The following is a 72089-nucleotide window of genomic DNA, read 5'->3' as shown; positions in this document are numbered from 1 at the left end:
AATTTTGAAAAAAAAACACAAAACGGTTTCATAGTTTGAGGTAATTTTTCTCCTTCACTGATGTGCGCTGATGGGCACTGATAAGGCGGCACTAATGGGCACTGATGAGGCGGCACTGAGAGGTGGCACTGATGGGTGCCACTGAAGGGCACTGATAAGCAGCACTGATGGGCACTGATCTGTGGCACTGATTAGTAGACAATGATGGGCATTGATTGGCAGCACTGATGGGCATTGATGGGTGGCACTGGTGGGTACTGCTAGGTGGCACTGCTAGGTGGCACAGTGGGCACTGGCAGGTGACACTGGTGGGCACAGCCGCAGCTTTCTGAGTGAGGGACCGATGTCCCTCTGACAGAAGCCGGTGATCGGCTTTTTTTTCCCCCTTATGCTGACAACGTGAGGGGAAAAAAATACAGATTACCAAGCTTCTGTTTACATCACGTGATCAGCCATCATTGGCTGACAGCTGATCACGTGGTAAGGGGTCGGGATCGACCCCTTACTCCGATCAGCCAAGTCTCATAGACTCGGTTATCACAGAGCGCACCACGCACGACCTGCAGGGTTGCGCAGACTGTGCTTGCTCGGGAGGATGTCCATGGACGCCCTCCCGGCAATTAAGGTCCGCACTATAGCCGAGCGCCAAGTAGTTAATAAGTAGGGATAATAATAATCAAGCAAAAAGATTTATCCAAACACCAGAGAGCCTTTTTCCACAATCTACTCCAAAATTAACAATTCTTTGCTTAACAGTGTGCTTTCAATTAGAAAAAAACAAAAGGAAGAAGTATACAATATAGTTGCAGGGAAAATGTAGGAATATGTCTTTTCCAGGTAAAAATTCTCTTTTGAAATTGTAATTCCAATACACAGGGGGAAATTTACTAAGACTAGAGTAGGCAGAACCGGTAGCAGCTGTGCATAGCAACCAATCAGCTTCCAGGTTTGTCAAAGCTTAAATTGAAGAAACTGAAGTTAGAAGCCGATTGGTTACAATGCACAGCTGCACCAGATCCTGTCTGCTCCAGTCTTAGTAAATCTCCTCCACAATATCCAGGCTTTGCTGCTTCCTCCAGACTGCATATCTTTGTAAAACCCTATATAATAAAATGCAAAAACACTACGTGATACCTTTATAAAAAAACAGTAAAATGTGGTAGTCACAACCATTCTGTATAGAGACTTCCTAGACCACATAAAGTGGCACCCAGGAAGAGATCTGCCCAATCCTCGTTGTGCAGAGGAAGTCCCTGTAGTTGATCTGGTTATAGAGAAGCTTCTTCTGCCATCCATAATCACGCACCTGTTACAAGGCTGAAATTGGTCAGCAGTAATGCTGAAGGCTGTGGCTGTACGTTAAAGTACCACATTTTACTCTAAGCTTTGTGAAGGTGTCACGTGAAGTTGTGCGCATTTTTTTGTATCAGGTCATTTTTATTAAAAAAAATTTTTGACAATATAAAAAACAGATATACAATCACAGAGCATCAGAAAGAGGAGTTTCTGATAACAAAACAATAAATTAAACTTACAAAACCAATCACAGCACTTCACAGACTCAATAGAAGAGTTAACATCCAACGTTTAGGAAAAGCCATAAATCATTTGTATATACGTATCGACTCACAGATCGTGGGGTACCCTGAACCACTTAAGGACCGGGCCTATTTTTGAAACCTGTTCACAGGTTTTTTTCTAGAACATTACTTAGAACTCCCAAACATATACATACATACATATAAAATTTTATTCAGACACCCTAGAGAATAAAATGGCGGTTGTTACAGAACTTTATGTCACACCTTATTTGCACAGCGGTCTTACAAACACAATTTGTTTTGAAAAAAATACATTTTTGAATAAAAAAAAAAAAAACAAAAACAGTAAAGTTAGTCCAATTTTGTGCTATATTGTGAAAGAATGTTACGCCGAGTAAATTGATACCCAACATGTCACGCTTCAAAATTAATTGCGCCCAGTCATGGAATGGCGTTTGGTACTTAAAAATCTCCATAGGTGACATTTAAACATTTCTACATGTTACCTGTTTTAAGTTACAGAGGAGGTCTAGTGCTAGAATTATTGCTCTCACTCTAACGATCGCAGAGATACCTCACATGTGTGGTTTGAACACCATTTACATATGTGGGCGCTACTTGCATATGCGTTCGAACTTCGAGGGACAGGGCACTTTAACCACTTCAGCCCCGGAAGGATTTACCCCCCTTAATGACCAGGCCATTTTTGCAATACGGCACTTTGTTGTTTTATTCTGTATTCTTCTACATATTTTTGGTAAAAAAATAAAGTCGCAATAAGCGTATATTGGTTTGTGCAAAATTTATAGCGTCTACAAAATAGGGGATAGATTTATGACATCTGCCTCTGACTAAACCCTCCCCCCTCCCCACCACCACATCTGCCTCTGTCTGAACCTCCCTCCACCACCACCACAGCCTCTGACAAACCCCCCTCCCCATCACCACATCTGCCTCTGACTAACCCTCCCCACCACATCTGCCTTTGACCAACCCCCCCACCACCATCGATGCCTCCGAATGAACCCCCCCTCCCCCCCATCTGCCTCTGACCAAACCCACCCTCCCCATCACCACATCTGCCCCTGACTAAACCCCGCCCTTCCCAACAACAACTTCAGCCTTTCACTGAACCCACCCCCAACACCATCACCACTGCCTCTGACCGAACCCCCCCTCCCCATCACCACTACTTCTGACTGAACCACCCTCACCACCACAGCTGCATTGGATAGAACCCCTCACCACTGTTGCATGTAAATCTGACTTCCTGATACATTTAATTATTTAATTTTAGCTTTAATTGTCATGATATAAAATAATGGATGTGGGGGCCTTTAGGTATATTATATATATATATATATATATCTCCGAAAGGTTGCTGCACTTAAAAATCTTTGTTGCTTTATTTCATCAAGTCTTGAAAGAAGATTACAAAGCAGGTATAATCATTCCAGACATGAGTGGATCCATTCGTGTCTGGAATGATTATACCTGCTTTGTAATCTTCTTTCAAGAATTGATGAAATAAAACAACAAAGATTTTTAAGTGCAGCAACCTTTCGGATTTTCTTCTTTATATATAAAGTCGGTGGGAAGACCTGTTTGCTTGTATATATATATATATATATATATATATATATATATATATATATATATATATATATATATATATATATATATATATATATATATATATATATATATATATATACACATACACATACACACACACATATATATATACACACACACATGCATATAAACTGTAGATCAGCGTGGGTCAAGTATGTCAGTGTAATGGTCAGTGTGGGTCAGGAAGGTCAGTGTAATGGTCAGTGTGGGTCAGGTATGTCACTGTGTGTCAGGTTGGTCAGTGTAATGGTCAGTGTGGAGGTCAGTGTGGATCAGTGTGTATCGGGTAGGTCAGAGTGGGTCGGGTAGGTCAGTGTGTGTCAGGTAGGTCAGTGTGTGTCAGGTAGGTCAGTGTGGGTCAGGCAGGTCAATGTAATGTTCAGGTAGGTCAGTGTAATGATCAGTGTGGGTCAGGTATGTCACTGTGTGTCAGGTTGGTCAGTGTAATGGTCACTGTGGAGGTCAGTGTGGATCAGTGTGTATCGGGTAGGTCAGAGTGGGTCGGGTAGGTCAGTGTGTGTCAGGTAGGTCAGTGTGGGTAAGGTAGGTCAGTGTGGGTAAGGTAGGTCAGTGTGGGTCGGGTAGGTCAGTATGGGTAAGGTAGGTCAGTGTGGGTCAGGTAGGTCAGTGTGGATCGGGTAGGTCAGTGTGGGTCGGGTAGGTCAGTGTGGGTCGGGTAGGTCAGTGTAATGGTCAGGTAGGTCAGTGTGGGTCAGTGTAATGGTCAGTGTGTGTCGGGTAGGTCAGTGTGGGTCAGGTATGTCACTGTGTGTCGGGTGGGTCAGTGTAATGGTCAGGTAGGTCAGTGTAATGGTCAGTGTGGGTCAGGTGGGTCAGGTAGGTCAGTGTGGGTCAGGTAGGTCAGATCTATCTGAAGAGTAGGTTTTGGGCCAAAGTGAAGAGGGTGTGGGGGATGTAGGTAGTCCTCACATTCCAGAACCTCAACCAAAAAATATACACCTGAAGCCTGATTTCCAAGAGGATGCTGAGGCTTGTTGTGTTTACGGTTCAAACGTGGGCAACTTTCAGCAAAATACCTTGATTATGTTGTCTGACCTTTTTCCATGTTCGTTTTATTGTTCATGTTATTTTCTGTGTTGCGATGCCAAGGACAGCATCTGTCATAGAGGGAGGAGTGTGTGCAGTCTGATGTCTCCACTGCAATTGGTACAACCGCAGCGGCATTGCAGAGGAAGACAAAGTCACGAGGAAAATGGTTCCTCTATGAATAAAAATACACTCTATATTATGGAGCACTGATCTGCTAGCTTTTGCTTTTACCAACAAAACATTTATTAAAACAGAGGGTATTGTGCATACATGAACTGTATAAAATATATAAATGTAAACCACTTCTAAGTAAAGTGTCCATACAATGAGACAATCTCGTATATGTGCTTAATAGCAAATACCATAAAGTGCTATTCTGCAGTGCAAAGGAAATCTTTAAAAAGTAAATAGTGATAGGAATTTTCAAAAAGTGCTTGAGTGATCCACCAACGCCACGCCAGAGAACTCACCGACTGCACATGACCATCCACTACAGGTAAGTCATATAACACCAGTTATGAACAGGGAATCCACCGTCCACAGCAAATCTGGGACCTCCACCACTCCTCTCATCAAGATTAAGGTAAAATCACAGATGACATATAAGAGGCATATGGAAAACAAGGAAGATTCGCCACAGTGTAAAACCAGTAACTTTTATTAAAGTTAAAAAACTAAGTAATCCCACTCACATTTGATAGTGCTATGCCTTGCACCAAGGAAAAATCAAATTTAAAAACCGCTCAATGTAGCTTAAGGTATAGTCCAGTGTTTCCTTAATTTATACCAAAAGCTAACAGTCTCTTCCTGCTTGATCCCGGGTGTAAAAAGATGTCACTTCTGGGAGTACTGTGCGCGATGACGTCACTTCCGGTTATGCTGCAACTTGTAGTGGTTAACATTCAGATTTTTTATATATGTATGCACAATACCCCCTGATTGAATTGTTTTGTTGGTAAAAGCAGAAGCTAGCAGATCAGTGCTGCATAATATAGAGTGTAATTTTAGTAATATCTATTAAGGGGTTGGTATACAGCTGCTTTATCTGCACACAATATCCCAGCGCTGGTGATACTATTGTATATTTATTTGGATTCTCTATGGTTTCCTGAATCACTTGAGCAGTGATCCGATTGGATGCCGGTTGCCCATGTGATTCTGGTGGCCTTCTTGGGTGTGGCAGAGTCTATTTAAGACCCTGGCCCCTGGTTTTGGCACACATTTGTGTGTGGGTAGTGTAGGGACAGGTTACCCATCTGCCAGGCACAGTATTAGCAGAGGTATGGTTTCAGACAAGCAGGGAAAGCTTAGGCAAACTCCTTGGATATCTTACCATTTGGGTTGGATCAGGGCCAGGCTGCATTCCGCCCCTACAGACAGACAATGTCAGTTTGGCTGACACCTTCTCCACTACATGCTGTTGGCATCAGTGAGTGTTCCCAGTTGGGCCTCCTCCCGCCAGGTTTGCTGTGAACTGTTTTGCCTTTTCTTCAATACAAGTTTTACTATTTGCACCTAGACTGTGTGTGTTATTGCACATATGGACTCTTACCCAGTACACGGATCTCTGTTGAGGATATTACATATCCCGGAGCACAGTGACACCACATCTTATATACACAGGAGTCATCCTTCCTGGCACGTGTCAGCTTCCAGCAGCCGCTCCCTGTGTCCAGTTGGAGTCTGGGGTCATGAGATTTAGTGAAGTTGTAATAACAGTGATTTTCCAGCAATGTCCTATCCTCCCCTCTGCATTGTCTGTACAGCTCCACAGTAACATCATCCTCAGGACACTTCATATGACAGCCAGTGATGTCTGATCCGCTCTGTACATACACCGTTCCTGATGACACCGATATGATCATCATACACAGGAGACCTGGGAGGAGAAGACAGATCAAAAATGTGAGCAGAACTTCCATAGTGTCCCTAAATTCCAACTGCAATGTATGGTGTAATGAGCAGAAGCAAAAAAAAAACAACAAAAAAAAAAAAAACAACAGGAGTCCCAGCGGAGAAGAGAAACAAACACAACGATCATCCCAAAGCCTCATCAGCTCCAGTTCTTTGTGTGTCCATTTCTACTGATGTCATTGTCATGGCCAACTGAGGACTACTGATCACTGATAGGAGATCTATAGACTTAGAGGGCCAAAACAAGAAACAACATTACAGATATATGGTGCAGAATCAAAAGAAAGTTCCAGTAAATGAACAACTGATCCAGTAACCAGAGTGGTAGTCACACAGGCCAGAATTGTATATTTCTTAAAAGAACAATATATATTAATTAGGACAAAAGGAATGAAGATTGGCCTGGAATTAGGTTACCTCTGTAGCCCCCATGTGAGTTCAGGTCTTTAACCACTTCCCGCCCGCCCTATAGCGGATTGACGTCCGGGAAGTGGTTCCGTTATTCTGACTGGGCGTCATATGACGTCCAGCAGGATAACATGCCAACGCGGGCCCGTGGGGGTGTGCATCGTGGCGATCGGTGGAGCGGTGTGTCAGCCTGACACACCGCTACACTGATCTTGGTAAAGAGCCTCTGGCGGAGACTCTTTACCACATGATCAGCCGTGTCCAATCACGGCTAATCACGCTGTCAATAGGAAGAGCCATTGATCAGCTTTTCCTCACTCGCGTCTGACAGACGTGAGTAGAGGAGAGCCGATCGGCTGCTCTCCTGACAGGGGGGGGTCTGTGCTGATTGTTTATCAGCGCAGCCCCCCCTCAGATGACCACACTGGACCACCAGGGATCGCCACTAGGACCACCAGGGAAGGGGCAACATGTGGATGGCCAGGTATGTACCCCATGGCCATTCACATGTGCCCAATCTGTACCAATCAGTGCCCACAAATGGGCACTGATTGGCACCATTATGTTCCAGATCTGCCCAGCAATGCCCCCAATATGTTTTATCAGTGCCACCAATCAGTGTGTTCAGTGCCACCTGTCATTGCCCATCAGTGCCACCTGTCAGTGCCCATCTGTTCCACCCATAAGTACCCATCAGTGCCACCCATATGTACCAATCAATGCCACCTACGAATGCCCATCAGTGCCGCCTATGAGTGCCCCCTATCAGTGCCACCTCACCAGTGCCACCTCATCGGTGCCCATCTGTGCCGCTGTATCAGTGCAGCCATATCAGTGCCCGTCATTGAAGAAGAAAACGTACTTATTTACAAAAAATTTTAACAGAAACAAAGAAAAACGTGTTTTTTTTTTTTGAAATTTTCGGTCTTTTTTTATTTGTTGCGCAAAAAATAAAAAAAACGCAGAGGTGATCAAATACCACCAAAAGAAAGCTCTATTTGTGGGAACAAAATGATAAAAAATGTGTTTGGGTACAGTGTAACATGGCCGCGCAATTGTCATTCAAATTGCAACAGCGCTGAAAGCGGAAAATTGGCCTGGGCGGGAAGGTGTCTAAGTGCCTGGTATTGAAGTGGTTAACAGTCCCCTAGGAAATCCCCAGAAGTGCTCAGAGACCTTCCAGGACTACTCCGGGTGTACTCATGTTTCCATATGTACAGCCCAATTAATCACCATTATACTTGGAGAAGAGAGATGCAAAGAGAAGGACCAGAGCAACTCAGTACAAGGCTAGGAAGACAGAAGAGATGATGTGGAGATGGAAGGATGAACAGTAGAGGGATGGACACCCAGGAGATGGTGACCGGGAGGAATGGAAGAGAGGTGAGGTACAGGCAGCTAATAAGGCAGGAGGATGACTGAGGGGGAAAGAAACCTCATACAGTCATGTGAAAAATGATATGCCTACAGTGATATACTTGAAAAAGAACACAAGAAAAATGTCCCTTTGAATTATTTATTCAAAATATCAATATATGTAATGGTGTCCTGTAAAAAAAGTAAATACACCCTTGGCCTCAGACATTGCCCTTGTAGCAGACATGACACCTTGAAAGCATTTTATATAACTGCCCACCAGTCTTGGACATCGGCTTAAAGCGGGGTTCCACTCAAATTTTTAACTTAATCTTACCCCCTTCAGTTAATTGCATAGATGTTGAAATGCCGCACGAAAACATTTTTTATCACTGTAATTACCTTTATATTGTACTTTATTGTGGCACTTCCTGTCTCTCCTCCCATGGTAGTAGGCGTGTTTGTTGCCTTTCCCCGGCGCCGCACTGTCTCCTGGGAGCTTAGTGTCAGGCTTCCCAAGATTCAGTGCGGGAACAATGATCATGCTTGTGAACAGGCTGTGAATGAACAGCATTCACTGCATCCAGGAAATCAATGCTTGTGGGCTTCACATGCCCACAAGCAAGATAGAAACAGCCAGCATCACGTTTTTTAAGCTATTCTTGAGTACGAAAACAGACAGAGGCGGAAATATTACACCCAAACTGTGAGTATTATTTTGGGATTAGCAAAGTGTCTCAATGACCTAAAACAAATTAAAAAAGAAAAAAGAAGATTGGTCGCCGGACTCCCGCTTTGTAAGATGTTGGTGGGTTTTCTTGCATGAACTGCCCATTTCCAAATCCCCTCCAAAAAATTTCAGTATGAATCAAATTATGGCTTAAGCCAGGTACACACTATTCCTAAACTAAACTGTCAGCTCTGGTCGGAGCCGCTGTACTTTTGAAAACATTTTATTTGATTTTTGTGCAAACAAAATAATAAATGGGGCATAGGGGCCCCAAGAGACATTGGTCTAACAGCCAGTACTGGTAAAAGATGCATATAAAAGATCAAAAGCAAAATAAAACAAAAGGGGGGTAAGGAAGGAGAAGAAGGGAAAAGGGGGGATATTTACCCAGTATATAATAGCATAACAATTAGCACACACAAAAAACACATTTCAATCATGTAGAACACCCTCAGGAGTAGAAGCATACCGAACCGTGAGCAGGTGCGGATCACAAAAGGTAATTTAACCACTGGGTCAAGAACAAGAACAATAAGCATGACAAAATTTAGAGGTAACCAGGAGGTCCCTAAGGAATATGGGGTTGAAGAGAAAAGTCAAGGGGCTGGTCAGGATCCACTATTTGAGCCTGTCTAAGGAGTTAGAGAGATCCTTCTTCAGGTACCAGTCAGTATAGTGGAAAGTACACATATTGGATTGGAGTTCCTCTTCTGAGAACGTGTGCTCTATATATTTCTGCCATCTAGCAAAGAAGCGCCGGGTAGTGCGAAAGTTCAGAGTAATAGCATCCAGTTTTTCTAAGTGGAAGAGTGAAAGCAATGCCTGTTTCACAGCTAGGACACGCAGCGGGGATGGGTTAATCCAATACCTCAGGATTGTTCTGCGAGCTACCAGTAAGCATATATGAGCCCATTGAGAGAGGCTGGATGGTATTGATGGTTGAGTTGGAGTAGCTGGTACTTCGCACCCAGAGAGACGGATCAAAGGGTCCTTCGGCAGCTAAGCTTTGAGGACTTTGGAGATGTAAGCAAGGACAGAGTTCCAGAAGGTAGAAATGGAAGGGCATTCCCATGGAAGATGAAGTAACGTAGATTATATAGAACGTCCTGTGAGCCTCCACTAACAATAATAAACCAGTAAATCCTCTTTGAATCAGCTGCAAGCGGTAAACATGTCTCATAAACCATATAAAAGTACTAAAATCGCATTAAAAACGCTGCGCTATCAAAGGTATAAGCATAGAGCCTCTGAACTGGTAAAATTATATCCTCTACACCGTGATACTAATAATGTATAAAATTTATGATAAAAAAAATATATAAAGTAAACAAGTGCTTAATAGCCAAATAATAAATTGCATTTGTATCGTGATGAAAAATATTAAAGTAAATAAGTCTGTGGAAATCTAAATAGATCCTAATACTGTAATTATAAAGTGCTTAAGTGCACTGTGCCAAGTTCAAATTGATCCAATTTACAGGTGCTCCACACTCCATGCGATTCAGTATGCTGTGAAAGTGATGCGATAATTAGACGCTGTGCTCTCACTCAGGTGCCCCCCCCCATGTAATGAAGGCTCACCTTAAAGTGGGGTCCCACCCAAAAAAAAAAAAAAAACATACATGAAAAATCCTAAAAAAAAAAAAAAAAAAAAATACAAAAAAAATTTGGATTTTTTTTTTTTTTACTCACCTCTAAATGCCTGTTGCTAGGGGGTCCCTCGTAGTCTGCCTCTTTCAGTGCCTGGGCTGGTGACATCACTTCCGTCTCGGCACAGGAAGGGCTCAGCTCTGCTCCCCTGCTCCCCCCCTCTTGTCAATCATCTGGGACCCATTACAGGTCCCAGGTGACTGAGCGGCCAATCATGGCGCTCAGCGCCGCTCGCGCATGCGCAGTGGGTGCCAGGCTGTGAAGCCACAGCCCGGCACCCACAGTTGCTATGCTGGCGCCGCCGAACAGAGGGGGAGACGAGCAGGGCTTCGATCCCCCGCATCGCTGGACCCTGGGACAGGTAAGTGTCCAATTAAAAGTCAGCAGCTGCAGTATTTGTAGCTGCTGACTTTTAATTTTTTTTTGTTTCTGATGGGCCTTCCTCTTTAAGGTGTGTGACCTTGCTGTTAAGCTTGGTCAATACATGCTTTGGAACCACCACAGGGTTCAGCAGTGCGTCCGGAATCCTGGATCAATCGACAATGTGCCTCAGTAAATCAATGAAAAAAGGATCTCATAGTGTAGTATGCTTATGCAATTTATTGAAACAAAAATAAACAGGTCCCACACAGGGTACTCACAATATTCAGGCGTTTCAGTACGCCATTCTACATCAAGCAAAAAATGAATGGTTGAAAACGGGCGGTAACAGGATGGTAAGCTGATCGTTCCTAACAGCTGATCTGCTAAGCATGCCATCCTGTCCCCTTCCCCTACATGTGTCGATACAAGGGAATTTTGTATCTTCTTCAGGGGGTGATGTGCATCCCCCCTGAGGAAGATACAAAATTCCACAGGATATTTTTAAGAACGGAGGACATGAACTCCCAATTGACACAGTCAAAAGCCTTCTCAGCGTCTGTACTCAGGAAGACAGTGTTTTAGTCACAGAGGCTATATTTACTTGATTGATCAACTGTGGTGTTATCTCTCGCCTCTCATGAGGGGACAAAGCCCACCTGATCTAGATGTACTAGGTCTGTCACGTGATGGGATAACCTATTGGCCAGTATTTTCATGAAGAGCTTAAAGCAGAGCTCCGCCGAATTTTTTTTTTTAAAGTCAGCAGCTATAAATACTGCAGCTGCTGACTTTTAAAACATGGACACTTACCTGTCCAGGGTGCCCGCGATGTCGGCACCCGAGGCCGAACAGTCTCTCGGTCCTCGGGTGCTGCCGCCTCCATCTTTGGTAAGGGAATCAGGAAGTGAAGGCTTGCAGCTTCACTTCCCAGTTCCCTACTGCGCATGCACACAGATGGTCCCTGCTGTCTCTAGGACCCGAGTGTTTCCCAGCAGACAGTGGGGGGGGAACAGGAAATGGCGTAAATAACCGCAGATTCTGCGGCTATCTATGCCGGAAGTGGGTACAAATACCTGTAATATACAGGTATCTGTACCCCCCTCCCCCCTGAAAGGTGCCAACTGTGACACCGGAGGGGGGGAGGAATCCGATGAGTGGAAGTTCCACTTTTGGGTGGAACTCCACTTTAAGATCTACATTCAGGAGGGATATAGGTCATGTAACTGCTGCATGCGGTTGGATCTTTACCCTCCTTAGGGATAAGGCACATGTGAGCTCTCAAAATATCCCTTTGAAGTTGTCCCCCTTCTGACAGGGCATTAAATAGTTTCACCATATAGGGGCCTAGCACTGATAAGAGGGCTTGATAGTACTGCAGGGTAAACCCGTCTATCCCTTTGATTGCAAATTGCAATTCCTCTAACGTGATGGGCTCATCCATCTCCGCCCCCCTCTACTCAGTAAGTTGGGGGATACTGCATCTTCTATTACAGCGTCATTGGTATATCGCTTCGGAAGATTGTATAGGGCAGAATAGTAGTCTTGGAATTTGTGTCCAGAGGGTGAAATAATTTGGGGTATGTATGAATGCAGTCTATGTTGTCTAACAGCTTTAGCCAGTAGTTTCCTGCATTTGTGACCAGATTCGTAGGAGAGCTTCCTACAAAATTGTAACGCGCTTTAATTTTGTATTGCAATATGTCTACTGTTTGTTTTCTAAGGGACAGCAGTTCTGTTTCTAGTGAGGATACTGGAGTGCATTTATGTTTCAATTCTGTTTCATGTATCTTGCGAAGGAGCAGAAGCAGTTGTCGTTCTCGTTCCTGCTTGATGCGTATTATGTGTTTAATTAGGACCCCTCTTATTACGGTCTTCCCAAAGTATACCTAGGTCACATTCTGTAGTGTCATTCATTTGGAAGTAGTGTTTTAACTTGTTCGAAACATCAGTCAAAACTGCTGGTGTCTGTAGTAAGCTTTCGTTCAGTGTCCAGAACTTCGATCAAGTTGGATGTACTGCCAAATTCTCTGAAATGCATTTGGAGATGACTTATGGTAGAGAAATGAACATTCAATTCAGGGGGAACAGATCTGGTGGACATTCCTGCAGTCAGCATGCCAATTGCACGCTCCCTCAAAACTTGCAACATCTGTGGCATTGTGCTGTGTGATAAAACTGTACATTTTAGAGTGGCCTTTTATTGTGGCCAGCCTAAGGCACACCTGTGAGATGGAGATGTACACACACACACACACACACACACACACACGTGCACCTCTCACATTTTTGTAAATATTTTATTCTATCTTTTCACGGGAAAACACTGAAGAAATGTGTTGCTACAATGTAAAGTAGTGAGTGTACAGCTTGTATAACAGTGTAAATTTGCTGTCCCCTCAAAATAACTCAACACACAGCCATTATTGTCTAAACCACTGACAACAAAAGTGAGTACACCCCTAAGTAGGGATGAGCCGAACACCCCCCTGTTCGGTTCGCACCAGAACATGCGAACAGGAAAAAAGTTTGCTCGAACACGCGAACACCGTTAAAGTCTATGGGACACGAACATGAATAATCAAAAGTGCTAATTTTAAAGGCTAATATGCAAGTTATTGTCATAAAAAGTGTTTGGGGACCCAGGTCCTGCCCCAGGGGACATGGATCAATGCAAAAAAAAGTTTTAAAAACAGCCGTTTTTTCAGGAGCAGTGATTTTAATAATGCTTAAAGTCAAACAATAAAAGTGTAATATCCCTTTAAATTTCGTACCTGGGGGGTGTCTATAGTATGCCTGTAAAGGGGCGCATGTTTCCTGTGTTTAGAACAGTCTGACAGCAAAATGACATTTCGAAGGAAAAAACATTTAAAACTACCCGCGGCTATTGCATTGCCGACAATACACATAGAAGTTCATTGATAAAAACGGCATGGGAATTCCCCACAGGGAAACCCCGAACCAAAATTAAAAAAAAAAAAAAAAAAAAAAAATGACGTGGGAGTCCCCCTAAATTCCATACAAGGCCCTTTAGGTCTGGTATGGATTTTAAGGGGAACCCCGTGCCAAAAAAAAAAAAACGGCGTGGGGTCCCCCCAAAAATCCATACCAGACCCTTATCCGAGCAGGCAACCTGGCAGGCCGCAGGAAAAGAGGGGGGGATGAGAGTGCGGGCCCCCCCCTCCTGAACCATACCAGGCCACATGCCCTCAACATTGGGAGGGTGCTTTGGGGTAGCCCCCCAAAACACCTTGTCCCCATGTTGATGAGGACAAGGGCCTCATCCCCACAACCCTGGCCGGTGGTTGTGGGGGTCTGCGGGCAGGGGGCTTATCGGAATCTGGAAGCCCCCTTTAACAAGGGGACCCCCAGATCCCGCCCCCCCCTGTGTGAAATGGTAAGGGGGTACTTACCCCTACCATTTCACTAAAAAACTGTCAAAAATGTTAAAAATGACAAGAGACAGTTTTTGACAATTCCTTTATTTAAATGCTTCTTCCTTCATCTTCTTCTTCTTCTGGTTCTTCTGGCTCTTCCTCCGGTGTTCTCGTCCAGCATCTCCTCCGCGGCGTCTTCTATCTTCTTCTCCTCGGGCCGCTCCGCACCCATGGCATGAGGGGAGGCTCCCGCTCCCGCTCTTCTCTTCATCTTCTTCTCTTCTTCCTTCTTCATTTTCTTCTCCGGGCCGCTCCGCATCCATGCTGTCATGGAGGGAGTCTCCTGCTGTGTGACGGCGCTCCTCATCTGACGGCTCTTAAATAATGGGGGCAGGGCCACCGGTGACCCCGCCCCCTCTGACGCACGGTGACTTGACGGGACTTCCCTGTGACGTCACAGGGAATGCCACAGGGAAGTCCCGTCATGTCCCGTGCGTCAGAGGGCCCCCGTTATTTAAGAGCCGTCAGACGAAGAGACACCATCACATAGCGGGAGCCTCCCTCCATGACAGCATGGATGCGGAGCGGCCTGGAGAAGAAAATGAAGAAGAGAAGAAGAGAAGAAGGAAGAAGAGAAGAGGATGAAGAAGAAGATGAAGAGAAGAGCGGGAGCCTCCCCCTCCATGCCATGGGTGCGGAGCGGCCCGAGGAGAAGAAGATAGAAGACGCTGGACGAGAACGCCGGAGGAAGAACCAGAAGAACCAGAAGAAGATGAAGGAAGAAAGAAGAAGCATTTAAATAAAGGAATTGTCAAAAACTGTCTTGTCATTTTTAACATTTTTGACAGTTTTTTAGTGAAATGGTAGGGGTAAGTACCCCCTTACCATTTCACACAGGGGGGGGCCGGGATCTGGGGGTCCCCTTGTTAAAGGGGCCTTCCAGATTCCGATAAGCCCCCCCGCCCGCAGACCCCCACAACCACCGGCTAGGGTTGTGGGGATGAGGCCCTTGTCCTCATCAACATGGGGACAAGGTGTTTTGGGGGGCTACCCCAACGCACCCTCCCAATGTTGAGGGCATGTGGCCTGGTACGGTTCAGGAGGGGGGGCCGCACTCTCGGCCCCCCCCTCTTTTCCTGTGGCCTGCCAGGTTGCGTGCTCGGATAAGGGTCTGGTATGGATTTTTGGGGGGACCCCACGCCGTTTTTTTTTTTTTTTTGGCGCGGGGTTCCCCTTAAAATCCATACCAGACCTGAAGGGTCTGGTATGGAATTTAGGGGGAACCCCACGTCATTTTTTTTTTAAATTTTGGCCGGGGTTCCCCTTAACCACTTGACGACCGCTCACTGTATATGTACGTCATTTTTTTGAAGATGGATATCTCGGTAACGGCAGCAGCTGCTGCCACAACCGAGGTATCCATCTTTACAGCGAGCGGTTCTGTACACGATAACGGTGGTCTCTGCGGCGGGTTCACCGCGAGATCACCGTTATCGGCGGCGGGAGAGGTGACACCCCCCCTCCCGCCGCTCTCCCGCGCCCTCCGCCGCTTACCGGAGCCGTCGGTAGCGGTGGAGGAGATCGGGACCTGTCACTGCTGAGGTACTGAGACGAGTGAGGCCAAGATGGCCCCCACCCGTCTCTATACCATGTGACGGCCGGAGCGACGTCATTATGACGGCTCCGCCCACTTTTTAAAGGCACAATTTTTTGTGTCATTTTTTTAAACGACTTTTTTTTTTTTTTTTTTGCATTTTAGTGTAAATATGAGATCTGAGGACTTTTTGACCCCAGATCTCATATTTAAGAGGACCTGTCATGTTTTTTTCTATTACAAGGGATGTTTACATTCCTTGTAATAGGAATAAAAGTGATCCAAATTTTTTTTTTTTTTAAAACCGTGAAAAAAATAAATAAAATAAAAGTAAAATAAATAATAAAAAAAAAAAATTTTTTTAAAGCGCCCTGTCTCGACGAGCTCACGCGCAGAAGCGAACGCATACGTGAGTAGCGCCCGTATATGAAAACGGTGGTCAAACCACACATGTGAGGTATCGCCGCGACCGGTAGAGCGAGAGCAATAATTCTAGCCCTAGACCTCCTCTGTAACGCAAAACATGCAGCCTGTAGAATTTTTTAAACGCCTATGGAGATTTTTAAGGGTAAAAGTTTGACGCTATTCCATGAGCGGGCGCAATTTTGAAGCGTGACATGTTGGGTATCAATTTACTTGGCGTAACATTATATTTCACAATATAAAAAAAAATTGGGCTAACTTTACTGTTGTCTTATTTTTTTATTCAAAAAAGTGAATTTTTTCCAAAAAAAGTGCGCTTATAAGACCGCTGCGCAAATACGGTGCAAAAAAAAGTATTGCAATGACCGCCATTTTATTCTCTAGGGTGTTAGAAAAAAAAAACCATATATAATGTTTGGGGGTTCTAAGTAATTTTCTAGCAAAAAAACCTGTTTTAAACATGTAAACACCTAAAATCCAAAACGAGGCTGGTCCTTAAGTGGTTAATATCCATACCAGACCTGAAGGGCCTGGTATGCAATTTAGGGGGTCTCCCACGTCATTTTTTTTTTTTTTAATTTTGGTTCGGGGTTGCCCTGTGGGGAATTCCCATGCCGTTTTTATCAATGAACTTCTATGTGTATTGTCGGCAATGCAATAGCCGCGGGTAGTTTTAAATGGTTTTTTTTCCTTCGAAATGTCATTTTGTTGTCAGACTGTTCTAAACACGGGAAACATGCGCCCCTTTACAGGCATACTATAGACACCCCCCAGCTACGAAATTTAAAGGGATATTACACTTTTATTGTTTGACTTTAAGCATTAATAAATCACTGCTCTTGAAAAAACGGCCGTTTTTAAAACTTTTTTTTGCATTGATCCATGTCCCCTGGGGCAGGACCCAGGTCCCCAAACACTTTTTATGACAATAACTTGCATATAAGCCTTTAAAATTAGCACTTTTGATTTCTCCCATAGACTTTTAAAGGGTGTTCTGCAGCATTCGAATTTGCCGCGAACACCCCAAATTGTTCGCTGTTCGGCGAACTTGCGAACAGCCAATGTTTGAGTCGAACATGAGTTCGACTCGAACTCGAACTCGAAGCTCATCCCTACCCCTAAGTGAAAATGTCCAAATTGGGCCCAAAGTGTCAATATTTTGTGTGGCCACCATTATTTTCCAGCACTGCCTTAACCCTCTTGGGCATGGAGTTCACCAGAGCTTCACAGGTTGGCACTGGAGTCCTCTTCCCCTCCTCCATGACGACATCACGGAGCTGGTGGATGTGAGAGACCTTGTGTTCCTCCACCTTCTGTTTGAGGATGTCCCACAGATGCTCAATAGGGTTTAGGTCTGGAGACAAGCCTGGCCAGTCCATCATTTACCCTTAGCTTCTTTAGCAAGGCAGTGGTCATCTTGGAGGTGTGTTTTGGGCCGTTATGTTGGAATTCTGCCCTGCGGCCCAGTCTCTGAAGGGAGGGGATCATGCTCTGCTTCAGTATGTCACAGTACATGTTGGCATTCATGGTTCCCTCAATGAACTGTAGCTCCCCAGTGCCGGCAGCACTCATGCAGCCCCAGACCATGACACTCCCACCACCATGCTTGACTGTAGACAAGACACACTTGTCTTTGTACTCCTCACCTGGTTGCCCCCACACACGCTTGACATCATCTGGACCAAATAAGTTTATCTTGGTCTGATCAGACCACAGGACATGGTTCCAGTAATCCATGTCCTTAATCTGCTTGTCTTTAGCAAACAGTTTCTGGGCTTTCTTGTGCATCATCTTTAGAAGAGGCTTCCTACTGGGATGACAGCCATGCAGACCAATTTGATGCAGTGTGCGGCGTATGGTCTGAGCACTGACAGGCTGACCCCCCACCCCTTCAACCTCTGCAGCAATGCTGGCAGCACTCATATGTCTATTTCCCAAAGACAACCTCTGGATATGACGCTGAGCAGTGCACTCAACTTCTTTGGTCGACCATGGCGAGGTCTGTTCTGAGTGGAACCTGTCCTGTTAAACCACTATATGGTCTTGGCCACCGTGCTGCAGCTCAGTTTCAGGGTCTTGGCAATCTTCTTATAGCCTAGGCCATCTTTATGTAGAGCAACAATTATTTTTTTCAGATCCTCAGAGAGTTCTTTGACATGAGGTACCATGGTAAATTTCCAGTGACCAGTATGAGAGAGTGAGAGTGATAACCCCAAATTTAACACACCTGCTCCCCATTCACACCTGAGACATTGTAACACTAACGAGTCACATGACACCGGGGGAGGGAAAATGGCTAATGGGGCCCAATTTGGACATTTTCACTTAGGGGTGTACTCACTTTTGTAGCCAGCGGTTTAGACAATAATGGCTGTGTGTTGAGTTATTTTGAGGGGACAGCAAATTTACACTGTTATACAAGCTGTACACTCACTATTTTGCTACAATGTAAAGTGTCATTTCTTCAGTGTTACATGAAAAGATAAAATAAAATATTTACAAAAACGTGAGGGGTGTACTCACTTTTGTGAGATACTGAGATAGATAGATAGATAGATAGATAGATAGATAGATAGATAGATAGATAGATAGATAGATAGATATATGTAGTCAGAATCTTGACTTGGAAATGCGATAACCCTAACTACCAAGACCTGAGGTGTGCCTTGGCCTAGCTGGTCAGTATGCCTAAAAGAGGGCAAAAAGAGACACAAAGTAGGTGTGATGTGAAAGCTTTAATGAAGGGCCGGCAACAACCACTAGTCCAGAAAAAAGCAAATACCCGGATGACTTCAAAAAAGGAGTTTACGTATGTAACTGCTAAAACAGGAGGATCTCCAGCGCCCCATGTAGTTTATATAAGAAGGGACCCCCTGTTTGGGACCTATGAAAGTTGCCTCCAATCCTGACAAGCATTTATTTGTTTATCTCTTTCTTTCTCACTCTGTCTTTCATTATTTATTTATCTCTCTTTCTCTTTTCTATATTTATCCTTTTCTAACCACTTGCTTACAGGGTACTTACACCCCCCTCCTGCCCATCCTGCCCAGACCAATTTTTAGCTTTCAGCGCTGACGCAATTTGAATGACAATGGCGCGGTCATACAACACTGTACCCAAATGAAATTTTTATCATTTTTTCCCCCACAAATAGAGCTTTCTTTTGGTGGTATTTAATCACAGCTGGGGTTTTTATTTTTTGCTAAACAAAAAGAAATCATGTTTCATAGTTTGTTATAAAATTTTGTAAACATGTAATTTTTCTCCTTCATTGATATGTGCTGATGAGACGGCACTGGTGGTCACAGATAAGGTGACACTGGTAGGTGACACCGATAGGTGGCACTGTGGGCACTGATGGGTGGCACTGGTAGGCAGCAGTGTTGTGCAATGGCAGGTGGCACAGAAGAGCATTGACTCGCTGATCACAGGGGGCACGCAGGCCGCTCGAGCATGGGAGGATGCCCAGTGACGCCCTCCCGGCAATTCAGGTCCACGCTGTAGCCGTCTTTCGGCTATAGCACAGGTCTCTAGTGGTTAAAACTCACATTGTCTTTTACTAATGTTTTTTTCTTTATAGGTCACATCTCAATACATTGTTTTATGTAAATGTTTACAGCACAAGCAGACAAAATAAAGAGTCTCTTTCTGAATACATTTACTGCATATGTTTTTTTGTTATGTTGTATTCAGTGTCCCATACATTGTACACACCCCATGTGATATAGGACATTTTCAACTCCAGAGGCCCTTAAACGACCTCATTTAAATTATATAGAAAAAAAGAATGGTCAGTTACATGATGTCACATACACTAAGCACACCTAATTTGAAACCATTTTACTGTAGCGTTTTGGAGATATGTCACATTATTCAACTTTGGAGGATGATAACAACCTCATTTCTAATAAGTAGAAATAAATAACGGTCCTCATTTCTAAAAATTAGTAAAAAAACAAATGGTCAGTTCTAATACAGGACGTCCCATACACTATGCACCATTTTGTATTTTTGTTACATTATTAAATTTTGGAGGCCTATAAAGACCTCATTTCAAATAAGTAGAGAAATGTACTGGTCAGTTCCAATACAGGACGTGCCATACCCTATGCACAGCTCATTTGAAACCATTTTACTGTAGTATTTTGGAGATATGTCACGTTATTCAACATTGGAGGCCTATAACAACCTCTTTTCTAATAAGTAGAAAAAAAAAAAGAACGGTCAGTTCTAGTACAGGATGTCCCATACCCTATGCACACCTCATTTGAAACCATTTTACCGCTACAGTAAAATGGTTTCAAATGAGGTGTGCATAGGGTATGGGACGTCCTGTACTAGAACTGACCATCCTTTTTTTTTCTACTTATTGGAAATTAGTTATTTATACACCTCCAAAGTCGAATAACGTGACACATTTCAAAAATGCTACAGTAAAATGGTTTCAAATTAAGTGTGCATAGTGTATAGGACGTCCTGTACTAGAACCGACCATTCTTTTTTTATTATCGCCCTGTGATCAGCGAGTCCATGCTCTCCTGTGCCACCTGCCATTGCAATACAGTGCTGCCTACCAGTGACCACCAGCGCCACCCATCAGTGTCACCTACCAGTGCCGCCCATCAGTGAAGGAGAAAAATTACATGTTTACAAAATTTTATAACAAATTATGAAAAATGATTTATTTATTTTTTCAAAATTTTCCACAAAAAACCCCCAAACTGTGACTAAATACCACCAAAAGAAAGCTCTTTTTATGGGAAAAAATGATAAAAATTTCATTTGGGTACAGTGTTGTATGACAGTGCAATTGTAAGCTGAAAATTGGTCTGGGCAGGAGGGGGGTTTAAATGCCCAGTAAGGAAGTGGTTAAAAAAAAAGGAGAGACAGAGAGACAGAGAGACAGAGAGACAGAGAGACAGAGAGACAGAGAGACAGAGAGACAGAGAGACAGAGAGACAGAGAGACAGAGAGACAGAGAGAGACACCTTTCACACGATCGGACCGTTCAGCGGACCTGAACGGGCGCTCCATGTTAGCCTATGGAGCATCGGATGTCAGCGGAGACATGTCCGCTGACATCTGACCCGGTCCGATCCGCTAAAAGCAGACAGATGGCCCTACGTCCAGGTCCGTTGCTGGCGGATCGGATGAGATCTGACGAAAACGGATATGCTGAAGAAATGACACTTGTCTACAATGTAAAGTAGTGAGTGTACAGCTTGTATAACAGTGTAAATTTTCTGTCTCCTCAAAATAACTCAACACAGCCATTAAAGTGGAGGGCCAGCCTAAAATAAAAAAAGTGCATTAATATTCTTTTAAAAAAAAAACATTTGAAAGAAAATTTTTTTTGAACTTACCTGAAACCCCTGTTGCTAGGCAGTCTTCCTAATTTGCCTCTTCCTATTCCACGGCGCTTCCTCCTCTTCAGCGAGCGGCCCTGTTGCCTTCTGGGACATGTGTGTGTCCCAGAAAACAATGGGGCCATTCACAAAGTGCTGCGTGACTCGCGCATGCGCAGTAGGAAGCTGGCAGTGAAGCCGCAAAGCTCCACTGCGTGTTTCCCTTCGGGCTGCCGACATCTCTGGCTCGCTGGACAGGTAAGTCTCCTTATTAAAAGTCAGCAGCTACAGTGTTTGTAGCTGCTGACTTTAACCACTCCAGCCCCGAAAGGATTTACCCCCTTCCTGATCAGAGCACTTTACAATTTGGCACTGCGTTGTTTAACCACTTCCCGCCCGCCCTATAGCGGATTGACGTCCGGGAAGTGGTTGTGTTATCCTGACTGGACGTCATATGACGTCCAGCAGGATAACATGCCGCAGCGCGCCCCCGGGGGCGCGCATCGCGGCGATCGGTGGAGCGGTGTGTCAGTCTGACAGACCGCTACACTGATCTTGGTAAAAAGCCTCCGGCGGAGGCTCTTTACCACGTGATCAGCCGTGTCCAATCACGGCTGATCACGCTGTCAATAGGAAGAGCCGTTGATCGGCTCTTCCTCACTCGCGTCTGACAGACGCGATTAGAGGAGAGCCGATCGGCGGTTCTCCTGGCAGGGGGGGTCTGTGCTGATTGTTTATCAGCGCAGCCCCCCCTCAGATCACCACACTGGACCACCAGGGATCGCCACTAGGACCACCAGGGAAGGGGCAACATGTGGATGGCCAAGTATGTACCCCATGGCCATCCACATGTGCCCAGTGTGCCCAGTCAGTGCCAATCAGTGCCCACAAATGGGCACTGATTGGCACCATTATGTTGCAGTGATGCCCAACAATGCCACCCTTAGGGGCATCACTGCAAACAACCAGTGCCGTCAGTGCCACCCATCAGTGTCCATTCATGCCACCTGTCAGTGCCCATCCGTGCCCATCAGTGCCCATCTATCAGTGCCCATCCATGCCCATCTGTGCCAACTATCAGTGCCACCCATAAGTAACCATCAATGCCACCTATGAGTGCCCATCAATGCCACCTATGAGTGCCCATCAGCGCCGCCTATAAGTGCCCATCTGCGCCACCTATGAGTGCCCATCTGTGCCGCTTACCAGTGCCACCTATCAGTGCCCATCAGTGCCGCCTATCAGTGCCCATCAGTGCCGCCTATCAGTGCCCATCAGTGCCCGTCAGTGCCACCTCATCAGTGCCACCTCATTGGTGCCACCTCATCGGTGCCCATCAGTGCCGACGTATCAGTGCCAGTCAGTGCCCGTCAGTGCAGCCATATCAGTGCCCGTCGTTGAAGAAGAAAACGTACTTATTTACAAAAAAATTTTAACAGAAACAAAGAAAAACTTGTTTTTTTTCAAAATTTTCGGTCTTTTTTTATTTGTTGCGCAAAAAATAAAAACCGCAGAGGTGATCAAATACCACCAAAAGAAAGCTCTATTTGTGGGAACAAAATGATAAAAAATTAGTTTGGGTACAGTGTAGCATGACCGCGCAATTGTCATTCAAATTGCGACAGCGCTGAAAGCTGAAAATTGGTCTGGGCGGGAAGGTGTCTAAGTGCCTGGTATTGAAGTGGTTAACTGCTAATTGCGCGGTCATGCAATGCTGTACCCAAACAAAATTTGCGTCCTTTTCTTCCCACAAATAGAGCTTTCTTTTGATGGTATTTGATCACCTCTGCGGTTTTTATTTTTTGCGCTATAAAAAAAACGGAATAAGAAATTTTGAAAAAAAAAAAAAAAAAAGATATTTTCTACTTTTTGTTTTAAAAAAAATACAATAAACTCAAATTTTAGTCATACATTTAGGCCAAAATGTATTCGGCCACATGTCTTTGGTAAAAAAAATGTCAATAAGCGTATATTTATTGGTTTGCGCAAAAGTTATAGCGCCTACAAACTAGGGTACATTTTCTGGAATTTACACAGCTTTTAGTTTATGACTGCCTATGTCATTTCTTGAGGTGCTAAAATGGCAGGGCAGTACAAACCTCCCCCCCAAATGACCCCATTTTGGAAAGTAGACACCCCAAGCTATTTGCTGAGAGGCATGGTGAGTATTTTGCAGCTCTCATTTGTTTTTGAAAATGAAGAAAGACAAGAAATTGATTTTTTTTTTTTTCAATTTTCAAAACTTTGTGACAAAAAAGTGAGGTCTGCAAAATACTCACTATACCTCTCAGCAAATAGCTTGGGGTGTCTACTTTCCAAAATAGGGTCATTTGGGGGGGGTTTGTGCCACCTGGGCATTCCATGGCCTCCGAAACTGTGATAGGCAGTGAAGAGTGAAATCAAAAATTTACGCCCTTAGAAAGCCTGAAGGCGGTGCTTGGTTTTCGGGGTCCCGTATGCGGCTAGGCTCCCAAAAAGTACCACACATGTGGTATCCGCATACTCAGGAGAAGCAACAGAATGCATTTTGGGGTGTAATTTCACATATTCCCATGGCATGTTTGAGCAATATATCATTTAGTGACAACTTTGTGCAAAAAAAAAAAAAAAAAATATATATAGGTCTCTTTCCCGCAACTTGTGTCACAATATAAACTGTCCTGGCATTTTATGCACAACATCTAGAAGCTTATGTCACACATCACCCACTCTTCTAACCACTTGAAGACAAAGCCCTTTCTGACACTTTGTTTACATGAAATAATTATTTTTTTTTTGCAAGAAAATTACTTTGAACCCCCAAACATTATATATTTTTTTAAGCAAATACCCTACAGATTAAAATGGTGGGCTTTTCATTTTTTTTTTTACACAGTATTTGCGCAGCGATTTTTCAAGCGCATTTTTTGGGGAAAAAACACATTTTTTAATTTTAATGCACTAAAACACACTATATTGCCCAAATGTTTGATGAAATAAAAAAGATGATCTTAGGCCGAGTACATGGATACCAAACATGACATGCTTTAAAATTGCGCACAAATGTGTAGTGGCAACAAAATAAATACATTTTTAAAAGCCTTTACAGGTTACCACTTTAGATTTACAGAGGAGGTCTACTGCTAAAATTACTGCCCTCGATCTGACGTTCACGGTGACACCTCACATGCATGGTGCTTGTTTACATTTGACGCCAGACCGACGCTTGCGTTTGCCTTAGGGCGAGAGCAGGGGGGACAGGGGGTGCTTTTTTTTTTTTTTTCCCCTTTATTTTTTTTTTGCTTTTTTATCTTATTTTTAAACTGTTCCTTTCATTTTTTTATCATTTTTATTGTTATCTCAGGGAATGTAAATTTCCCCTATGATAGCAATAGGTAGTGACAGGTACTCTTTTTTGAAAGAAAAAAAAAAAATCGGGGTCTATTAGACCCTAGATCTCTCCTCTGCCCTCAAAGCATCTGACCACACCAAGATCGGTGTGATAAAATGCTTTCCCAATGGCGCTGTTTACATCCGGCGAAATCTAAGTCATAAAATGCTCGTAGCTTCTGGTCTCTGATCAGCTCTATGGTCAGCTGGCTGAATCACCGGCTGCATTCTCAGGTTCCCTGTTGAGACAGGAGAGCCAGAGAAAAACACGGAAGACAGTGGGGGGGGGCATTCCCTCCCACTGCTTGTAAAAGCAGTCTAGAGGCCAATTAGCCGCTAGGATTGCTTTTACATGAAAGCCGACCGCTGGCTGAAAAGAAAGATACCAAGATGATACCTAAACCTGCAGGCATCATTCTGGTATAACCACTCAAAGTCATGAATGGCGTACCTGAAGACAAAAAAATGGTTAACAATAAAACACAGTAAACGGTAAAGTATAAAAAATTGCATACCTGAAGAGCAAACATGATAAAACATAATAACAATAAAACATTGCAGAATAGAATACAGTAAAAAAAAGAGCAGAACAATAGAGAGAGAATAGAGAGAGAGAGAGCAATAAAACGACAACTATTTTTTTTTTCACACTTTTTTTGTAACTGTAACTTTTATAACTATAACCGGTTCCAGGTTCGGGTCTCTCAAAATGCGATGGCATCTTGGGAGACCCTGTGAAAGTGTGCCTAGTCTGTGGAATGCTGTACCCTACGCTAATACTCAACTAGTGAATGGTAGCGTTCAAAACATTCACCAATGCAAAGACCAGGATTGTCAGGACAGGAGGGACAATAATAGCGGGTGTCACGCCTATATCCGCGCTTTCTGCAGACACAACATCTTTTTTGGTGGGCGTTGGGTAGGGGTACTCGGAAGGACATAAAGAAAATGCCTCTCATGCAGCTGACTGCATTTGGTTGGGGATGTGAATGGGGGAAGTACGGGCGCTGCAGAAGCGGTGGGTTCCCAATTAGGATTGGCGAATGCAGCAGGAAGGGCACTATGGGCACGACGGGCCTGTGTTTGTCTTTTTGGTGACAGCGGGACACTACTTGTGCTTGCCACCTCACCAGCTTGAACTGCACTTATGGGACTCGCCACGTCACCAAGTGTTACTGCAGTGCGGGTTTGACTACGACCGGGGTGTACTAGGCCGCTGGTGCTTGCCAGTTCACCAAAACGCTACCAAAAAAACTGTTAGCGATCGCAGGGATCAGGCCTGACTCTGAACGCTGCAGTTATGTGTTTAGTGTTTTGTAAGTGACAGTGATCGATCGATACTGCACTTGGGTGGGCTGGGCTGGGCGGAGGGGCAAAACGCAGGTGCTAACAGGTATCTGGGCTGATCCCGCTAACACTGCGTTTTTGGGAACCCTAAACTGCTGGGGACGCCAGTATAGATCTGATCAGATATTGATCCATTCAGATACTTTACCACTAAGGGAGGCGTATGTTGCGTGCGTGGGTGTTAGCGGAACTGGCGCTAACCTGACGCTGCCTTGGGCGACACAGACCCTATCTGACCCTAAAACCTAACTTATATCACTGCCAGGCGATCAGGGGGCTAAACCTTTATTCGGTAATAAACGGCGGGTGCCCTGACACTAGAAAAAAAATAAACGAAATAACCAGCGTCACCCGTAACAGTTATACGGTGATCAGTGATGAAAGGGTTAACTAGGGGGCAATCAAGGGGTTAAAACATTTATTCGGTAGTATATGGGGGTTCCTGACGCTATAAAACACTGACAGCAAACCTAAATATCTACCTCCCTAACTAGCGTTACCAGTGACACTAATACAGCGATCAGAAAAATGATCGCTTAGTGGCACTGGCAACGGGGGGTAATCAAGGGGTTAAAACTTTATTAGGGGGGGTTAGGGGGGTACCCTAGACCTAAAGGGGGCTAACGCTAACTGCCCTAACACAGTAACTGTCACAAACTGACACCAATGCAGTAATCAGAAGATAAAAAAAACTGCTTGGTGTCAGTGTGACAGGGGGGGGGGTGTAATGTATGCCTGGCATGTTCTACTGTGTGTGTGTGTTTTACACTCACATTGCAGTCTTCTCTCCTCGGCGCCGGAACGGAAAATACCGAGCTGAGGAGAGATGACATCTCCTCTTTTTTGGCCGGAACACTGCTTTAATGTCTAAACCGCTGGCAACAAAAGTGAGTATACCCCTAAGTGAAAATGTTCAAATTGGGCCCAATTAGCCATTTTCTCTCCCCGGTGTTATGTGAATCATTAGTGTTACAAGGTCTCAGGTGTGAATGGGGAGCAGGTGTATTTAATTTGTTGTTATCGCTCTCACCCTCTCATGCTGGTCACTGGAAGTTCAACATGGCACCTCATGGCAAAGAACTCTCTGAGGATCTTAAAAAAAGAATTGTTACTCTATAAAAAGATGTTCTAGGCTATAAGAAGATTGCCAAGACCCTGAAACTGAGCAGCAGCACAGTGTCCAAGACCATACAGAGGTGTAACAGGACAGTTTCCACTCAGATGGTCGACCAAAGAAGTTGAGTGCACGTGCTCAGCGTCATATCCAGAGGTTGTCTTGGGGAAATAGACGAGTGCTGCCAGCATTACTGCAGAGGTTGAAGGGATGGGGGGGGGGGGTCAGCCTGTCAGTGCTCAGACCATATCCCGCACACCGTTTCAAATTTGTCTGCATGGCTGTCATCCCAGAAGGAAGCCTCTTCTAAAGATGATGCACATAAAAGCCCGCAAACAGTTTGTTGACGACAAGCAGACTAAGGATATGGATTACTGGAACCATGTCCTGTGGTCTGATCAGACCAAGATAAACTTATTTAGCTCAGATGGTGACAAGCGTGTGTGGGGGCAACCAGGTGAGGAGTACAAAGACAAGTGTGTCTTGTCTACAGTCAAGCATGGTGGTGGAAGTGTCATGGTCTGGGGCTGCATGAATGCTGCCGGCACTGGGGAGCTACAGTTCATTGAGGGAACCATGAATGCCAACATGTACTGTGACATACTGAAGCAGAGCATGATCCCCTCCCTTCAGAGACTGGGCCGCAGGGCAGTATTCCAACATGATAACGACCCCAAACACACCTCCAAGATGACCACTGACTTGCTAAGGAAGCTGAGGGTAAAGGTGATGGACTGGCCAAGCATGTCTCCAGACCTAAACCCTATTGAGCATCTGTGGGACATCCTCAAACAGAAGGTGGAGGAGCGCAAGGTCTCTAACATTCACCAGCTCTGTGATGTCATCATGGGGGAGGGGAAGAGGACTCCAGTTACAACCTGTGAAGCTCTGGTGAACTCCATGCCCAAGAGGGTTAAGGCAGTGCTGGAAAATAATGGTGGCCACACAAAATATTGACACTTTGGGCCCAATTTGGATATTTTCACTTAGGGGTGTACTCACTTTTGTTGCCAGAGGTTTAGACATTAATGGCTGTGTGTTGAGTTATTTTGAGGGGACAGCAAATTTACACTGTTATACAAGCTGTACACTCACTACTTTACATTGTAGACAAGTGTCATTTCTTCAGTGTTGTCACATGAAAAGATAGAAGAAAATATTCACAAAAATTTGAGGGGTGTATTTACTTTTGTGAGATAGTGTGTGTGTATGTAAAAATATAAACCATATATAAGTGTTTTTATAACCCTTGAAATGCCATGGAAGCTATATAGGGGAGGGGGGCAGATCTGATAGCAATAGTCAGCTTACTATCATCTGTTTCCACTGGACATAAAGGGTCCATGGGGAGAAGGAAGAGTGAGGATGGGGGAGAAGGAAGAGTGAGGATGGGGGAGAAGGAAGAGTGAGGATGGGGGAGAAGGAAGAGTGAGGATGGGGGAGAAGGAAGAGTGAGGTTGGGGGAGAAGGAAGAGTAGAGCATTCAAGGAAACCAAATACAAGGGATTTTAACATTTGAAATGCCAGTGTCAGGGGAGAGATGGGACAGTGGGAGGGGGGGGTCGGAATTAGTTTAAACCTTGAAAAGTTGGGGAAACCAAATCTGACATCAGCAGTGTTACTGTGAGATACCTCTGTTTCCTATGGCTAAAGAGAGTCCAGGGTCCAATGTCTCCAATTTCTCCAGTGGTCCCAGTGACTCCAGTATCCCTAAATCTCTCCAGTGATCATAGTATGCTCTGTGACCTCAGTGTCTCCAGTCCGCAGTGATCCCAGTATTTCCAATGTCCTCACTGTGTCATGACCCCAGTGTCTCCAGTGTCCTCAGTGTGTATAGTGTCCCTGGTGTTTTCAATGTCCCCAGTGTGTATAGTGTCCCTGGTGTTTTCCATGTCCCCAGTCACCCCAGTGTGTCCAGTGTCCAGTGATCCCAGCACTTCTGCTCCTTCAAGTGACCTCACATCATCCTGTACCTCAGGCCTCTCTGAGCCCCAACCTGACACCTCTGTATGAACTTCCCCCAACTTTATGTCAGGACAATCATCACACTCACTATAGGAATTCCTTCTTTATGTCTATTCTGTTTATTCCTCAGCCCCCCTGCCATATCCCATCACTAGTCCTAGACAGTTCGGCCCCCATGTGAATGTGGAGAGAATGATAAATACCAGGGAGTATAACAATGAATGATGATGATGGGTGTGATCAATAATATCAATCAGGATAAATGTAATATTAATAATCATATAAAATAATGGGCGGTGTAATAATAAATTATAATAAATAATGATGAGAGTAATATAGAATACAGTAGGTGTACAGTGATATTTAATAACAGGAGAGGGTAGTGGCGGTGAGTCCATAAGGGAGCAAGGGCACCGCCCCCTCTCTCCTGCCACCCCCTCTCTCACCAATAGATATGCATTAATATATCTATGGCTGATGCTGCCACCCCCTTTTCGGGCACCTGAATTACAGTGGCAGGGTTATTTTTAAGCACCTGATTAGAGCCATAGGCTCCAATAGGCGTCAAAAAAGGTGACCATGCTGGGTGCTCGCAGGTCACTCAGCTGTGTTAGAAAAGCGAATGAATATTCGCTTTCCTAACACCAAACTGCATCTCCGCCAATCAGGTGCTCAGATCTGTTACCTGTCACCTGATTGGCTGAAACGACAGGCGCTGTGATTGGATGCCTACCAGGTATCCAATCATAGCAGAGGACGGGAAGAGAGGACGGGAGAAGACATTGAGGAGCTGTCCCACCGAGACAGGGTAAGTGCAGCCAGCGGGGGGCACAAAAACTTTGAGCACCAACTGCCACTGGGAGGGGGTAATAATAAAATGAGAAAAAAATAATAGGAGGGGCAATAATAAAAATTAGATAAAATAATAGGAGGTGTAATAATAAATAATATAAAATAATGGGGGGGGATAAAAAATTAGATAAAATATTAGGAACAGATGATAATGATGACTTGTATACTGATAGATAAATATATCATAGGGGGTAGGAGTAATAATAATAATAATAATAATAATAATAATAATGGGGACTGCGGGGAGAACTTCCAGTGTCTAAAAACAATAGAAGGGGATAAAAATGAAGATGTAGGAGGGGTAAGAATAAAGTAGACAAAATAATATGAAGGGATAAAAATGACGACTTGTATACTGATTATAATATATATATGTGGGAGGAGTAATTACAACAATAGGAGAGTCTTCATCCTCTCAGATGATATTGCCGGACTAATAATGATGACATAATAGGAACCGCGGGGAGAACTTCTGCTTTCGGTATCCTTTCGGGCAGAGTAAGAGGAGACGGAATACCAGCTCTGTGAGTCACGGCTGACAAACTACAAATCGTGTTCGCCCCCTGCTGGACAGGAGCGGTACATCAGGGTTGGTTCAGCACCACTGAGTAGGACACCCCCCGGGTCCCGTGTTGGGGGGGGGGAGGGGTGATAAGAAATCTTCTATGAATGTGGAGGGAGATTTCCAGCAGAACTCCTCCGGTACTACCGATACTCCTCCATCCTCAGTGCTCCCCCCTCCCCCCTACATACCGATCACCGGGCCGGTGTTGTGCTGTAGTTGCAGAGACCCCCCCCTCCCCCCAATGGTGGTAGAAATCCATCCCCCGGTGTTTGTGATCCCGGTACCGGCTCTGATTACACGGGATGTGGCTGGACCCGGAGACCCCCCTCCCCCTCCTCCCCGCACAGAGATCACAGCCTGACATTACCTGCCACACACCGCCCGATCATCACCGACATCTCTATCCGGGGTACAGAGCACAGCGGACACCGAATACAGCCCCGTACTGAGACAAAACGGGACCGTGTACACGATACAGCTCACTCATAGGCGAGGAGACAAGTGGGGGGCGGGGCCGGACACATAGTTGCATTCTAATCCAATACCAGGCTGTGTGCACAGCGCTACAGACACGCCCTCCCCAGCACGTGCACATGTGGATAGTTATTATGTGACAGGTCCCGCCCCTTTGTGGAAGAAGAGACCTATTCTGACCCCTCCCAGCTTCTGACATCTTGACTCCTGTCCCCGCCCACTCCCCCATTTTGAATCTGATCACTGTCCCGGGTAATGACTGGGGATATAGAAGCCGTCTCTGCACTATGACGCCCCCCGGACTCCGGTCTGGGGCTCCCTGTGTAGGTGATCATCCCTCGGGGTGGAGAGTGATGAGATGAATAGAGAGGAGGGGGAGGGGGAAGATCTGGAGTGCAGCTTCTCTCTCCTTCCCAACCGCACAGCTTCTCCTCCTCCCTCCCGTCTGTCCTCAGTGTTCTCTGCTAATCATCCTTCTACCGTCCCCGCCCCCGTGCGCGTCCCCTGTACAATGTTATTCGTCCATCCACACAAATATATATGTATATATTATCACTCCTATATATGTATATATTATCACTCCTATATATGTATATATTATCACTCCTATATATGTATATATTATCACTCCTTATAAAACATATATGTGGTACAATATTATTACTACTTCCATATATATATATATATATATATAGAGATAGATATATATCTATATCTATATAGATAGATATCTATCTATATAGATATAGATATATATCTATATAGATAGATAGATATAAACTATACACACGTCATCATTATTATCCCTTCATATTAATGTGTCTAATTTATTCTTACCCCTCCTACGTCTTCATTATTATCCCGCCTATTATTTAATATTATTTATTGAACACTGGAAATTCTCCCCACAGTCCCTATTATTATTATTATTATTATTATTATTACTACCACCTATTATATATCTATCAGTATACACATCATCATTATCATCTCTTCCTATTATTTTATCTAATTTTTTATTGCCCCTCCTATTATTTTATTTATTATTACACCTCCTATCATTTTATATTCATTGTTAATCCTTCTATTATTTTATATTATTGTTACACCTTCTATTCATTTTATCTAATTTATTATTACCCCCTCCCAGTGGCAGATGGTGCTGAAAATTTTTTGGGGGGCGCAAACAAACTGAAAAAATCTGAAAAAAAAAAATCTTTAAACGCAGCCACTGTGCACATCTGTTTCTCTGACTGCTCTACTCTTTGTATCGATCATCCTCACTCTTCTTTCTTACCCCAGACTCTTTCTGTCCAGGGGAAGCGGATTTTGATAGCGAGTTGACTCTTGCTATCGGATCTGGTTCCCCCTCCCAATATAGCTTCCACAGCATTTCAAGGGTTAAAAACACTTGTATATGGCTTCTCTGACTGCTCTACTCTTTGTATAAATCATCCTCACTCTTCCTTCTTACCCCAGACCCTTTCTGTCCAGGTGAAACGGATTCTGATAGCAAGCTGACTGTGTGTTAAATTTGGTGTTATCGCTCTTACTTTCTCATTCTGGTCACTGGAAGTTCAACATGGCACCTCATGGCTAGGGATGAGCCGAACACCCCCTGGTTTTGTTCGCATCCAGAACATGCGAACAGGCAAAAAATTAGTGCGAACACCGTTAAAGTCTATGGGACACGAACATGAATAATCAAAAGTGCTCATTTTAAAGGCTTATATGCAAGTTATTGTCATAAGAAGTGTTTGGGGACCTGGGTCCTGCCACTGGGGACATGGATCAATGCAAAAAAAAGTTTTAAAAACTGACATTTTTTCAGGAGCAGTGATTTTAATAATGCTTAAAGTCAAACAATAAAAGTGTAATATTCCTTTAAATTTCGTACCTGGGGGGTGTCTATAGTATGCCTGTAAAGTGGCGCATGTTTCCCGTGTTTAGAACAGTCTGACAGCAAAATGACATTTCTAAAGGAAAAAAAGTCGTGTAAAACTACTATCGCTAGCGCCGGCTATAATGAATTGTCGGTCCGGCAATACACATAAAAGTTTATTGCTAAAAACGGCATGGAATTTCCCCACAGGGGAACCCCGAACCAAAATTTAAAAAAAAATGGTGTGGGGTCCCCCCAAAAATCCATTCCAGACCCTTATCCGAGCACGCAACCTGGCAGGCCGCAGGAAAAGAGGGGGGACGAGAGAGTGCCCCCCCTCCTGAACCATACCAGGCCACATGCCCTCAACATTGGGAGGGTGCTTTGGGGTAGCCCCCCAAAGCACCTTGTCCCCATGTTGATGGGGAGAAGGGCCTCATCCCCACAACCCTTGCCTGATGGTTTTGGGGGTCTGCGGGCGAGGGGCTTATCGGAATCTGGAAGCCCCCCTTAACAAGGGGACCCCCAGATCCCGCCCCCCGTGTGAATTGGTAATGGTCTACCATTTCACAAAAAAAGTGTCAAAAAGGTTAAAAAACACAAAACAGTTTTTGACAAGTCCTTTATTAATTTCTTCTTCTTTCCGCTTCTTCTTCTTCCATCTTCTTTCTTCTGGTCTTCCTTCGGTGTTCTTCTACTTCCTCCATCTTCTTCTTCTTCCTCTGCTCTTCTCGTCCCACATCTTTCTCCGGCTTCTCCTCCGCTCCGTCCGCACGATCCGCCTCAGTGGGAGTCTTCCGCTGTGTGACGCTTCGGTTTTTCTGACACTTCTTATATAACGGAGGGCGGGGCGTGTCCCCGCCCCATCTGACAACACAGGGAAAGCCATAGGAAAGTCCCAGGAAGTCCCTGTGCGTCACCGGGTGGCCCCGCCCTTCGTTATGTAAGAAGTGTCAGAAGAACCGAAGCGTCACGCAGCGGAAGACTCCCACTGAGGCGGATCATGCGGACGGAGCGGAGAAGAAGCCGCAGGAAGATGCAGGACGAGAAGGGCGGAGGAAGAAGAAGATGGAGAAGAATAAGATGGAGAAGAATAAGATGGAGAAGAATAAGATGGAGAAGAATAAGATGGAGAAGAATAAGATGGAGAAGCATAAGATGGAGAAAAATAAGATGGAGGAAGAAGAAAATGAACACCGAAAGAAGACCAGAAGAAAGAAGATGGAAGAAGAAGCGGAAAGAAGAAGAAACTAATAAAAGGACTTGTCAAAAACCGTCTCTTGTGTTTAACCTTTTTGACACTTTTTTTTGTGAAATGGTAGTGGTACATTTTTACCCCATTACCAATTCACACGGGGGGGGCGGGATCTGGGGGTCCCCTTGTTAAAGGGTGCTTCCAGATTCCGCTAAGCCCCCCGCAGACCCCCACAACCACCGGGCAAGGCTTGTGGGGATGAGGTCCTTCTCCGCAAAGCACCCTCCCAATGTTGAGGGCATGTGGCCTGGTATGGTTAAGGAGGGGGGGCGCTCTCTCGTTCCCCCCTCTTTTCCTGCGGCCTGCCAGGTTGCGTGCTCGGATAAGGGTCTGGTATGGATTTATGGGGGGACCCCGCGCCTTTTTTTTTTATTTTGGCGCAGGGTTCCCCTTAATATCCATACCAGACCTGAAGGGCCTGGTATGGAATTTAGGGGGACCCCCACGCAGTTTTTTTTTTTAATTTTGGTTTGGGGTTCCCTTGTGGGGAAACTCCATTCCGTTTTTATCAATAAACTTTTATGTGTATTGCCGGACCGACAATTCATTATAGCTGGCGCTAGCGATAGTAATTTTACATGAGTTTTTTTCCTTTAGAAATGTCATTTTGCTGTCAGACTGTTCTAATTACGGGAAACATGCCCCCCTTTACAGGCATACTATAGACACATACTATAGAAGCCTGAGGAGCCGAGTGGCCACAGCCGCCACTACAGAAGAGGAGGAAGCCCATCACTCGGTAAGTGCCACTAGACCAGCCGCGCGGGGGGTGGGATTGGTTAGTGAAGTAACAGCCGAGTTGGGGGACGCGCCTGGCTGCATTTGATGGGCACAAATGGCTGCATATATTGGGCACAAGTAGCTGCATATGATGGGCACAAGTGGCTGTGTATGAGGGGCACAAGTGGCTGCGTATGAGGGGCACAAGTGGCTGCGTATGAGGGGCACAAGTGGCTGCGTATGAGGGGCACAAGTGGCTGCATTTGACTGGCACAGTGGCTGCATTTGACGGGCACAAATTGCTGAATTTGATAGGCTGCAATTGATTGGGGGGGGCTGGGGTGGTTTCAGTATTTTTCAGTTTGTTTGCGCCCCCCCAAAATTTTTGAGCACCAACCGCCACTGTCTCAGACACTGCTCTATAATTTTCCAGGGCTGTGTACAGACAGATTTGTGTAAGCGGAGGCTCCATGTGTCAGGCTGCTGTTTTCGTTCCTGAACAGATTGAACAGCCCTTCACATTATGTACATCATGCAGTGTGGATGCTCATATTGATGAGGAATGTCTTCTATACAAAGCCTTGGCCCCTCCCACAGCTCTATATTTTTCCTGGACCTGCCATTGATATACACAGTGCTATTATGCATTGGGCCCGCCCCCCTTCAGCAGAGCAGGCTAGGGGCGAGGGCAGAGCTGGAGGCGGTGCAGCTTGATATTTTCTCTTGACCTTGGTCCCGTTGATATACACAGTGCTAAGTTGCAAGGGGACCCGCCCCCCTTCTCCAGAGCAGGCTAGGGGCGGGGCTGGAGGCGGTGCTGCCGATGATGTAATTAAGCAACTCACGCCGCCTCCGCCTACCCACTCGAGTCTATAATTTTTCTCAACTAAAATGAGCGTCTGCACATGCGTGGTATAGGCATGGTGAAGCAGCGCATGCGCAGTGGAGCCCCGCGATCAGCTGTTTTGTGATGTAGCCGCACCGGAAGTTATGCGGTCGAACTTCTGCACGAGTCAAGGTTTTATTTTAGCACACCGGTAGCCCCAGACCATGACACTCCCACCACCATGCTTGACTGTAGGCAAGACACACTTGTCTTTGTACTCCTCACCTGGTTGCCACCACACACACTTGTCACCATCTGAACCAAATAAGTTTATCTTGGTCTCATCAGACCACAGGACATGGTTCCAGTAATCCATGTCCTTAGTCTGCTAGTCTTCAGCAAACTGTTTGTGGGCTTTCTTGTGCATCATCTTTAGAAGAGGCTTCCTTCTGGGATGACAGCCATGCAGACCAATTTGATGCAGTGTGCGACATATGGTCCGAGCACTGACAGGCTGACCCCTTTAACCTCTGAAGCAATGCTGGCAGCACTTATACGTCTATTTCCAAAAGACAACCTCTGGATATGACTCTGAGCACGTGACCTCAACTTCTTTGGTTGACCATGGCGAGGCCTGTTCTGAGTGGAACCTGTCCTGTTAAACCGCTGTATGGTCTTGGCCACTGTGCTGCAGCTCAGTTTTAGGGTCTTGGCAATCTTCTTATAGCCTAGGCCACCTTTATGTAGAGCAACAATTCTTTTTTTCAGATCCTCCCTCAGAGAGTTCTTTCCCATGAGGTGCCATGCTGAACTTCCAGTGACCAGTATGAGAGAGTGAGAGCGACAATACCAAATTTAACACACAGTCAGGTTGCTACCAGAATCCGTTCCCCCTGGACAGAAAGGGTCTGGGGTAAGAAAGAAGAGTGAGGATGATTGATACAAAGAGTAGAGCAGTCAGAGAAGCCATATACAAGTGTTTTTAACCCTTGAAATGCTGTGGAAGCTATATTGGGAGGGGGAACCAGATTCGATAACAATAGTCAGCTTGCTATCAAAATCCGCTTCCCCTGGACAGAAAGGGTCTGGGGTAAGAAGGAAGAGTGAGGATGATTTATACAAAGAGTAGAGCAGTCAGAGAAACAGATGTGCACAGTGGCTGCGTTTAAAGATTTTTTTTTCAGATTTTTTCAGTTTGTTTGCGCCCCCCCAAAATTTTCAGCACCATCTGCCACTGGGAGGGGGTAATAATAAATTAGATAAAATAATAGGAGGTGTAACAATAATATAAAATAATAGAAAGATTAACAATGAATATAAAATAATAGGAGGTGTAATAATAAATAAAATAATAGGAGGGGCAATAAAAAATTAGATAAAATAATAGGAAGAGATGATAATGATGACGTGTATACTGATAGATATATAATAGGTGGTAGGAATAATAATAATAATAATAATAATAATAGGGACTGTGGGGAGAATTTCCAGTGTTCAATAAATAATATTAAATAATAGGCGGGGATAATAATGAAGACGTAGGAGGGGTAAGAATAAATTAGACACATTAATATGAAGGGATAATAATGATGACGTGTGTATAGTATAGATAGATAGATAGAGATATATATATATATATATATATATATATATATCTCTCTCTCTATATATATATAAAATCTATATGTATGTATATATATATATATATATATATATATATATATATATATATATATATATATAGAGAGAGAGAGAGAGAGAAGGAGTACTAATATTGTACCACATATATATATTTTATAAGGAGTGATAATATATATATTAGTATATATATATATATATATATATATATATATATATATATATTTCTATTGTGAAAAAAAAATAAAAAAGCGGCAGTGCAGAGGGCTGGAGAGGCGAACTCCGCCGAGAGACAGGGGGAACAGATTTCGACGGGGAACCATTCTCGGCACAACACCAGGCCGGTGTTGTGCTGTAGTTGCAGTTTTCCTGTGCGACCCCCTCCCCTCCTCCCCCGCACAGAGATCACAGCCTGACATTACCTGCCACACACCCCCCGATCATCACCGACATCTCCTCTATCCGGGGTACAGAGCACACACAGAGCGGACACCGAATACAGGAGGATACACGGGTAGGGGCTGAGAAGGGAACACGAGAAAAAGGAAGATGAGTGAATTCAGACACACTAGGGGGCGGGGAGTGTACATGATACGGCTCACTCATAGGTGCAGAGACAAGTGGGGGGCGGGACTGTGTAATTCAATCCATAAACACGAAGTGCTGTTGCGAATTGAAAGTGATTGAAGTCTCATGTTTGTTAAACTTAAAACTTCCAGCATTGTACCAGCACTCTGGTATGTGAGGGGGAGGAGTTCTGATAAGTAGAGAAGTGATGTGTGTAGAAGATGTGACTCCTCATCACATATCTCAGGAAATGGTTGAGTAATAAATAGAACACAGGATGTTCTTGTGAGATCTGTCCGGTGATGATTGTACACTCCGCCTGTCTGTACTGCAGGGTGACATAGAAGGGACATCATTACTGATATCACACTGGATGATGGATATGGGGGAGGGGAGGGGGGATGTTGGGGGGATTTATCATCCTCTGATCAGATCTGAGTGCAGAGATCACCGACTTCCCAATACCAATCATCATTATCAATAATCACTGCTGTACAATCCAATATCTCCAACACTCCATTCATCTCCTCATCTCCTATACAATGTATCCAATATACGGGGGGAGGGGAGATCTCTGTATACAAGAATGAATATACAGTATATCACAAAAGTAAATACACCCCTCACATTTCTGTAAATATATTCTTCTATCTTTTCATGTGACAACACTGAAGAAATGACACTTTGCTACAATGTAAAGTAGTGAGTGTACAGCTTGTATAACAGTGTAAATTTGCTGTCCCCTCAAAATAACTCAACACACAGCCATTAATGTCTAAACCGCTGGCAACAAAAGTGAGTACACCCCTAATGTCCAAATTGGGCCCAATTAGCCACTTTTCCTCCCCTGTGTCATGTGACTCGTTAGTGTGACAAGGTCTCAGGTGTGAATGGGGAGCAGGTGTGTTAAATTTGATGTTATCGCTCTCACTCTCTCATACTGGTCACTGGAAGTACAACATGGCACCTCATGGCAAAGAACTCTCTGAGGATCTGAAAAAAAGAATTGTTGCTCTACATAAAGATGGGCTAGGATATAAGAAGATTGCCAAGACCCTGAAACTGAGCTGCAGCACGGTGGCCAAGAAAAGAAAAAAGAAAAGAAGGAGGGCGCACCGACCTAGTGCATTACCCCTGGTAAGGCTTTATTAAAGCATAAAAACAGCAAGATGTCTACTCACAAACGAGCGTTTGTACAAGGCTATGACAATTGAGTAGGTACGCTGTTCTGAAGATCGGCACACCAGGACCTGATGTTGAGAAGCCCACTTAGGCTCTGAAGAAAGGGGGTACTCCCCCGAAACATGTCAGACATTAGCCATTTTGTAATATCAGTTTGACCTTCTCGACATCAGGTCCTGGTGTGCCGGTCTTCAGAACAGCGAACCTGCTCAATTGTCAAAGCCTTGTACAAATGCTCGTTTGTGAGTATACATCTTGCTGTTTTTATGCTTTAATAAAGCCTTACCAGTGGTAATGTACTAGGTCGGTGCGCCCTCCTCCTTTTCTTTTTAGTCTATGAATACCCATTATTCTGAGGAGGGCTGCAAGACGGCAGGCATTGCTCCATAAAGTTGGTCGCACCACACATTAAGATACTTGACACCCGAGTGCAGGAGAGATTTCTACTGTTTTTGCACAGTGTCCAAGACCATACAGCGGTATAACAGGACAGGTTCCACAGAAGTTGAGGTCACGTGCTCAGCGTCATATCCAGAAGTTGTCTTTGAGAAATAAACGTATGAGTGCTGCCAGCATTGCTGCAGAGGTTGAAGGGGTGGGGGGTCAGCCTATCGGTGCTCAGACCATACGCCGCACACTGCATTAAATTGGTTTGCATGGCTGTCGGCCCAGAAGGAAGCTTCTTCTAAAGATGATGCACAAGAAAGCCCGCAGTTTGCTGAAGACAAGCAGACTAAGGACATGCATTACTGGAACCATGTCCTGTGGTCTGATGAGACCAAGATAAACTTATTTGGTTCAGATGGTGACAAGCGTGTGTGGTGGCAACCAGGAGAGGAGTACAAAGACAAGTGTGTTCTGCCTACAGTCAAGCATGGTGGTGGGAGTGTCATGGTCTGGGGCTGCATGAGTGCTGCCGGCAGAGGGGTCTCTTTAATTGGGCAAATTAAGTGGTTGCCTAAGGCCTCATGCTCACAAAGGCCTCACAGTCGCTTAATTTGCCCAATTAAAGAGTCGCCTCTCGTGGAGGTGGAGGACAGGGTTTGCTGACAGTGGGTGGCCACGGCGTGTCCTCCCCGGACAGGTGCAGTGTGAGCAGAGTGGGCGGCAGGCTTAGTAAGAAGAAGTCCTGTAAAGTCAGTCATACATAATCGGAGGCCAGAGACACTAAGTGGAGACCGGTACAAGACAGACAGGAAGAGCCTCGGAGAGATCGGCTAGCTAGGTCTGTGCGCCACTCCACGAATGGCCAGAGATCACTCAGGTTGCCTGCTGGAAGGCGTCTGCCAATGAAGGTGATCGCTGTGCCAATCTAGTCCCAGTCCTCAAGGCACACAAACAGGTCATGTTTTCAGGCTTTCCATTATTTTGCAGTGGAAGAAATGTACGGAGAGTGGAGGAAGTGTGCGGAGAGTGGAGGAAGTGTACGCAGAGTGGAGGAAGTGTGCGCAGAGTGGAGGAAGTGTGCGCAGAGTGGAGGAAGTGTGCGCAGAGTGGAGGAAGTGTGCGCAGAGTGGAGGAAGTGTGCGCAGAGTTGTGGAGGTACACAGAGTGGTGGAACAGAGAATAGTGGAGAGCAATGACACCAGCACCGAGATAAAGAGCACTGACCAGCACTGAGAGAGAGAGGTCACTGAGAGCAACAATGAGATAGACAGCACTGACACCAGCACCGAGACAGAGTTCACTGAGAAAGAGTTGCCCGACACCAACACTGAGATAGAGAGAGGATACTGAGATAGAGGACATTGACACCAGCACTGAGAGAGAGTGCCTCGACACCAGCACTGAGAGTACGCCAGCACTGACACCAGCATTGAGATAGAGGACACTGACACCAGCACTTTAAGGCTCTCAATATATGCAGGTAGAGGTAGAGGGGAAACTGTTGCCACTAAGGGACCATCCACCTTATTATCAGGGACCACTGTGAGTAGCTGAAGTACCGGAGCAGTATTCTCACCATTCGGGGATGGTGAAGAATTGGGAAACTTCAGCAAGTGCCAAGCTAGTGACCCAGCCAGTGGAGATGACGCTTACAGAGCATTGTTGTGTGCCAAGCCAGGGACCAAGCGGGGTGACGCTTGAGGAGTATCTGTGAGTGCCAAGCAGGGATGCGGGGGTGATGTTTGAGGAAGATACTGAGTGAGAAGATTGGAAGAGCTCAGGAGATCCAGTGGTGAGTGGATCTGTTAGTCTTGTGAAAGACTGGGGGCTCATCTGAGTGAAGATCTACAATAGGAGATTGTAGAAGAAGTGAAGGAGTTCATTGCAACCTTTGTTAGAAACTGTTACAAGATTGTTGCCATAGGAGACAGCGGTCCTACTCATGCAGATGTGGTGTCTAGTTGGATGCCTTTCCCTGCGTGGCTGTCTGCCTATAGAAGTCTCTGAGTCTGCCAATTAACATTGCAATTAGTAAAGGGTGTCCTGGCCCTAACCCTCTCTCTCAGTTCTGTTTAAGAGACAATAAATCTCTTTGCATTCAAGAAGTGTCTGACGCCCATCAATCCACCTTGCATTACACCCACCATGCCTTGTAACCCACTCTACACAGAAGGATGTCAGCTGTCCCTAACTCTGGAGGTCACCATTAGGCCTCTGGGGGCCCGGGACCTCGCTACACATGTCTCCAGAACTAAACCCTATTGAGCCTCTGTGGGGCATCCCAAGCTGGGTTATACAAGCTGTACACTCACTACTTTACATTGTAGCAAAGTGTCATTTCTTCAGTGTTGTCACATGAAGAGAGAGAAGAAAATATTTACAAAAATGTGAGGGGTGTACTGACTTTTGTGAGATACTGTATAATACCATTCATCACATGATCTTCTATACAAAGTGTCCACTATGTGAGGGGATGGGCGGGGGGTTGGGTGTTTAGGAGGTCTCTGTATATAAGGATGAATATATAATACCATTCATCACCTGATCTTCCATACAAAGTGTCCACTATGTTGGGGGGGGTGTTCAGGAGATCTCTGTATATAACAATAAATACTGTATTTATTGGGGTATAACACACGCCGGCGTATAACACGCACCCCAAGTTTAGGAGGGAAGTTTAAGGAAAAAAACTTACATTTTAAATGCCCATCAATGCAGCCTTCCCCAGTGTCCATCTGCAGCCTTCCCCAGTGTCCATCTGCAGCCTTGCCCAAAATTGCAGCATGATGGGTTTTTAAATTTAGCGCCGCCAAGATACAAAGATGTCCTGTGTATTCGCCTCCTCTCGGCTCCTCCCCGCTGTCTTTGAGGGCAAGAGGAGCACCGCCGACATAGACCGAGCCGATCCGAGTGTACTGTGTACTGGGCTGCGCTCGCAGTCACGCCCGTTACACCCCTTGGCCCGGCTCCTATAATGGACACAACACCGGTCCAATGGCGGGATGTTAAGGCTAGGAGGCGGGACTTCCATACAAAGTATCCACTATGTGAGGCGGGGGGAGGGTTCAGGAGATCTCTGTATATAGGAATGAATCTATAGAACCATTTATCACCTGATCTTCCATACAAAGTATCCAATATGTGTGTGGTGTGGGGGGGGAGGGGGGTGTTTAGGAGATCTCTGTATATAGGAATTAGGGATGAGCCGAACACCCCCCCGGTTCGGTTCAGTTCACACCAGAACATGCGAACAGGCAAACAATTTGTATGAACACCATTAAAGTCTATGGGACACGATGAACATGAAAAATCAAAAATTCTCATTTTAAAGGCTTCTATGCAAGTTATTAGGGGGGTGTTCAGGAGATCTCTGTATATAGGAATAAATATAGAATACAATTATATATCACCTGATGGCGGGATGTTCTGGAGGTGCTCCATGTTATCACACTGACATACACATGTAAACCACCACAAATTAATGTCATTCCAAATCAGGGAATTCTAAAATAAATCATTGGAAAAAACATTCCGCAAATACATAGAGAATGTAAAGGTGAACGGGGAATGTGGGGATTGCAGGTGAAATTATTCCTAAATCTCAGGTGGACTAAACAGGGAGACACCCCCGCCCCGCCCACCAGGGGGAGGAGATAGATGGGGAAAGTCCTTGGTTTGGATGTAATGATGGTCCAATCAGCGTTGAGCAGTCTGGGATAGTTTGGTGGATTTTAACCAACTTTATTAAAATGTAATTTACACCAAAATCTATATATAACATGGATTAACCTTCTCCCCTCCCCCTTCTAAGAAACATTCAGCACTGAACCGACATCTCCGATCCGCACCCGGTGATCGGTGTCTTCTCTCTCACACTCCGTACAGATGATCGGAGACACTCCGCCCACACTGACTGCAGGTATCCGCCCACCCTCCAATCAGCAACTCCCGTTCTGTAGCTGGGCGGGGCTCCGCACACATGCCTACTTATTATTCATGCTCTCCGACCAGTCAGGCACTGGAAACCAATTAGGGGCGGAGCGACAGATTAGTGGACGTGGCTTCGCCTGCAGCTAGTTTTCGGTCACAGTGCTTGTCAGATCAAGCGACCCGTCAGAATTTCTAACGGAAGTGAATGTTTTGTCTCCGCCATCTTGCTACACTCCTCACTCGTCCACAGTAATCATACAGTGAGAAGACGGTAGGCGGACATTTTGTTACATCCACCAGAGTTTTGCAATTTACACTTATTTTTTAAGTGTTTATATAGTGAAATCCAGGATTTTAAAATCCGTCTGTTTAGATGTTTAATATTAAAAGCAGCGGTGTTCTGTCAGATTAGCAAACCTGTGAGATTAGCAGGATTGCCGTTGCCACTGCTTTTAAAATTCAACATCTTAACAGACGGATTTCAAAATCCTGTATTTCACTATATAAACTCAGTTTACTGTTAAAAAATACTTTTAAATTGCAAAACTTCGGTGGGTGTAACAAAATGTCTGCCTGCCGCCTTCTCACTGTATCCTTATTGTGGACGAGTGCGGGGTGTAGCTGATCTATATAGATGTATATAAAATGCACTTTTTATCCACCAAAAAGTGTTTTCCAGCACTAAACCTTTCATCCACTTTCTAAATTGCTGCATTTTTAAATTTCAAAAGCCAAATAAAGGAATAGTGGTGGTAAAAAAAAGCACTTCTCTGTTTAACCAATCTTGTGTTTTGTACAATTCTCCTTTAAGGGGGCGTGGCAAGGGGTGTGTCCTATGCCTGCATACTTTTGCTGATAGGTGTCCCTCGTTTTCATCTCAAAAATTTGGGAAGTATAGCAAGATGGCAGTGACAAAACGTCACTTCTGTTCTGACAGGTCACCTAAAAAGGAAACGGGCTCTTTTTCCTGTGTGGATGTCTCAGCTTCTTCTGGGATGACGTCATGTAGGTTCCTCCTCCAGGTATATTGTCACCAGACATAATGTAGTTGCAAAGTCTTCATGACACTTCCCGACAGGTCCGGTGTTTCGTCAGATTAGGCGACCCGTCACATTTTGTAACAGAAGTGACGTTCTGTCGCTGCCATCTTGCTACACCCCGCACTCGTCCACAGTAAGAATATACTGAGAAGGCGGCAAGCGGACATCTTGTTACACCCATTGGAGTTTTGCATTTTACACTTATTTTTAACAGTAAACTGAGCCTATATGGTGAAATTCAGTACAGTGGAACCTCGGATTATGAGCATAATCCATTCCAGGAGAATGCTCGTAATCCAAAGTACTCGCATATCAAAGTGAGTTTCTCCATACAAGTCAATAGAAACAAAGATAATTTGTTCCGCATTGACTTCAATGGCATGCAATACCGCATGTGGCCAGAGGTGGGGGGGTGCTGGAGAGCCTTGGAAACGATCGGAAAGGCCCGAGGACAGCTCGGCTGAACTCGGAAAATTTCAGAAAGGCTCAGGGAACGGAGTATTTCCAAGGTTTTCCAAATGGCTCCGATCGGTTTCGATCGCCTTCGCTTGGCTCTGGCGCCCCCCCACCTCAGGCCAAACGTGGTACTGCACACCGCTGTTGCTTGAATCCTGCTCGTTTTGCGAGACAACACTCGCAAACCGAGTCAGGATCTTTAAAAATACAGTGCTTGTATTGCGAAACGCTCGTTAACCGCGTTACTTGAAATCCGAGGTTCCACTGTATTTTAAAATCCATAAGACTGTTTTGATGCTGATTAGTCAAAGCAGAGGTGTTCTGTCAGATTAGCAAACCTGTGAGATCAGCAGGCTTGCTGCTGCTTTTAAAATTCAACATCTAAACAGTGTCACCGACTTCCAAATACTGTATTTCACTATATAAGCTGAGTTTACTGGTAAAAATACGTGTGAAATGCAAGACTTCGGTGGGTGTAACAAGATGTCCGCTTGCCGCCCTCTCATTGTATCTTTACTGCGGACGAGTGCGGGGTGTACCAAGATGGCGGCGATGGAACGACACTTCAGTTGCATTTTCTGATGGGTAGCAGTATTCTGAACACTGGCCCCTCCTCACCATTGTCCTCTGTGTCTGGTGTTCAGAGAGCTGCTGGATGGATACCCCCCAATTCTCAGGGTCCCCCTTCATGACCAGGCCATTTTTTTTGGACATGGCACTGCGTTACTTTAACTGACATTTGCACGATCGTTGCAATGCTGTACCTAAATAAAATTGATGTCCTTTTTTCCCCACAAATAGACATTTCTTTTGGTGGTATTTGATCACCTCTGTGGTTTTTATTTTTTGCCCTATAAACAAAAAAAAGAGCGACAATTTTGAAAAATTAAATATTAAATATTTTTTACTTTCTGCTATAAAACATATCCAATAAAAAAATGTAAAAAATCTAATTTATTCATCAATTTAGGCCAATATGTATTCTGATACATATTTTTGGTTTAAAAAATCCCAATAAGTGAATATTGATTGGTTTGTGCCAAAGTTATTGCGTCTACAAACTATGGGATATTTTTATGACATTTTTATTTATTTATTTTTATTACCAGTAATGGCGGCAATCAGAGACTTATAGCGGGATTGCGGCAGACAAATTGCACACTAAGTGACACCTTTGACACTTTTTTGCGGACCAGTGACACCAATACAGTGATCAGTGCTAAAAATATGCACTATCACTGTACTAATGACACTGGCAGGGAAGGGGTTAACATCAGGGGCGACCAAAGGGTTAACTGTGTGCCTAGGGAGTGCTTTCTAACTGTGTGTGTTTCAGGGGGGTGCTTTGACTGGGGGAAGACAGAGATCGGTGTTCCTGCTTATCAGAAACACAAGATCTCCATCTTCTCCTCTGGCAGAATGCCGATCTGCCTTGTATTTGTAGGCAGGCTGCCGTTCTGCCTCTCTCAGGAATGATCGCTGGGTGCCGGCAAACATCAGGTCCGCCGGACCCGTTGATTGGCTCCCTCTGTGTCCCATCACATTAGGAACGGGTCACCGGCGGTGTGCATGCGCGCCTCAGACCCAGAAATAAAGATGATGTACAGGTTCGTGATTTTGCGCTGAAGGGTTGCCCTCCCGCAGTACATGTACGTGGGGCGGTACTGAAGAGGTAAAAGGTCCCACTGCTGTTTAACCGCTTCCTACCCGCCCCAATGTCATATGACATCACAGACTTGAAGTGGGGATATATGAATGATGGGTGCAGTTACAGGAATCATCCAGATATCTTCTTTTAGAGCCGGCGATTCCCTTCACCATAAGAACAATCATAGTGGCTGTTGAGCTGCTTGATCTTTCTTACAGGCAGTGGGAGTGGATGACGTCCCCCCTCCCACCACCCTCCGGTGCTTCTCCCGGTTTGCCCCTGCGATCAGCGAACCGGAGAAGGAACCGACCGGATGATGGATGATGACCATAGAGATTTCCAGTAGGCCAGATGGTCCCTGGAGTCTCTACGATCATTTGGAGGCCAGGCGCGATGTTATGACGTCACGCCCGGCCTCTGCATTTGAAAATATGGGAAGCCAAGATCATTTTTCTTTCTTTTTTATTTCAGGGTTCCCAGCCTAGAGGAGAGATGTGGGGGCTTATTGACCCCCCAGATCTCACTGTAAAGAGGAGCTGACACTCACTATTTATATTACAAGGGAGGTTTACATTCCTTGTAAAAGGAATAAAAGTGATCAAAACATTTTTTTTTTAAAAGAAAACATCAAACTAGAAAAATAAAAGTAAAATTAACAACAAAAATAAATTTAAAGTGCCCCTGTCCCCGTGTGCTCGCTCGCAGAAGCGAATGCATACGTAAGTCACGCCCCCCATATGTAAATTTGGGGTACTTTTGGGGTACTTTGTCGCAGTAAGTGGGCTTAGCACTATATGACCATTTAGTGTGACCAAACCCCTGTATTTTTTGAATATATTCAGGTGTTTTTAACTAGCCTTGCAGGAAATGTCATTCTTGTATGTGTGCGCTGTAATATATTTTGTACTGTTTGTAGGTCTTATGGCAGCACCATCTTGAATTTAAACGCATTGTAGGGTGTGCCCCCCAAATATGTTTTTGTATACTGTAAACAGGCCCGTCGTGGCAGGACAGGCAAAACAAGCAATTTCTTGGGGCCCCAGCTGTGCCGCCGGCCGCCACTTCCTATAAGCTGCAGCGTGTAGCTTGGTCGAGCTCCTCTTCCTTCCTCCTGCAGTCCACGAGGTACAGGACTCAGGAGATTCAGTTTCCTGTTCCCGGCCGGACTGACAGGAAGTGCACACACTGAGTGCTCTCTTCCTTTCAGTCCGCCGGTGTTCTGCCAAGAAAGGTCCCCTCGGTGGATAATGATCCCCCCTGTACTGCGCAGGTGCATTGCTTGAGCAGTACGAACAACAAGGTAGGCACCGAAAATATCCAAAGCTGAACAGCTGTGAGTGAGCTGTACACTGCGCCTGCACAATGAGCAGGACCTTGTGTCTGATGCTGCCGCACGCTCCCGATGCTCGTGCTATTCTGCAAGGGGCGGGTCTATTACTGTGATATAGTGTAAGGGGCGGATGGTACAGAAGAGGCCGAATATTAAATTACTGTAATCTCCCATGAAGATTGCAAAACCCGGCCTTAATGTGTTTAAACACGCCGTAATATACCCGCCCCTTGCAGAGTAGCATGAGCATTGGGGGCGTGCGGCATTGTCTGGTAGCATTGGGAGCGTCTGGTAGAATGTGGTGTTTAAAGTGGTCTTCATTGCGCAGGCGCGGTGTACAGCTGACTCACAGCTGTGTATGGTAGTGCTTCGTACTGTGCAAGCGCTGCGCCTGCGCAGCACAGGGGGGTCATTATCCGCTGGGGGAACTTTTTCGGCAAGAGACCGGCCGGGAACAGAAAACTGAATCTCCTGCCGCACGGTACACGGTAGGGAGGGGGGTTGAAAGAACTCAAGGGGGAGTAGTAAGGGGGGCTTTGCATGCGTGCATGCAGGGGGGGGTTGGGGGGCCTCCATGTCCATTTTGCTTGGGGCCCCCAAATTCCTTCAAATGGCCCTGCCTGTAAACATTTTTAAAGCGTCGCCTATGGGGATTTTTAAGTACTGAAGTTTGCCGCCATTCCACGAGTGTGCGCAATTTTAAAGCATGACATGTTAGGTATCTATTTACTCAGCGTAACATCATCTTTCACATTATTAAAGAGAACTGGGCTAACTTTAATGTTTTTTTTTAATGCATGAAACCGTTTTTTTCCAAAAAAAACGCGTTTGAAAAATTGCTGCACAAATACCGTGACAGATAAAGTTGCAACGACCGCCATTTTATTTTCTAGGGTCTCTGCTAAAAAAAACATATGTAATGTTTGGGGGTTCTGTGTAATTTTGTTAGCAAAAAAATATATGATTTTTCCATGTAGGAGAGAAATGTCAGAATTGGCCCGGTAGGCGGGTTTAATGCCCCGCCCCCTCTGGACAACAGAAACAAATCAGGACATATATGATGCAGTCTGTTAATTGCATCAACACAGCAGTCTGTTTTTTTCGGAGCCCCCCTAGTAACATAGTCTTATTACCTGTTGGGAACCTGCCAGTATGGTCCCCTATACATATTACAATCCAAATACTAGGGATGCACCGATACCAATTTTTTTGCGAGTACCGATACTTTTTTTTTAGTACTCGCCAATACATAGTTACATAGTAATGCCCCGTACACACGGTCATATTTTTTGACGGAAAATGTGTGATAGGACCTTGTTGTCGGAAATTCCGACCGTGTGTAGGCTCCATCACACATTTTCCATCAGATTTTCCGACACACAAAGTTTGAGAGCAGGATATAAAATTTTCCGACAATAAAACCCGTTGTCGGAATTTCCGATCGTGTGTACACAAATCCAACGGACAAAGTGCCACGCATGCTCAGAATAAATAAAGAGATGAAAGCTATTGGCTACTGCCCAGTTTATAGTCCTGACGTACATGTTTTACGTCACCGCGTTCAGAATGATCGGATTTTCCGACAACTTTGTGTGACCGTGTGTATGCAAGACAAGTTTGAGCCAACATCCATCGGAAAAAATCCTAGGATTTTGTTGTCAGAATGTCCGACCGTGTGTACGGGGCATAAGTCAGGTTGAAAAAAGACACAAGTCCATCCAGTTTAACCATAAAAAAATAAAATAAAAAATATCGTACAATTCAATATACCCGATTCTATACTATAATAATAATAATACCGATTACCGATATCTACCGCAACTGTTTTGTTTTCACTTCAGCTGTCAGCAACGGTACAAAGCATTGGAAAATTATTTACAAAGGAAATAAATAGATTTTTTTTATTTATTTTGCGCTTTTTTAATGTGAAATGTGTAAATATATGTTAATATATAGGTGTAAAAATATTCACTAACAAATCAAACAAAAAAAAGTTTTAATTGTTTATCGTTTAGAAAATAGACGTGAACAAAAAAATAAAAAGCAGAAAAATAATAAATAATTGGAGGAGAATAGGGAGTTAATTAAGGCTGATTAGAGTAATAAGGGTTAAGTAATTAAGAATTAATAAGGGGTTAATGTGGTTGTAAGCCAACCAAAAAAAACTTCAAGACAAAGGCATAATGAGCTAGTATGCATAGCATACTAGCTCATTATGAAATACTCACCTTAGATCAAAGCCCCCGAAGTGGTCGTCGTACACAGCACTGGCCAGCGACATCGCTCCCAGAGTTACTTCTGGGTATCGCGCTCTCCGGCACTGTGATTGGCCGGAGCTGTGATGACGTCACTCCCGCGCATGTGTGTGGGAGCCGCCGGTAACGGCATACTAACTGAAGCAACGGCACAGATGTGCCATTGCTTCAGTGTGCATGAGCCGGTGACGTCGGCCCATGCTGATACAGGGGATATCTCCTATACCGTGCAGCTTTAGGAGATATCTGGGGTAGCTACAGGTAAGTCTTATTATATGCTTACCTGTAGTATAAAGTGGTTTGTAAAGAGGAACATTTGTTACATAGTTACATAGTAGGTGAGGTTGAAAAAAGACACAAGTCCATCAAGTCCAACCCATGTGTGTGATTATATGTCACTATTACATTGTATATCCCTGTATGTTGTGGTCGTTCAGCTGCTTATCTAATAGTTTTTTTAAATTATTGATGCCCCCCGCTGATACTACCGCCTGTGGAAGGGAATTCCACATCCTAACCGCTCTTACAGTAAATAACCCTCTACGTAGTTTAAGGTTAAACCTCTTTTCTTCTAAGTTTAGTGAATGGCCGCGTGTCTTATTAAATTCTCTTACGATGAAATCCCTTTGATCTGCAGATGAAGAAACAGAAAGATACAATAAGAAACAATGTTTCTTTCTATTTTAGTGTTTCAGCTACTGAGCAATGTTGTTAATAAACATTGCCGGCTGCTTTTTTTTCACAGCTCCAATTACCGAGATTCTTCAACACTTCAGCTTTCAAAAGGGGAGAGCCACTGACAGCCCAAAGAACCAAGCCTGAAAGTATCAGTTTCAGGTGTCAGTGCATTTGCATGAGTACCGATACCGATACTAGTATTGGTGCAACCCTACCAAATACACAACTAAACTAAGGCCTGATTGACACAAATGTACTACAATGTACACCCCTATGAGGGCCGTGTTTACCCGCATGGGGATGTTTAGGAGTTCCATGCATCCCCCTGCAAGCAGCCCTGTTCATGTCAGTTGGAACTCACAACACAGATGCTGCTCCCAATATGACATCTGTGTGGGTGCACGATCCCCGAACACACTGTCTGTGTCATTTCCTGTAACAGACCAAGCTGTTCAGTAATCCTGAGTTACACTGGCTGGGAAAAACTGTACAGCACTGCTGAAGCACACAGCAAGGTATGTACCCCGAGTGTAATGATTTTATATGACACCCCTGCCCTATTCCTAATCCCTGGCCCCTCCTTTCTATCCCTGGCCCCTCCTCTCTCTCCCTGGCCCCTCCTCTCTCTCCCTGGCCCCTCCTTTCTCTCCTTAGCCCCCCTCTCTCCCTGATCCCATCTCTCTCCCTGACCCCAGTCTCTCTTCCTGGCCCCTCCTCTCTTTCCCTGACCCCTCCTCTCTCTCCCTGACCCCTCCTCTCTCCCCCCTCTCTTTTCCTCTCCCCCTCTCTCTCTCTCCCCCTCTCCTCCCACTCTCTCTCTCTCTCTCCCCTCTCTCTCTCCCCTCTCTCTTTCCCCCCTCTCTCCCCCCTCTCTCTCTCTCTTCCTCTCCCCCCTTTCTCTCTCCCCCCTTTCTCTCTCTCTCTCTCTCTCTCCCCCCTCTCTCTCTCCCCCTCCCCTCTCTCTCTCTCTCTCTCTCTCCCCCCTCTATCTCTCCCCCTCCCCTCTCTCTCTCTCTCTCTCCCCCCTCTCTCTCTCCCCCTCCCCTCTCTCTCTCTCTCTCCCCCTCTCTCTCTCCCCCCCTCTCCACCTTCTCTCTCTCTCCCCCCTCTCTCTCTCCCCCCTCTCCCCCCAGCACTGGAGAGAGTTTTACCCCAGTCTGTTTATTAACCACTTGCCGACCACCTCACGCTGATGTACATCCAAAGTTTGGCGGCGGATATCATTGTTATGGCAGCATAACCCGCCCATCCGGTACCCTTCACCGCTTACCGGAGCTGTCGGTAGCGGCGGAGGCGATCACGTCTGTGCCCTTCTTGTGCCTGGAGACGAGTGAGGGGGAAGATGGCGCCCACTCGTCTCCATGACACTGCAGGGCGGAAGCGACATCAAAATGTCACTTCCGCCCATACTTCTTAAAGGCACATTTTTTCAATGTTATTTTTTTAAATGACTTTTTAAAAAAAAAATTTTATTGCATTTTAGTGTAAATATGAGGTGTGAGGTCTTTTTGACCCCAGATCTCATATATAAGAGGTCCTGTCATGCTTTTTTTATTACAAGGGATGTTTACATCCCTTGTAATAGGAATAAAAGTGACACATTTTTTTTTAAACAGTATAAAAATAAATAAAAGCATGTAAAATAAATAAGAAAAATTAAAAAAAATAATTTTAAAACCCCCCGTCCTGACGAGCTCGCGCGCAGAAGCGAACGCATACGTGAGTAATGTCCACATATGAAAACGGTGGTCAAACCACACATGTGAGGTATTGCCGCAATCGTTAGAGCGAGAGTAATAATTCTAGCCCTAGACCTCCTCTGTAACGCAAAACATGCAACCTGTAGAAGTTTTTAAACATCACCTATGAAGATTTTTGGGGGTAAAAGTTTGACGCCATTCCATGAGCGGGCGCAATTTTGAAGCGTGACATGTTGGTTGTCAATTTACTCGGCGTAACATTATATTTCACAATATAAAAAAAAATTGGGCTAACTTTACTGTTGTCTTATTTTTTTATTCAAAAAAGTGATTTTTTTTTTTTTTAAAAGCGCGCTTGTAAGACCGCTGAGCAAATACGGTGTGAAAAAAAGTTGCAATGACCGCCATTTTATTCTCTAGGGTGTTAGAAAAAAACAATATATAATGTTTGGGGTTCTAAAAAATTTTCTAGCAAGAAAACCGGTTTTAAACACCTGAATTCCAAAACGAGGCTGGTCCTTAAGTGGTTAAACTCCTTCCTTCCCATAATCTACCTATAGATGTGATATATAATAGTATAACAGAATGACTTTTATCCACTTAAAGCAGTATTAAACCCCAAAGCAAACATTTATTATATGGCAGCTTACCATTTCTTAGATGTGGTGGCCACATTAGTTTTCTTTTTTAGGTTTTATTTTCATCTGGTGATCCTGCTAGTAAGTCTGTTGTTTTTCAAAAGAACGATACAAACCATTTAACACTGGTAGAGGTGCTTATAATTTATTCACCTTTATCCCAAAAGGAAAAAAATGTTTGCTGTAACTGATTATAAAATGTAAGCTGGAGTTTGGATTCATTTGTTTAGTTTACCTTAATCTGCTAGTCCATCTAACACTCCCCTCCCCCTCCCCCTCAGACTGCTGTCCAAAGGTGTCTCTGTTGCTCCTTCATCCAGAGTGGGGGCGCTCTAATACAGGAGATGTGTTACTGACCAGATCACCAGGGAAACAGAAAATAAAAAGCCTAAAAAAAGAAACAAGTGTAGCCACCACATCTAAGTATTGGAAGGCTGTAAATTGTATTCCTCTCCATTCACAGCGGATTTGGTGGGATGGCCAGTGGGTGGACCCTGAGGAATGTTGGTGGGCCAGTCCTAAAGATGTGTAAGGGGCACCAACATTTCTGATGGCTGCCCCGACGCCTGCCTTTACACACATGATCTTTAATGACATCCCAGTCTTAGTCTGTAGGGTTCAATATTGAGTTGGCCCACCCTTTGCATCTATAACAGCTTCAACTCTTCTGGGAAGGCCGTCCACAAGGTTTAGGAGTGTGTCTATGGGAATGTTTGACCATTCTTCCAGAAGCGCATTTGTGAGGTCAGGCACTGATGTTGGATGAGAAGGCCTGTCTCGCAGTCTCCCCTTTTTATTCATCCCAAAGGTGTTCTATCGGGTTGAGGTCAGGACTCTGTGCAGGCCAGTCAAGTTCCTCCACCCCAAACTCGCTCAGCCATGTCTTTATGGACCTTGCTTTGTGCAATTTAGGACAAAATATATTCTGCTACATGTCTTTGGTTAAAAAAAAAATAGAAAATCCCAATAAGTGTATATTGGTTTGTGTGAAAGTTATAGAGTCTACAAACTATGGGATATGTACTGGAGTTTTTCTTTTTTTTTAGTAGTGGGACTGTGATAGTGCAGCGGGCAATCTGACACTGGGGAGGGGGGTGTAACGACACACACTAACTGACATCACCAGTGACACTAATACAGTGATCCATGATAATACTATACACTGTCACTGTACTAATGACACTGGCTGGGAAGGGGTTACCATCGCAGGGGTCTCAAACTGGCGGCCCTCCAGCTGTTGTGAAACTACAAGTCCTATCATGCCTCTGCCTTTGGAAGTCATACTTGTAACTGTCAGCCTTGCAATGCCTCATGGGACTTGTAGTTTCACAACAGCTGGAGGGCCGCCAGTTTGAGACCCCCTGATCTAGGGTAATAAAGGGGTTGAGTGTGTATTGTGTGCTGCTGCTTTTTACTAGAAATCTTTCTGTTCCTTCTCCCTGCTTTACAGGGAGAAGAAACTAAGACATTGTTTCCCCTGTGCAGAGCTCTGTGTTGTTTTTATCAATACTGGGCTCTGGGCTGTGATTTAACAGCCAATCAACAGATCCTGTCCATGAATCATTGGCTGAGATCTGCTGACAAAATCCCGCTGTGTCTACACAGATACATCGCTGTGCCTGGAGGAGCCGCCTGTCTGTAGTACAATACAGATGGGGGTCCTAAAGAGGTTAAACTACTTTACAATGGTAAATCTGATATAAGATTTTAAGTGATTGGGTTACATTTTTAAAGATGTTCTGAAAAAAAAAGAAAAGATAACAGCATGAAGCAGAAGTCGGCTCCTTATTCGGCCAGCTTTTTATTCTGGTTGGATCTTTATTCACAAAAGTGATTATTTACTAAACAATCATCTGCAACGTTTATAATAAAATTGTGAACTTTAACAACAATTCTGTCTCCCTCAATGCCGTGTATTTAAAGGGGTAATTCTGAATAAATATCTGAAATCCATCTTGGCTCACCCAAATTCCACGTATTTTATACTCATTGGGCATCCTAATATATAGGAAAGTTCAATTTGACCCGATCCAAGTGATGGAAATCATAAAATATGGCACCAAACGTGGCACCATGACAGCCATGCATTTCAATGGGAAATTCCGAATAGGAAGCCAAACTATTCCTATATAACAACCATCTTGGCTCACCCAAATTCCACTTGTTTTATACTCATTGGGCATCCTAATATATATACAAAACAGCTGGTCCAAAAGATCGGGGCGCCCACTCTTTAGGTACCACCACTGTGCCAGGAGTAGGGATGAGCTTCGTGTTCGAGTCGAACCCATGTTCGACTCGAACATCGGCTGTTCGTTCGTTCGCCGAATTGTGAACGATATGGGCCGTTTGCGCCAAATTCGTGTGGCGCGTCACAGCCCATAATTCACTGCGGCATTGCAGTGCATTGCTGGCTGATGATTGGCCAAGCATGCACTATGACCCGCATGCTTGGCCAATCACAGCGCCGCCTTAACAGAGAGCCATAATTGGCCAAAGCCAAGGAGGCTTTGGCCAATTATGGCTCAGGGGATTTAGTACACGCCCCACACTATAAAAGGCCGCCTGCACGGCGGCCCTGTGCAGTGTGTTCCGGTGTGCTTAGAGAGAGAGAGAGACAGTGTCATTTCATTTGAGTTAGCTAGATTAGGCAGGACAGTCAGTCAGTTAGCTGCACTTAAAGTGTATTGTGTATATATATGCATCCCAGGTGTTGCATATATATATATATACACTGTATTCAGTTTAGCTAGATCCGTTCCTGTTATCTTCTAGACTATTTACATTTAGTGCAGTGCGTCCTGCTCAGTGTTCAGCTAGATCCGTTCCTGTTATATTCCTACTGACAGGCAGGCTTGTCTTGTTACAGTATTTTGAAGAAAATTACTGGTGTTCTTTTGATCCTATTAGTACCACAGTCAGGCAGCTAGACTATTTACAGTTAGTGCAGTGCGTCCTGCTCACAGTGTTCTGCTAAACCTACAAGTTAGTGGGGTGCGTCCAGCTCACAGTGTTCAGCTAAACCTACAAGTTAGTGTGGTGCGTCCTGCTCACAGTGTTCAGCTAGATCCGTTCCTGTTATCTTCTTACTGACAGGCAGGCTTGTCTTGTTACAGTAAATACAGCTACCTGAAGAAAATTGCTGGTGTTCTTTTGATCCTATTAGTACCACAGTCAGGCAACTAGACTATTTACAGTTAGTGCAGTGCGTCCTGCTCACAGTGTTCTGCTAAACCTACAAGTTAGTGGGGTGCGTCCTGCTCACAGTGTTCAGCTAGATCCGTTTCTGTTATCTTCTTACTGACAGGCAGGCTTGTCTTGTTACAGTAAATACAGCTACCTGAAGAAAATTGCTGGTGTTCTTTTGATCCTATTAGTACCACAGTCAGGCAGCTAGACTATTTACAGTTAGTGCAGTGCGTCCTGCTCACAGTGTTCTGCTAAACCTACAAGTAAGTGGGGTGTGTCCTGCTCACAGTGTTCAGCTAAACCTACAAGTTAGTGGGGTGCGTCCACCTCACAGTGTTCAGCTAAACCTACAAGCTAGTGGGGTGCGTCCTGCTCACAGTGTTCAGCTAGATCCATTCCTGTTATCTTCTTACTGACAGGCAGGCTTGTCTTGTTACAGTATTTTAAAGAAAATTACTGGTGTTCTTTTGATCCTATTAGTACCACAGTCAGGCAGCTAGACTATTTACAGTTAGTGCAGTGCGTCCTGCTCACAGTGTTCTGCTAAACCTACAAGTTAGTGGGGTGCGTCCAGCTCATAGTGTTCAGCTAAACCTACAAGTTAGTGGGGTGCGTCCAGCTCATAGTGTTCAGCTAAACCTACAAGTTAGTGGGGTGCGTCCTGCTCACAGTGTTCAGCTAAACCTACAAGTTAGTGGGGTGCATCCAGCTCATAGTGTTCAGCTAAACCTACAAGCTAGTGGGGTGCGTCCTGCTCACAGTGTTCAGCTAGATCCGTTCCTGTTATCTTCTTACTGACAGGCAGGCTTGTCTTGTTACAGTAAATACAGCTACCTGAAGAAAATTGCTGGTGTTCTTTTGATCCTATTAGTACCACAGTCAGGCAGCTAGACTATTTACAGTTAGTGCAGTGCGTCCTGCTCACAGTGTTCTGCTAAACCTACAAGTTAGTGGGGTGCGTCCTGCTCACAGTGTTCAGCTAAACCTACAAGTTAGTGGGGTGCGTCCACCTCACAGTGTTCAGCTAAACCTACAAGCTAGTGGGGTGGGTCCTGCTCACAGTGTTCAGCTGGATCCGTTTCTGTTATCTTCTTACTGACAGGCAGGCTTGTCTTGTTACAGTAAATACAGCTACCTGAAGAAAATTGCTGGTGTTCTTTTGATCCTATTAGTACCACAGTCAGGCAGCTAGACTATTTACAGTTAGTGCAGTGCGCCCTGCTCACAGTGTTCTGCTAAACCTACAAGTTAGTGGGGTTAGTGGTGGTGTTCTCATACTACAGGCAGGCAGTTGATTTTGCTAGCTGCAGTATCAGTACATATATATATATATATATATATATATATATATATATATATATATATATATATCCCAGCTTAGTGCAGCTACAGGCCATTAGTATGTCTGGAAGGCCAAGAAGGAGAGGCAGACAGTCACAAGCCAATAAGAGAGGGCAAGCAGGCTCTGTGTCTAGTGCTGGTCGTGGAGACGGTGCATCCTCATCAGCATGTGGCCATGGGACACGCTTGGCCTTTTTTTCGGCAGCTGGCCATGTTGAGCCACAACATGCGGAAGACTTGGTCGAGTGGATGACCAAGCCGTACCATGCCCAGGGTACTTTGTCTGGCAAAGCAGCGGCCTCTTCCCTCGGCTCAATGTCATCAGTGACTCCTTCCGTAGCCCCACCATGTCCTCCTGAGGAGTCCCTTGAACTGACCACAGTGTTGGGTACATGCTCCAGGAGGATGCCCAGCGTTTGGAAGGCTCTGATGATGATACTGAGCTCGATGAAGGCAGTAACACGAGCACGGACAGAGGGGGTGCCCAAGAAGGACAGCAATCTGGCAGTCATGCTCCCCCTGCTGCAGCATACTGCCAGGTTTGCTCCAGTGATGAGGAGGGAGGGGATGATGAGGTCACTGACTCAACGTGGGTGCCTGATAGGAGAGAGGAGGAGGAGGAGAAGGAGGAGGCGGAACATCACCAACGAGGCAGGATGCCCTCCAGGGGCCAGCCTAAGGGCAGCACATTGACTGCATCACACCCCAAAGCTCCACATGTGCAGGGCGCTGCAGTCTCTGCGCGTTATTCAAAAAGTTCTTTGGTGTGGGCCTTTTTTGAGACGAGTGCATCAGATCGCACCGCTGCTATTTGCAACATATGTCTCAAGGGTATCTCGCGTGGCCAAAACATCTCCCGCTTGGGTACCACATGCTTGACCAGACATATGTTGACCTGCCATGCAGTTCGTTGGCAAGCGTATCTAAAAGACCCACACCAAAGAACAAAGAGGACCTCTGCTTGCTCCTCATCAGCTGAGATTTCCAACCTCACTAGACCTTCAGTCCTCTCTGAGACCTGCACTGAGAGGAATGAAGGTGTAGAATTAGGTGTGTCACAGCCACGTACTTGTGGGCAATCTGATTTTGGTACACCGACGTCAGATTGTACCAGGCAAATTTCCCTGCCCCAGCTGCTGCACCGCCGAAAGAAGTTTGCTCCCAGCCATCCACATGCCCAGCGGTTGAATGCTAGCTTGGCAAAATTGCTAGCACTTCAACTGCTGCCTTTTCAGTTGGTAGACTCTGCCCCCTTCCGTGAGTTTGTGGAATGTGCGGTTCCTCAGTGGCAGGTACCCAAACGCCACTTTTTCTCACGGAAGGCGATTCCGGCTCTCTACCAGCATGTGGAAGGCAATGTCCATGCCTCGCTGGACAGGGCGGTCAGCGGTAAGGTGCATATTACCGCTGACTCATGGTCCAGCAGGCATGGACAGGGACGTTACCTAAGTTTCACGGCGCATTGGGTGACTCTGCTGGCAGCTGGGAAGGATGCAGGACAAGGTGCAGTAGTGTTGGAGGTTGTTCCGCCACCACGCCTCCAAAATGCTAATGATTGTGACACACCTCTCTCCTCCACCCCCTCCTCTTCTTCTTCCTCCATGGCCTCTTCCTCGGAACCAGCGGTGCTCCGTAGTCGTTCAAGGGGCTACGCAAGTATGCAGGCCAAAAGATGCCATGCGGTGCTTGAGCTGGTGTGCTTGGGGGACAGGAGCCACACTGAGGCAGAGGTTCTGTCAGCTCTGCAGGGGCAGGTTCAGAGGTGGTTGACGCCACGCCAACTTAAGGCAGGAATGGTGGTTTGCGACAATGGCACCAACCTCCTCTCTGCCCTCCGACAGGGACAAATGACCCATGTGCCCTGTTTGGCTCACGTCCTTAACTTGGTGGTGCAGCGGTTCTTGGGCAGGTACCCGGGCTTACAGGATGTCCTGAGGCAGGCCAGGAAAGTCTGTGTGCATTTCCGCCGGTCATATAATGCCAGTGCTCGGCTGACAGACCTCCAAAAGGAGTTTAACCTGCCCAAGAACCGCCTAATCTGTGACATGCCCACCAGGTGGAACTCAACGTTGGCCATGCTGCAGCGGCTGCACACGCAGCAGAGGGCCATCAATGAGTACCTGTGCGACTATGGCATCAGGACAGGGTCAGGGGAGCTTGTTTTTTTTTCCCCACGCCAGTGGGCCATGATCAGGGATGCATGCACTGTCCTGTCACCATTTGAGGAGGCCACGAGGATGGTGAGCAGTGACAGTGCATGCATCAGTGACACTGTCCCCCTTGTCCACCTGTTGGAGCACACGCTGCGTGGAATAATGGACAGGGCACTTGAGGCAGAACAGAGGCAGGCAGAGGAGGACTTCCTTAGCTCTCAAGGCCCCCTTTATCCAGACAGTGGTCCTGCGTGCCCGCCGATCACACAGGAAGAGGAGGAGGAGGAAGAGGAGGAGGAGGAAGATTGTGCCAGTATGGAGGTGGAGCCTGGCACTCAGCATCAGCAGCAGTCTTTAAGGGATCAGTCCCAAGAAACACATGGACTTGTACGTGGCTGGGAGGAGGTGGCTGCGGACCATGTCGTCCTTAGTGACCCAGAGGACTCCGGACCGAATGCCTCAGCAAACCTACGCTGCATGGCCTCCCTGATCCTGCAAAGCCTGCGTAAGGATCCTCTTATTCGTGGTATCAAGGAGAAGGACCAATGCTGGCTGGCAACCCTCCTTGATCCATGTTACAAGGGTAAGGTTGCGGACCTTATCTTGCCATCGCAGAGGGAGCAGAGGATGAAACATCTTCGGGAGGCCTTGCAGAAAGGTCTGTGCAACGCGTTCCCAGAGTCTGGGAGGTTACAAACTCCTGTTTCTGGACAACGTGTTGCTGAGGCTTCGGTCAGTCAAAGAAGGAGCGGTGGAGAAGTTGGCCGTCTGACCGATGCGTTCAGACAATTTTTTGGTCCGCAGCCCCAAGGTATGATCGGTTCCAGCAACCATCGCCAGCGTCTGTTTTACATGGTGCAGGAATACCTAGGGGCAAGATCAGACTTGGACACCTTTTCCACCGAAAATCCTCTGGGTTACTGGGTCTTGAGGATGGATCACTGGCCAGAGCTTGCACAGTATGCAATTGAGCTACTGGCCTGTCCTGCATCCAGCGTTCTTTCGGAACGCACATTCAGTGCTGCTGGAGGCGTGGTAACCGATCACAGGGTGCGTCTGTCCACTGACTCGGTCGATCGACTGACCTTCATAAAAATGAATGAGTCTTGGATCACCACCAGCTACCAAGCACCTGATGCTGATGTAACCGAATAATTTTTTTTGAAATCTCAGATCCCTTCAAAGACTGCCTATGCTGATGCTGAGTGACTATCCCTGAGTAATTATCCTCTTCCTCCTCAATCATCACGCTGATAGCTTGTAAGAACATTTTTGGTTCTGGGCGCCACCACCAGTGCCTAAGGCACAATTTTTCAGCCCCTGTTTAACAGGGGCGTGTAATTACAATTTTTGATGTAATACTTTGCAGCAGGGCTCGTTCCTGCATTCCAACTAGAGTGTCTGTGAGGGGTTGCAGTGTTGTGGCACCAGCACCAGTGCCTAAGGCCCATTTTTTCTGCCCCTGTTTAACAGGGGCGTGTAATTACAATTTTTGATGCAATACTTTGCAGCAGGGCTCGTTCCTGCATTCCAACTAGAGTGTCTGTGAGGGGTTGCAGTGTTGTGGCACCAGCACCAGTGCCTAAGGCCCAATTTTTCAGCCCTTGTTTAACAGGGGCGTGTAATTACAATTTTTGATGCAATACTTTGCAGCAGGGCTCGTTCCTGTATTCCAACTAGAGTGTCTGTGAGGGGTTGCAGTGTTGTGGCACCAGCACCAGTGCCTAAGGCCTAATTTTTCAGCTCCTGTTCAACAGGGGCATGTAATTACAATTCTTGATCTAATATTTCACAGCAGAGCCCTGTGAGGGCTTACAGTGTTGTGGCCACAGCAACACCTAAGGCCCAAATTTCTGCTGAGTATATAGGGCAGGACCCTACTTTCAAACAACTAACTTACAAACGACTCCTACTTGCAAACGGAAGGAGACAACAGGAAGCGAGAATAAATCTACCCCTAGGAAGGGAAATTCTCTCCTGTAAGAGTTATGGGAAAAACATTTCTCCTTTCCACTGATGCTTTCCAATCCATTGGGACAAAAAGTGAGGTGAAATCTTCTGAAGAGGAGGAAAGACAGCAAAACAAATGTCACAGGGGTGATAACCCTTCCCTATGTTTTCCAAAAAGCTTAAAAAAGATTTTTTGGCTGGAGCTAAACACATTAAAAATGTACCCGTTCAAAATTACAAAGAGATTCTACTTAACAACAAACCTACAGCCTGTATACTGCTGTTCAGAGTATATAGGGCCTGGTGGCCCCACACCTTTCCTTATTTTAATTTGGGTGCGGGGTTCCCCTTAATATCCATACAAGACCCAAAGGGCCTGGTAATGGACTGGGGGGTACCCATGCCGTTTGTCTCACTGATTTTCATCCATATTGCCAGGACCTGACATTACATTAAACCCGCAAGAAGTTTTAAATGAGATTTTTTCCTTTAAAAATGACATTTGGTGCAGGGACTGTTCTAAACACGGGAAACACGCGTCACTTTACAGGCATACTATAGACACCCCTCAGGTACGATATTTAAAGGAATATTTCACTTTTTTTTTTACTTTAAGCATCATTAAAATCACTGCTCCCGAAAAAACGGACGTTTTTAAAAGTTTTTTTGCATTGATACATGTCCCCTGGGGTAGGACCCGGTCCCCAAACCCTTTTTAGGACAATACCATGCAAATTAGCCTTTAAAATGAGCACTTTTGATTTCGAACGTTCGAGTCCCATAGACGTCAATGGGGTTCTAACGTTCGTGCGAACTTTCGGTCCGTTTGCAGGTTCTGGTGCGAACCGAACCGGGGGGTGTTCGGCTCATCCCTAGCCAGGAGTACCCTCAATGTGCAAAAGCTGCTACTTTAAATGAAATGATATATAAACGTATTTACAATATAGGTTGAAGTAAATAGCAGCGCTGATTAAATCAGTGAACCCGGTGACAGGTGATAGTGATTAAACCTTAATCCCCTCGATGTGTGTTGGCATCTACCAACACACATCCACTACACTTTTCTCCCTAGGCTAACACCTGGAGACGTGTTTACTACCTCTTATTACTTGTGACACTCATCTAGAGAGTTACTAAACTTCATTTTCCTTTCTTTCATTTTTTTCCTTTTTTTTTTTTTCTCTTTATCTTTCTACTTTTATTTATAATATTTGATCCGACATCGGAATATCCACGGTTGTTTTACAAACAAATAGGCAATAACCTATAATATATCAAAATGTCATATACAATGATCAATAATCATTCTTTTGTAATATCTCACAACGTCAGGGGCTTGAACATACCAGAAAAAAGAATATCGTTACTTCGAGAACTACATAAAGCTAAACCAGCGGTGGTGTTTCTCCAGGAGACTCATTTCAAGACAGGTAACATCCCCAAACTACACGACAAACAATACACACAAGTGTTCCACGCAACCAATTCCATATCCAAATCCAAAGGAGTTTCCATTCTATTACACAAGAATTCAGAGATTGTTATCTCACAACAACTGACACACACAGAAGGAAGATATATCTTCCTCAAAGGAAATTGGGCAGGGACTCCAATTACGTTGGCCAACGTGTACTTTCCTAACTCTGCGCAAATCACATTTTGCCAACGAGTAATTGATGAACTAAAAAGCTTCGCGACAGGCTGTATTGTATTTGGAGGGGACTTCAACCTAGCACTGAATCCCCTACAGGACACTTCAGATGGCAAATCTAGTGTGCCATATAAAAAATTAAGAAAAATCAAAACACTCCTTGCCTCTCTCACATTAATAGACTCGTGGCGTACATGTAATCCAACAGTGAAGGATTTTACATATTTTTCAACATTACATAACAAATTTACATGTATTGATTATATTTTTATCTCACAAAGAGACTTACCCCTCCTAAAATCAGCTAAGATTGGAATAAAGACCTTCTCGGACCACGCACCCATGAAAAGGCTAGAAGGCCCAGAACTACAAATTGGAGGTTAAATCCTTCTCTGCTTACTGATATGGCAGACACAAACAAAATATCAGAAACGATTAAATATTACTTTAAAGAAAACGAGTCAGAAGACATAATACCTATGAACATATGGGAAGCTCACAAATGCGTGGTCCGAGGGGAATTTATCAGGTTGGGGGCTGCAAAAAAGAGAGAAGCAGAAAAGGAACTCATGGCTTTAACCACTTGAGCCCCGGACCATTATGCTGCCTAAGGACCAGAGGTCTTTTTCCAATTTGGCACTGCGTCGCTTTAACTGCTAATTGCGCTGTTATGCAATGCTGTACCCAAACGAAATTTGCGTCCTTTTCTTCCCACAAATAGAGCTTTCTTTTGATGGTATTTGATCACCTCTGCAGTTTTTATTTTTTGCGCTATAAACGGAAAAAGACCGAAAATTTCGAAAAAAAATGATATTTTCTACTTTTTGTTATAAAAAAAATCCAATAAACTCAATTTTAGTCATACATTTAGGCCAAAATGTATTCGGCCACATGTCTTTGGTAAAAAAAATGTCAATAAGCGTATATTTATTGGTTTGCGCAAAAGTTATAGCGTCTACCTACAAACTAGGGTACATTTTCTGGAATTTACACAGCTTTTAGTTTATGACTGCCTATGTCATTTCTTGAGGTTTTAAAATGGCAGGGCAGTACAAAATTCCCCCAAATGACCCCATTTGGGAAAGTAGACACCCCAAGGAAATTGCTGAGAGGCATGTTGAACCCATTGAATATTTATTTTTTTTGTCCCAAGTGATTGAATAATGACAAAAAAAAAAAAAAAAATATTTACAAAAAGTTGTCACTAAATGATATATTGCTCACACAGGCCATGGGCCTATGTGGAATTGCACCCCAAAATACATTCAGCTACTTCTCCTGAGTACGGGGATACCACATGTGTGGCACTTTTTGGGAGCCTAGCCGTGTACGGGACCCCGAAAACCAATCACCGCCTTCAGGATTTCTAAGGGTGTAAATTTTTGATTTCACTCTTCACTGCCTATCACAGTTTCGGAGGCCATGGAATGCCCAGGTGGCACAACCCCCCCAAATGACCCCATTTTGGAAAGTAAACACCCCAAGCTATTTGCTGAGAGGCATATTGAGTCCATGGAATATTTTATATTTTGACACAAGTTGCGAGAAAGTGACACTTTTTTTTTTTTTTTTTGCACAAAGTTGTCACTAAATGATATATTGCTCACACAGGCCATGGGCCTATGTGGAATTGCACCCCAAAATACATTCTGCTGCTTCTCCTGAGTATGGGGATACCACATGTGTGGGACTTTTTGGGAGACTAGCCGCGTACGGGGCCCCGAAAACCAATCACCGCCTTCAGCGTTTTTAAGGGCGTGAATTTTTGATTTTACTCTTCACTGCCTATCACCGTTTCGGAGGCCATGGAATGCCCAGGTGGCACAAAACCCCCCCAAATGACCTCATTTTGGAAAGTAGACACCCCAAGCTATTTGCTGAGAGGCATGGTGAGTATTTTGCAGCTCTCATTTGTTTTTGAAAATGAAGAAAGACAAGAAAAAACTTTTTTTTTTTCTTTTTTCAAATTTCAAAACTTTGTGACAAAAAGTGAGGTCTGCAAAATACTCACTATACCTCTCAGCAAATAGCTTGGGGTGTCTACTTTCCAAAATGGGGTCATTTGGGGGGTTTTGTGCCACCTGGGCATTCCATGGCCTCCGAAACTGTGATAGGCAGTGAAGAGTGAAATCAAAAATTCACGCCCTTAGAAAGCCTGAAGGCGGTGCTTGGTTTTCGGGGTCCCGTACGCGGCTAGGCTCCCAAAAAGTCTCACACATGTGGTATCCCCGTACTCAGGAGAAGCAGCAGAATGTATTTTGGGGTGTAATTTCACATATTCCCATGGCATGTTTGAGCAATATATCATTTAGTGACAACTTTGTGCAAAAAAAAAAAAATTTGTCTCTTTCCCGCAACTTGTGTCGCAATATAAAATATTCCATGGACTCGACATGCCTCTCAGCAAATAGCTTGGGGTGTCTACTTTCCAAAATGGGGTCATTTGGGGGGGGGGTTTTGAACTGTCCTGGCATTTTATGCACAACATTTAGAAGCTTATGTCACACATTACCCACTCTTCTAACCACTTGAAGACAAAGCCCTTTCTGACACTTATTGTTTACATGAAAAAGTTATTTTTTTTTGCAAGAAAATTACTTTTAACCCCCAAACATTATATATTTTTTTAAAGCAAATGCCCTACAGATTAAAATGGTGGGTGTTTCATTTTTTTTTTCACACAGTATTTGCGCAGCGATTTTTCAAACGCATTTTTTGGGGAAAAAAACACACTTTTTTAAATTTTAATGCACTAAAACACACTATATTGCCCAAATGTTTGATGAAATAAAAAAGATGATCTTAGGCCGAGTACATGGATACCAAACATGACATGCTTTACAATTGCGCACAAACGTGCAGTGGCAACAAAATAAATACATTTTTAAAAGCCTTTAAAAGCCTTTACAGGTTACCACTTTAGATTTGCAGAGGAGGTCTACTGCTAAAATTACTGCCCTCGATCTGACCTTCGCGGTGATACCTCACATGCATGGTGCAATTGCTGTTTACATTTGACGACAGACCGCCGCTTGCGTTCGCCTTAGCGCAAGAGCAGGGGGCGACAGGGGTGCTTTTTTTTTTTTTTTCTTTATTATTTTTTTGCTTTTTTATCTTATTTTTAAACTGTTCCTTTCATTTTTTTTTTTTAAATCATTTTTATTGTTATCTCGGGGAATGTAAATATCCCCTATGATAGCAATAGGTAGTGACAGGTACTCTTTTTTGAAAAAATTGGGGTCTATTAGACCCTAGATCTCTCCTCTGCCCTCAAAGCATCTGACCACACCAAGATCGGTGTGATAAAATGCTTCCCCAATTTCCCAATGGCGCTATTTACATCCGGCAAAATCTAAGTCATAAAATGCTCGTAGCTTCCAGTTTCTTAGGCCATAGAGATGTTTGGAGCCACTCTTGTCTCTGATCAGCTCTATGGTCAGCTGGCTGAATCACCGGCTGCATTCTCAGGTTCCCTGTTGAGACAGGAGAGCCAGAGAAAAACACGGAAGACGGTGGGGGGGGGGGCATTCCCTCCCACGGCTTGTAAAGGCAGTCTAGAGGCTAATTAGCTGCTAGGATTGCTTTTACATGAAAGCCAACCGCTGGCTGAAAAGAATGATACCAAGATGATACCTAAACCTGCAGGCATCATTCTGGTATAACCACTCAAAGTTGTGAATGTCGTACCTGAAGACAAAAAAATGGTTAACAATGGTTAACAATAAAGCACAGTAAACAGTAAAGTATAAATAATTACATACCTGAAAAACAAACATGATAAAACATAATAACAATAAAACATTGCAGAATAGAATACAGTAAAAAAAGAGCAGAACAATAGAGAGAGAGAATAGAAAGAGAGAACAATAAAACGACAACTATTTTTTTTTATTTTATATATATATTTTTTTTACACTTTTTTTGTAACTAACTTTTATAACTGTAACCGGTTCCAGGTTCGGGTCTCTCAAAATGCGATGGCATCTTGGGAGACCCTGTGAAAGTGTGCCTAGTCTGTGGAATGCTGTACCCTACGCTAATACTCAACTAGTGCATGGTAGCGTTCAAAACATTCACCAATGCAAAGACCAGGATTGTCAGGACAGGAGGGACAATAATAGCGGGTGTCACGCCTATATCCGCGCTTGCTGCAGACACGACATCTTTTTGGGGGGGTTTGTTGGGTAGGGGTACTCGGGAGGACATAAAAATGCCTCTCATGCAGCCGACTGCATTTGGTTGGGGATGTGAATGGGGGAAGTAGGGGCGCTGCAGAAGTGGTGTGTTCCCAATTAGGATTGGCGAATGCAGCAGGAAGGGCACTATGGGCATGACGGGCCTGTGTTTGTCTTTTTGGTGGCAGCGGGACACTACTTGTGCTTGCCACCTCACCAGCTTGAACTGCACTTATGGGACTCGCCACGTCACCAAGTGTTACTGCAGCGCTGGTTTGACTATGACCGGGGTGTACTAGGCCGCTGGTGCTTGCCAGTTCAATAAAAAGCTTCCAAAAAAACTGTTAGCGATCGCAGGGATCAGGCCTGACTCTGCAAACGCTGCAGTTATGCGTTTAGTGTTTTGTAAGTGACAGTGATCGATCGATACTTCACTTGGGTGGGCTGGGCTGGGCCGGGCGGAGGGGCAAAACGCAGGTGCTAGCAGGTATCTGGGCTGATCCCGCTAACACTGCATTTTTGGGAACCCTAAACTGCTGGGGATGCTAGTATAGATCTGATCAGATCAGATATTGATCCGTTCAGATACTATACCACTAAAGGAGGCGTATGCTGCGTGCGTGGGTGTTAGTGGTACTGGCGCTAACCTGACGCTGCCTGGGGCCGGTGCTTGCTAGTTCACCAAAATGCTACCAAAAAAACTGTTAGCGATCGCAGGGATCAGGCCTGACTCTGCGAACGCTGCAGTTATGCGTTTAGTGCCTTGTAAGTGACAGTGATTGATTGATACTGCACTTGGGTGGGCTGGGCCGGGCGGAGGGGCACAACGCAGGTGCTAGCAGGTATCTGGGCTGATCCCGCTAACACTGCATTTTTGGGAACCCTAAACTGCTGGGGACGCTAGTATAGATCTGATCGGACCAGATATTGATCCGTTCAGATACTATACCACTAAGGGAGGTGTATGGTACGTGCGTGGGTGTCAGTGGTACTGGCGCTAACCTGACGCTGCCTGGGGCTGGTGCTTGCCAGCTCACCAAAATACTACCAAAAAAACTGTTAGCGATCGCAGGGATCAGGCCTGACTCTGCGAACGCTGCAGTTATGCATTTAGTGTTTTGTAAGTGACAGTGATCGATCGATACTGCACTTGGGTGGGCCGGGTGGAGGGACAAAACGCAGGTGCTAGCAGGTATCTGGGCTGATCCCGCTAACACTGCGTTTTTGGGAACCCTAAACTGCTGGGGACGCTAGTATAGATCTGATTGGATCAGATATTGATCCGATCAGATACTATACCACTAAGGGAGGCGTATGCTGCGTGCGTGGGTGTTAGCGGTACTGGCGCTAATCTGATGCTGCCTGGGGCGACGCATATCACCGTCGGGCGACCGGGGGGCTAAACCTTTATTCGGTAATAAACGGCGGGTGCCCTGACACTATAAAAAATAAACAAACTAACCAGCATCACCCGTAACAGTTATACGGTGATCAGTGGTGAAAGGGTTAACTAGGGGGCAATCAAGGGGTTAAAACATTTATTAGGTAGTATATGGGGGTCCCTGTCACTATAAAACACTGACGGTGAACCTAAATATTTACCTCACTAACTAGCGTCACCAGCGACACTAATACAGCGATCAGAAAAATGATCGCTTAGTGACACTGGTGACAGGGGGTGATCAAGGGGTTAAAACTTTATTAGGGGGGTTAGGGGGGTACCCTAGACCTAAAGGGGGGTAATACTCACTGTCCCAACACTGTAACTGTCACAAACTGACACCAATGCAGTAATCAGAAAAAAAAAAAAAAAAAAAACTGCTGGTGTCAGTTTGTGACAGGGAGGTGGGGGGGTGATTGGGGGGGGGATCGGGGGGCGATCGGGGGGGGATCGGGGTGTTTTGTGTGCCTGGCATGTGTAGTGTTGGTGCACTCACATACCTGTCTTCTCTCCTCGGCGCTGCAACGGAATACCGAGCCGAGGAGAGATGACATCATTTCCTTTGCTGCTGTTTAGCATACAGCAGCAAAGGAAGTAATCTGATTGGCCGGCGGCGATCGTGAGGGGGGGCCACGAACGGATGGCCTCCCCCTCACCTCCGATCGCCATGGGACAAAACGGGACCGCCTCGGGCACCGGGGGGTCCGATCGGACACCCCACCCGCGGGAGGCAAATCACGTACATGTAAGTGATTTTGCCTGCCCGTGCCGCCTTGCCGACGTAAATCGGCGTGAGGCGGTCCTTAAGTGGTTAACACAGGCCATAAGAGATATGGAAACCAAACATAAACAATCTTTAGCGATTGAAGCAGCCACAACTCTACTTGAATTAAGGAAAAAACTACAGTCCATCCTGAACCTCAAAGCCCAAAGGATCCTTTTTTCGCAAAAGGGGTTCTTTTATGAACACGGAGACAAATCAGGTAAATTTTTAGCAAAAGCATTGAAGGAAACCATATTATCTACAAACATATTGGCCATTAAGACCAAACAAAATCAAATTACTAATGATACTCAAAAGATTGCCCAAAGATTCCAAGAATACTATACAGACCTATACAACTTACCTTCTACACATAAACCCAAAGACCTTATAGGATCAAGAAAAGAAATAATTCACAAATTCCTTACAGACAGTTGCCTCCCCATTCTGAAAGACATAGACACACAAACATTAGAAGAACCGATAACGGAACAGGAAATGATTGAAGCCATTAAATCCCTCAAATCGGGGAAAAGCCCCTGACCAGACGGCCTCACAGCCCATTATTACAAGACCTTCTCTGACATTTTGATACCACATCTTCTCAAAACATTGAACTCCCTAAAAAACCCACATGACATCTCTGAAGACTTTCTAAGAGCATTGCCCAAACTAAATAAAGATCCAACAGACTGTGCCAATTACAGACCATTACCCCTACTTAACCTTGATCTAAAAATTCATACGAAAATATTAGCAAACCGATTAAGACCATTACTGAATCAATTAATAGGACCTGAACAAGTGGGATTCATGCCTGGCAGAGAGGCCAAAGATAATGTAATCAAATCCATGAATCTCATACATAAAATACACATAGATAAACACGAAGGCATGTTATTATCAACCGATGCGGAGAAGGCCTTCGACCGAGTGTCGTGGGACTTTCTTATTTGCCGTATGTTCCCATATCGGTTTAAAATCACATATGTTAGCTTGGATAAAGGCCTTATATTACAACCCGACAGCCCAAATTAAAATAAATGGAACATTATCTGACAAAGTAAGAATTCAAAATGGGACAAGACAGGAATGTCCATTATCACCCCTACTATTTATTCTCACTCTGGAACCACTAATTTGCATTATAAATAAAATACCTGACATTCATGGTTTCAATGTCAAAAACAAAATATATAAATGCGCAGCTTACGCTGATGATTTACTATTCTTCATATCCCAACCACACATTGCCATGCCCAACCTATGTAATGTATTTTCCCATTATAGCTATATATCAAACTTCAAAATAAATTACAACAAATCTGAAGCGCTGAACCTAACACTTAGGGAGGCTACATTAAATAACACAAAAAACAACTGCAAATTTAAATGGGAAACAACATCCCTCACCTACCTGGGAATACAATTAACCCCAAAGTTGGATTCCATGTATAAAGCCAATTTTCAACCACTTTTAAAAAATATCACCAAAGATTTAGAAAAATGGACAATAAAGTACTTCTCGTGGTTTGGTAGAGCAGCTATAATTAAAATGACAGTTTTACCCAGAATACTATACTTCTTCCAAACAGTACCCATATTATTACCTTCAAGCTTCTTTAAATCCCTACACTCCCTGCTAAGAAAATTCCTTTGGAACTCCAAAAAACCTAGAATCAGTCTAAATTTACTTACTATGAACAAATAAAATGGAGGCATGGGTTTTCCTAATTTTAAAAATTATTACCTAGCTACACAATTAACTAGAATCATAGATTGGACATGCCACAAAGAGAATAAAGATTGGGTGGGACTGGAAAATAACATAGGACCTATTCCGATATCATATGCTCCATGGATTCCTTGGAACCTGTGTCCGAAACAATTAAAACAACATCCTCTCATAGGGGCAACATTGAAAACCCCTACAAACAATTAATCAGAGACATTTACTTACCTCCTCACTAGGGCCACTAACTCCACTGACAACAAACCCTGACTTCCCCTCAGGAATGGATGGTTCCATCCAATCACTTTACAACAGAAACACTCCACTTCTAGTCACACATTGTTTAAAGAACAACAAAATCAAGTCTCAAGCAGATCTACAAAAAGAAATAGGACAAACACCACTACATTTCAAGGAATACCAACAAATACATGACTTCATCATGAACACTCAGAGACAAAAACATTTCCTTAGACCCTTAACACCCTTCGAA

The sequence above is a fragment of the Aquarana catesbeiana genome, linkage group LG02 (genome assembly GCF_042186555.1).
Source record: "Aquarana catesbeiana isolate 2022-GZ linkage group LG02, ASM4218655v1, whole genome shotgun sequence".
NCBI lineage: Eukaryota > Metazoa > Chordata > Amphibia > Anura > Ranidae > Aquarana > Aquarana catesbeiana.
This window is presented reverse-complemented; position numbering follows the sequence as displayed.